Here is a 72,089-nt window from a genome sequence, read left to right on the forward strand (position 1 = left end):
TGTATAACAATGGCGAAATGTATGAATACTTACACACATACGTAAACTCCTCCATTATGACCGTTCTGACTGGTGATGACATGGTGCGCGAAATGACAGTTGGGTGATCATCGCTCTCCACTTCCTGTGAAGTGATGTATCGATGTTCCCTTATTCCCTATGCCGTGCGCAGTGCCCTTCGAACTGAACATGTTCGCTCCCTTCGGATTGGAATCTCACTTAAGATGGTGAAGTCCACTTCGCAGTCCACAACGCACCTCTAGAGCGACGTTGTTGATTGTTTGAGCATGTGACTGCGCGTGTCTCCTTGTTTTCTATTGTTATGCGCAGCATATTTCAAACACAAACACAGCCACAGACAATTAATTGTTTGTTCAGTTAGCGAAGAAGAGCATGATGTATTTTGTATATAGTTTTTTTTTTTTTTTTTTATTAACTGTTTTGAGAACTGGAAATGCACAATTCATGCATACAAATCTGTATAAATGAAGATGATTAAATTAGACCGATGCAAAAAACGAAATTCAGGCCCTGCATTTATTAAGACAAACCTAGTAAAAACGAATGCAGTATATTCACCTAATTTTTAACGGAAATACGGACGCAGCCAGTTGACGGTATTTTGTGCGAGACTTCCGGTCAGGCACTTCCGGTCACCGGCGAGCTAACTCACTTTTCACCAGCGGTTAATCAAACAAGTGGTCGTAACAACTAATTAGCCGCGTTTCCACTGTCAGGCCAGGGCCGGGCCGTGCTAGTGCGTGCCAGGGCCAGTCGCGTTTCCACTGTCACTTCCGGGGCTTGATCGGGGCTTACTCGGGGCCAACGGCCAGGATTTCTGGCCCGTCGAATACCTTGGGCCAAAGCGGGCCAGCTCGGGCTAGAGGAGTGGTTACCAACAGAGGCGGAGTTTACCGTTGGGAGACGGCAGCGCCGGATGATTCTGTCAGCATTAAAGACTTAAAAATAAAATAATTTAAATCGCGTTCATGTTTGAATGCCTTCTGTTTGTGATGCAAAAGACTATGCGCGCTAGCCGTTACCATAGTAAACATAGTAAACGCTTGAAGATACGCATAGTAAAAAAAACAACAGCGAACGCTTTAAGAAATCAGACCAATATTAAAGGCTATCACAGTCATGTTTTTATTTTATCTGTCATAGCCTACGTCTCGTCTCTTTAAACCGGACTATCAAAAAATAAAGTAACTTTTTTTTTCGGGAGCTTCCTCTGTTTCTCTGACTGAAAATATCTGTATGGGAGTCGAGAGAGTGCTAAAGCTCCTCAGGTCGTATGGCGTATATTTGTAGAAATTATCATTTTTTCTAAATGTGATGTAAATATGTCCTGTAACTAAGTTACCAGATAGGCTAAAGAAACAGACGCGACTGAAAAAGTAAGTGTGTCCTCTTTCTTTTGTGAAATAGACCTAACGGTAATTTATTTCTGAGTGACTAATGTGCAATTTTTACATAAATTAATTCATTATGATCAATGTATCACTTTTTATTGTAAACCTGTGGTAAAACATCGATGCTTGGGTTTTAAATATTCAAGTAGCTGCTAAACAAACAAACAAAAAAAAGCTAGCATATGGCCGCTTTTATCGTGTTTGTTTTCAACGCTGTTTCCAGTGATTTCTGATTAGTTTTCTGATAAAACTTCCATTTGTTGGTGAAATGATGGGTTAGTGTGACGTTGTCCCAGAGAGGCGTGTTACGGGCGTGTTTTAGTGAAGTGCTGTGGAGCTTCTGGCCCGACAGTGGAAACGCATGCCCGGTGCTATTGGCCCGAGGCTATTAGCCCGGCACGGCCCGTTTAAAGCCCTGGCCCGGCCCTGGCCCGACAGTGGAAACGCGGCTACTCATCGCTATGGCTTCGGGGAAGACCGGGATTGTTTGTGCAGTTAGATGTTGTAACTGGTAGCCTACAACAGAAAGATTTACTTGGAGCAGGAGTGTTTTAATCATCGAAATCATTGACATTGTAATCATCAGGCGCCCTACGACCAGCGACACACTGGCTGCGTGGCGTTTTACAATACTTTGCACACCAGAAACGTGTCTGATGCGGCACTGCTATGTGACATATGATAAGCCTCGTTCATTGGTGATTTCGACATAATGGGGAGAGAGTTGTGGAAGGCCTATATACTTAATATTAAACATATAGCAGCAAAGACAACGTCGGACTCGGCAGTATTGACGGCAAAATAGGCTACATTTCGTTCTGTATTGACAGGTGCAATATTAGAAAATCGATCTGCATTTGTCAAAACCGAAATTTTCAAACATCAAAATGTCATTTATTAATATGTATTCATGTAAAAATGACATACAAACATATTTTCCTATTCTATTTTGCCTGGAAACGCTTCCAAAACGCTTGCGTGTCGCGTGAAAAATAGGCGTCGATTCTATTTATAGCATGCACGCGTTTTCCGCGCCTGTGAGACTCGCGTGTCACGCAGGCAGTGTGCACGTTCTAACCTGTTAACATGGGAGCCGAAATAAAAACGGACACGCACGCAGCCAGTGTGTCGCCGGCCTGATGAATCCCTTCGCCTGTGGTTAAAAGCTTTACATATGAAGAAACAGGGGCGGATCTAGAAAAATATTTATGGGGTGGCGAGAGGGGGGGCAGGAATTTTTGAGGGGTGGCAACATATGGCAGACGTCTACTGAATTTAATCAAAGTTAAATTGGCCATAACTTGTAATTCATTGCTGCCAATAGGGATGGGTATCTTTAAGGTTTTAACGGTATTACTACTCTTACCAATACTCAGGGGCGCAACTACCCAGTGTCAGAGGGGTATTCAGCAACAATTTGTTAAAAAATTGTCATTTCTTAATCGAACTATACTTCACAGTGATGAATCCAGTGCTGAGTGGACCTCTGTCCCTCTAGGGGGGTTCGGGGGCATGCTCCCCCGTAAGAAAATTTTGTGCTTTTTAATGTTGAATTCATCAATCTGGTGCACTTTGAGAGTTCAAAATTAAAAGCTCCAACCCATAATCAGTGTGCAAATTAAACAAAGAAAAATTCAAATCCTTTTTTAGTAACAGTGTCTGTCTACATTACACTACTACATAATAATATTATAATATTAATCCCATGATAGTAATAGCCATATATTGTAAAACAAATGCACTGAAAAATAAAGGAAACTTTCACAATTAGTTTTGTACTAATTTCTACACTTCACATTAAAGATGTGATTGGGCCAGCCCAGTGTCAATCAAGAAAAGAACCAATGGGCCGCTGATCTACGTGTTTTATTAAAAATGTCAAAAAAACCTAGTCCATAGTAGTCGATTGTCGAGTTCACGCGCGTGATCATAGGTAACTAAGCAACAGTGGAGAACTCGACAATCGACTACTGTGGACTTCGACCGAAAACAGGAAGTAAATACAGGTATGAGCGCTGGCCGAATTAATATCACTTTTATTCATATATTTCACTATATCTACTGCAGTCAGATTCACCGTGTTCACTCTGAAGGAATCACTCACATTGATGTTAAGAGGCTAAAAGCAGGTTTAAAACTTGCCCAATTGAAGTCAACAGGGTGCAAATTTTAAAAAGAGGATAACACGGTGTAGGCAACACCGATTTTTGTCGTTGTTCTCTGTATTGACAGCACTCCAAATGTACAAAAAAATGTTAAAATTGACCGGAGTTCTCCTTTAACAAAACAAATAAAACATGCATGTTATGCAGAAGTGTGCAGGCTTTTGTGTTTTATATTCAGAAGACATAGAACACCAAAAACAAAGTACAAACACATGGTCAAACAAAAAAGTATACAATTAAACAAATATACAAATTATATACCCAGTGCTTTAATTTCAGTAATGTCTACTGACATTACTGTTAAGGAGTAATATGGGCTAAAAAGACATCTAATAAAGTCAGATTTAAAATAGCACTGCATAGTTTATCATAGATAGATTAAAGTTATAAAAGCCAAAATTATTTATTCAAGAGCTGCGACTGATTTTCTCTTTGCCTTTTGTTGTTTGATTCACATTAATGGAGCAATCGTCAGCAGGTTTATTAGACTGCTGCCTCTTTAAGACCAAATGCAGATCTAATCATTATTACGCATCATATTTTCTCCCAACTTATTAACGCCCATTTAAGACATAAACTGTATTTAAGTGAATAAACTGTTTAAGTGAATCTCCAAGACAGCCATTTTGACATTTTCGATCGTTTAGATGTGCACACGAAGCCCAAAATATACGTTGCTTGTCTCGTTGCGGTGTGTTTCGGAGCGCGCGCCGCATTTGGAACAGCGTCTATTGCGTCAATTTTGTTACTTTTAAAAGCCATTTATTATCAAACGCGTCCCGCAGTTTAGCAACAGTATAGAGTACATTTTACAACAATCACCGATCGTGCAGATTCTGATGTTATGTTTGGGTTTTAGGGAGAAATGACAGCGCACCGCTGTGAAGGGAAGTTGCAGCTTTAGTTTTTAATGGTTTTACCTCAAATATATTCTTTTTTATAATCATTGGAAGCCAAAATCTAAATCTAAAATAAAATTAGTTTAATATCAAAGAAAGTGTAACCATTTAAATGTTTAGTTCTGTCCTCAATAACAAATATAAAATCAGAAAGATTTATCACATGCACACACCAGTTAGGCTATGTTTAGACTACTTAATCCTATTGTATTAGTTATTTCCCCAGTTGTAACCTGGTTTCATTGCTGTGATATCTGAGAGAAATTGGATTTAATAGGACTGCTTAGCTAATCAAATAATCGATCTCCTAACTGGCACTGTATGTTGTAACGTAACGTCGGCGTAACGGCGACCATCAGTAAACACAAACAATATTTTATATTTTTTATTAAGCTGTTCTTGTCTTTACTAAAATTAAAATTAGGCTAATCAAAGGGAAGACCTACTCTTACAAATCACGAGGGAGCGATTTGACCGCTGATTTTGGCTAACGTACTGTCTTTAGCATACAATACATTCATTACAAAAGTAACTTTAAGTTAAACGTGTGTTTAAACTACACCTGGGGAAACTCACGTCACCTTCAGAGGCTCTGGGCAGCTCAGTCTCTCGGGTTGCAGTCAGAGCAACCGCACCGCAGCAGACTCGCTGTGTGTGAGCCAGACTGAGCGAACGCCGCTCTGCACGTTTGAATCAGGGACGTAGCTAAGTATTTTTTACTCAAGTCATGATGCGTTTAGGGGCAACCAGGAAACAAAGGTTTTTACCGTAAATGCCGTCTTATTTTCAGCCGGCCTGCCTGACATCAATGGGGTGGCAGCTGGGGTGGCAAGACCTTTACTAGGGGTGGCAGCTGCCACCCCGTGCCACCCCAGTAGATCCGCCCCTGTGAAGAAACCATCGAAACGACCGTATGTTTGTTCTTTTCATTTCGTGAACACAAAACCTACAGAAGACCACCCGATACCAGAAAAGTGGCTGGGCTATGAAGTCTCAATAAAAACCATGATAAAAACTCCAAGGAGAAACAAAATCATTATAGTAACCCCTGTATAGAATCTAGTCATCATGGCATAATGGCATGATCATGACATTTATTTTGTATGATTTACAATTATTTATAGCCATCTACTTATTGCTATCCTATGCTTTGGTTGCATTCTGATGGCATTATTAATACATTTGACATGACAAAATACCTCCAAAACATCCATAGATATATTAGTCCAGCGTTGGCTCGACCGTGTTTAGGGTGGTGCTGAAGGCGCCGGCGAAGTTTTGGCACTCTGCCAGCCAGATGCATGAGTGTTTTCAACCAGGTCCTGTACCCTAACTGAGTGAGGCGGGGCTTTAGTTCTTTGTAGTATTTATCTGCTACGGCATGTGTAACATTTTTCTGTCAACTCTGCATAATCCTTCGCGATCGATATCGTTATTTAGCCCAGGGAAGCGAGGAAACGGAAGTGCCGCACAAAAACCGGATATTGGACCCATGTTTACTTCCGCGTTCGAAAATAAGGTGAATAGCTACCACTGACTTGGCAGCTCTGTGAAATGTAATACAACAGTGCCACCTACTGTCTAAATGCATTAACATTAAAAGTGTGAGGTGAAACCCTTTTGCAGACATAGGTAAATGGGTTTGTCAATTAGCCTGAAATAAAAAAAAAACAAAAAAACAAAAAACAGATCTTGTGCATCCAAACAGGGGCGTCATGCAAGCCAAAATTCTGGGGGGGGCACAATCTGAGACGTTGCAATTGTTTTCTGACGGGTGATATGGATCATGTTAGGAGGGGTCAGGGGGAGAAGACTGTTGAAAATTTTCAAATTCTGGCTGCTAAACATACCATTTCAATGCAGTTTGGGAGGGACAGAAATACCTTAACGGAGCTAGCAGCAACCCTCCTCTATCTGAGGACTAAGTTAAAGTATCTATTTTGTAAGTTTATGTAAAAGACAGGTTGATGAAAGAACTGTAAGCTCAAATTCAAAAGCTTTTGAAATCTACTTCATTAAAGCATGTTTACACACACACACTTACTGTACACTTAGGCCTACTACACATGATTTTAAAAACAGTACCATTGCAGTTTTTATGTTATGATTTTAAATTGGTATGTGACCTAAGAACGATCTTACATTAAAGGTACATAAAGGTGCTGAGGTCTGACTTTGTGGTGCTCTGAAATTAAATTATTTTAATATTAATATGTGATGAAGGACTTTGAAAGAAGTTTGACAGATTTCAGTGCTGAATAAGGTTAACACTACCCCGTTTATTTGAAAATGGTTAATATTTGACAGAAATGTAAAAAAGTAATCAAATGAAATGTAATATGTAACATTACTTTAGTAGAATCATTGAAATACTGTAGTTACACTGCTCATTATTATATTTTAAATAAGGAACAGATGTTTCAAAACCGATCAGATAACGTCTATGGCTTTGTATGGCAGTAATGTTAGCCAACTAGTTTACGGTTAGACTAGGCTAGCTATCGATAACGTTACACTGACACAACTTAAGTTAATGCTCTGAATTCGCAGCTAATATCAAATCCATAACTTTTTGATCAAGTTAAAATTTCCAGGGCAACCACAAATAATCCCACTACCTTTTAATATCATACGATAACTAATTCAATGCCGATTTGTTGCTTTGCCCACTTACCACTTCAAGACCATCTGTAAAACATTGTCAGCTCAACGTGCGAGACGAGTGAGTTGCTTGAACATACACAGCAAAGAAGCTAGAGCGCTACGCGCGTAGCGTTGATATACACAGACACCATATTAGGAAAAAGGGGCGGGCTGATGCTGACCGATTTATTACACATCCAGAAGAATACATTTGAGTCGTTATAGGCTCTGGTATATTATGGAGCAAAATAGGAATAAAGTTGTGACAAAAAAATTATCAGGGAGGAAAAATCTGAGGGGGCACGTGCCCCCTCACTTTGAATGGGCATGACGCCACTGCATCCAAACATTGGAGTCCCGAGTTCATGTACAAAGTTCGGTTTCGATACGTGACAGAGTTCCTGAGATATGGACGACTTCCTGTTTGGCGAGTACGCCGCCGATTTCGTTTGGCTGTGACGGGCAAATGCTTCCGAAAATCAAAAATCCTTCTAGTAACTTTTGTGAGGCTTGGTCCAAGGATCATGTACGTCCAGTTTCGTGAAGTTCGGACCAAATTTGTGACCTGTGAAAATTTAGTTTCGCCTTCTGTTCAATCCAATATGGCGGACGAACGACATGGACTCGTGATGTCATCTTCGCGAGCAACTTACACCGGTACTGAACGTACGTTTTGAAGTTGGAACGGTGTCTCTGTCTCAAAGGGCCTAGGCGCAGGAGCTGGCCAAAATTGATCTCCCGGGAATAATAATAACTAGAAAAATGCATTTCCGGAGGAACTGCAAAGTGTGCTTGCTCGGGTGCAGTGCACTAACGTTAGCAGGTAGTGGATAGATGCGAGATGCGAGAAAAAATGCGAGAATGCGAGAAAAAAGATGTAAAACTGTCTTTTATTTTTGAATTTAATTCCTCAATCAGCGCTGGACCGGCATTTTCTGTCTTCCGCTGAGCCCTGGCCGTAGACTGATCATATGTTTTACCCTGTCAATGCAGTGGTCTGCGCTGCGCTGATCTTATTCACACTATTGAGTGTAGGTGCAGCATTCTAACACTGAGTCATAATGAGCTGTTTGTGAAGAAATTATCCGCTTCCAAATTATGTCATTTTAATCACGAAATTGAAAGATTAAAAAACAATTTGCTCTTTATGGTGTGCGAGTGATAGAGCGCGGCAGCAACGAACCATCAGCTTGCAGCGTAACAACATTGAATGCTCGGCCGAACAGCTGATCATAGCTGTACAGGGCGCCTTATTATTTTCCATCTCCATAAATATATCTAGTAGTAAAGCTAATGCAAGGGCTAGAAATCTATTCATCTTTTGCTGATACTTCCTTAGCTGTGTCTGAAACTGCTCACTCGTTCACTCGTTCACTAATCCCGTATAGTGAATGGCAGTTGAGTGCACTACATCAGCAAAGAATTCGGACGCTGACATAATTATCACGTGCCAGAGAGCTCAGACAATTTGTCATAAACATTACCTACCCATCTTTAATATTTCCATTTTTTGGCTGTATGAATTGTATGTAACAATTGTATGTATGTATTTTTCACGTTTATTGCGTTATTTGATTAAAAAAAAAAAAAAAAAAAAACACTTGCTTGTCATATTTATTTACTTTTTACATTTATATGTGAAAATAAAAGAGAACAAAACACTACACAACATTTGATTTTTCAAATATAGATATAACGGTATATATAAATAAATAACCAGGCGTCTGGTCTTATAAATGATTGTTTTCTAACTCGCGTGCACCGTTGCCATGGTGACATTTTTGTTTATTTTTCATTCGCGCTCTGTCGCCTTATCGTGTTGGATTGTGGGAAATACTGTCTCAGCAAGTGTACATCGTATGTACACTCGAATTCAGAGAGGATTGGGTAAAAGTAGTGAAGAATGGAGGGAATGATGTCGTTCACTCAGAATTCGGACACCTCTACAAAATGGCCGACACCCTAAAAATAGTGCACTATATAGTGGATAGGGAGCGATTTCAGACACAGCTCTTATCATGGAGAGCGCAGTTCATGGTTGCATAGCAACAACAGACGCCACAGGAGAACAAGCGCTTGTGGAAAGGAGACAGCGGCGCGCTCGCGCTTTCCACTTGTTTTTACACATCTAATGTGCGTTCCATTCGACAGGGTCCATATGCAGTGTTCACTGCTCCCCTACTCCCTGAGCACAGTATATCAGTTGAAGTGGACTTCACTGACAATAACCGCTCATTTGAAACGCCCTGCAAATGTCATTAAAGAAAGTCAATGACAGAGTCGCGCAGATTATGATATAACATATATATAGGACTACATTCATATTTTAATTTTTATTATTATATTGTAATGACCTGATCAATATCAGTCCTTCTGTTATTTTGTTTATTTCTGAAATTGTGGGTTATTGTATTTTGTTTGATAGTGTTTAATGCATATGCAAGAAGATTTATCCTTTAATTATTTCTTTGCTGTTCAGATATGCCTGGCAATTTAACAGTTAAGTTGTGTTTCTTCAAAATGTTTTAAGGATGGTTCATCACATGAGAAAAGCTCACTAATCAATCTGTTAATTTTAGAGATTTAGTGATTAATAAAGTATTCTGTTGAACTTTGTGAAATCCCGCGAGAGGGAAGGATGAGAACGGAAACAGGAAGGAGGGGAAAAGAAAAACGAAACTGGGCACGAGACTGAGCACGAGGGCTAGTCTGCTGTTGACACAGAGTTTGTTGGCTTAACGCTTTAAGTTGGACTATAAGTTGTTTTATCAGAAAATGCGCTCTCTGCGTAGAAGTTTGTGACTGAGGGAAAGTGAAATACCAGGTGGGTGTGTTTTTGGACTGTGACGCGAGTTTAGGCCTGTAAGCTTCTCTGGCTAAATTAGCTTGTGGTTTTTCAGTAACGTTACTGTCACACAGTCGCGGGAGTGACTGCATACACATCGTTTGCCTGCTGGACAAGAGGAGACGATATGGGGAAGAGATTCGATGGCTGACGCGGACGGTTTCGTCATTGGGGACTGTTTGACTGTCGATGCTGGACGGACGACGCTGATTAACCCTCGCGGTGCCGCTTGCAACTAGGAATTCGTCTGACAAGAGAGAGAGTTACAGACGTGGTAGGATCTGAGCTTTTCACTTCACGCAAGGAGGTATTGTTGCTTTCTTCACTTTATGAGCTCCAACATTAAGCGCGCCAACGAACTAACTTAATGCAGGCCTGCTAAAAGAACTGAAAAATAAGAGTGCACTCAGGTTATCACAGACTATTGACTTTATTCCCTGGGGTTTTATTTGTTTATTTGTTTCTTCTTCAAATTGGGTTTTATTTTCATATTTGCTCTTTACTGTTCAACTGTTATGTGAGCTTTGCAAAATACAAAAGGAGGAAATTGAGCTATAGTGTTCTTGTTGTTTATTCTTTCACCAGCCATTGTATTTGCGTAGCTAAGTGTTTTGTGTAGTAATAGTTTGTTTTAAAACCAAGAATATCCTTTCAGGTACCCATTGATCAGCAGAGAGATAGTGAGAGTCATAATGTTCTTTAGACAGGGTTGTTATACAATGGAATGTCTCTTTCACCATTTTACCAAGCATCAGGGTTAAGAGGGTTTAATACTTTATACGTTGCTGTATAACGTACTTGCCTCATCACGAGCCTATGGTGAAAAGGGTTACATTTTTGGGGGCTCGTCCGGGATATTTGTAGATTTGTAATATCCCTCAGTGCAGATTTCAACCTGCTATTGCAATCTCATTCTGAATATTTTAGTGGTCTGTTCCGCTAAAAGTTTAATTCACTATTTTTTTTTCCCCTGCTTTCTCACTTATCTATTCTAAGCACACAAAATGGATGTTGATGAGATTGAAGCTTGGTGTAAAAGGAAGCAAATAGCTTGTGAGAATGCAGTAGTGTTAAGTGGTTTTGATGCCAATGTCACAGATGATGTTCTGCTTCAAGCTTTGAGTCTTGTTAAAGCTTTTGGAATTGCTAAAATAGTGGATCGCTGTCTAGATGTAGCTTCCAAAACCCAGTTTGTGCTGATTCAGACATCCACTGATCTTACTAAGCAGACTATACCTGATTGTGTTGGGCTCCCTGGAAAAGCTGGTCCCTGGCCTGTTCATGTGCTCCCTGTTCTCGCGGAAGGTGAAGGTTTTGAAGCCAAGCTGTTGTCCTTTTTGAGGCATGAAGGAAAGACTATTACTGATGTTAAATGCTTGCTTAACCCTTCGCCTCTTGACATGAACGCTGCCCTGATCAATGCCATAAGTTCCCTGGTGGACAAATGTAACACTGCACCTACTGATACTCAAAGTTACAGGAAGCTCCGCATGTTTTCTGGTGTGAGACCCACCCCCAGTGGGGAAGAAGAATATGACGCTTGGGCAGAGCAGACTATGCATTTGTTGGAGGAATGGCAATGCAGTGACAATGTGAAAAAACAGAGGGTAGTGGAAAGTCTTAAAGGTCCAGCTGCTGACATAGTGAGGTTTCTAAGAGCACAGAACCCTTCTGCTACTTCATATGACTACATGCAAGCTCTGGAGACAGCTTTTGGAACAACTGAAAGTCCATCTGATCTTCTTATTAGATTCCGTCAAACACTTCAATGTGAAGGTGAGAAGCTGTCCGCCTATTTGATGAGGCTAGATAAACTGTTACACTGTGTTTTCCGGAAAGGAGGGGTGCAGCTGTCGGAAATGAATCGACTTCGCATCGAGCAGATTGTGAGAGGTGCCTTGCCACAAGACATGATTGCCCTTCGCATTCGCATGACACATAAGCTGCGTGAACCACCTACCTTCAGTGACTTATTGAAAGAGGTCAGAGAGGAAGAGGACATGCTTCAAAGTAGGAATGATGTCAAAAGCCCAGTGACATCAATGACTGTTACTCCTGTCCCCAGGTCCACTCCAGAACCTAAAGTGGATCCTGAAGTGGAACAACTCAGAAGAGACATTACTGTTATGAAAGCAGAAATGGTTAGCCTCAAAGCTGCTACAGTAACATCCCCGCCAGACACCCAAGGTCCACAATTCGAAATCCCTGCCAAGGCTAGATACAGGAGGAGTGAAACCCCGCAAAGAGCTGGCACTGAGGAAGAAAGACCAGGGATATTTTGCTATAGATGTGGGGAGGATGGACATTTCAAAAGGGAATGTGATGGTGAAGAAAATCTCAAGAGGGTCAACAAGCGCCTCATCAAATTGACAAAGAAGTCGGGAAACTACCGCGGGAACCAGTAAAGGAACGGCCTGGCTTCCCTGTGGTGAAAACACGTTCCACCAAGTGCGTTAAACCAGATGAGAAAGTGAAAGACACTATACCTGAGGGCTTAGTGGGGCCAAGTTCTGCTGTACCAGTGCAGATTGAAGGCATCTATGCTAAAGCTATACTCGATACTGGTTCTCAAGTGACTTTGCTGTACAGATCCTTCTACGACAGATACTTGACACACCTGCCATTGACACCTATCAGTGCCTTGCAGATATGGGGCCTCAGTCCTGCTGATTACCCATATGATGGCTATTTGTCACTTAAGCTGGAGTTTTTGGAAGCTGACATTGGAGTTACTGAGACTATTGATGCCCTTGTGTTGGTGTGTCCTGACCCAGTTGTGAGAGGTGAAGCGTTCATACTTGTTGGCACAAATACACCCACAGTGAGACGACTACTGAAGAGCTGTAAAGAGAGAATAGGAGAGAATTTTGTCAGTAGCATGCGCATTCATCCCGCTTTCAAAAGGGCTTTTGAACAGCTGTTAGAATGCTTACCTGATGATGATGACAACCACAAGAGGGGAACTGTGTGGTTCACACAAAGTAAACCCATTACTGTGCGCCCTGGAGGGGTAGCTCGAGTGACAGGTGTGCCAAAGTTTCAAGGGATTCCACGTGCTCAAGCCATTCTGGTGGACTCACCTGAAGAACCTGGCGATGATCCAAGGTTTTCAGGAGAGTTTTTGGTCAGACCAGAGTTGCAGGTACCCACTGTTGTAATGTCAAAGAAAATCACTGTGCTGGTCAGGAATGTATCAAAAAAAGAAGTTACACTGACCCGAGGAATGCCAGTTGCTCACCTGTTTCCAGTAGATGTGGTGTCCTCGTCTTCTGTAAGCCAAAAGCCTAACACTGAGTCAGCAGGAAAATTGACCCCATCTTCCTTTAACTTCGGAGATTCACCAGTCCCTGAGGAGTGGAAGGGGAGATTGGTGGGCAAAATGATGGAACGACATGAGGTTTTCTCTACCCATGAGTTTGATGTTGGTTGCTGTAAAAGTGCACATCACGCTATCAAAACCACTGAGGACAAACCTTTTCGAGAGAGATCTCGCCGACTGGCGCCTGCTGATCTAGAGGCATTGAGACAACATCTGTCACAGCTTAAAGATGCTGGGATCATCACCGAAACAAGAAGTCCGTATGCCTCACCTATAGTGGTGGTGAGAAAGAAGACAGGTAAAATAAGGATGTGTGTGGACTTCAGGACCCTAAATCGACGCACTGTTCCAGATCAGTACACAGTACCGAGGATCGAAGACGCACTGGCCTGCCTCAACGGAAGCAAGTGGTTTAGTGTGTTAGACCTCCGGAGTGGATATTATCAGGTGCCTATGAGTGACTCCGATAAAGAGAAGACAGCCTTCATCTGCCCAGCGGGTTTCTATCAATTTGAAAGGATGCCACAAGGAGTGTCAGGGGCTCCAGCAACCTTTCAACGAATCATGGAACAAACTGTTGGGGATATGAACTTGCTTGAAGTCTTGGTATATCTGGATGATCTCATCGTGTTTGGAGCAACACTCGAAGAACATGAGCATAGGTTGTTAAAGGTGCTGGACCGCTTGAAGGATGAGGGTCTCAAGTTGTCGCTGGATAAATGCCAGTTTTGTCAACCATCAGTGACTTACGTGGGGCACATTATATCTCAAGACGGAGTGTCTACCGATCCAGAGAAGACTGAAGCAGTAACCACATGGCCCCGACCAAACACTGTGACTGCTTTGCGATCATTTCTTGGCTTCTGTGGATACTATAGACGCTTTGTGAAAGATTACTCCAAAGTTGCCTATCCGTTGAACCAACTGTTGTCCGGTTACCCACCAGTTGCCAAGAAATCCAAAGGAAAAAAGGATAACCTCTACCTGAACCCATCAGAGCCTTTTGGTAGTAGGTGGGATGAGAAGTGTGAGACAGCCTTTGTAGAGTTGAAGCATAGACTTACTCAAGCCCCTGTGTTAGTTTTGCAAACCCTCAGCTTCCCTATGTGTTACATGTGGACGCCAGCCAAGAAGGGCTAGGTGGCGTGTTATACCAGGATCAAGGTGAAGGGTTAAGACCCGTCGCTTTCGTCAGTAGAAGCCTAACCCCATCTGAGCGAAATTACCCTGCTCATAAATTAGAATTTCTGGCTTTGAAGTGGGCGGTAGTGGACAAACTGCACGATTACCTGTATGGGACAAAGTTTGAGGTGAGAACAGACAACAACCCGTTGACCTATGTGCTGACGTCGGCCAAGCTGGATGCCACAGGTCACCGTTGGCTTGCGGCATTGTCCACGTATGACTTCAGTCTCAAGTACAGGTCAGGAGTTCAAAACATTGATGCAGATGCTCTGTCTCGTCGGCCACATCCTACGCTCACTCAAGTACCAGAACGGAAAGACATATCTGTAGCCGGTGTGAGAGCCATGTGTCAGATGGCTGAAGTGAATAAACGTAGAAATCCATGTCCTAGTAGGGCAATTGACCAATTGGGACCCTCTTCACATGCTATCCCGCAAGCCTACTGTAATATGTCTACCTTGAGTGTAAAGGAGATGCCCATTCTGAGTTCTACTGAGCTGTCAAATGCTCAGCAAGAATGTCCTGGCATTGGCGAGATATGGTCAGCTCTCAACAAAGGAGATTTGACACGAGTTGACAAGACAAAGCATCCAACCTGCTCTCTGTTGTTGAGAGAATGGGATCGGTTAAAGATACGGAAAGGAGTCATGTATCGAGTCACAAGTCCTCCTGGAAAACCCCCTCGCTCTCAGCTAGTTTTGCCAGAAAAGTATAGGAAGATGGTAACAACATCACTGCATGATGACTGTGGTCATTTAGGCCTTGACAAAACCTACGGCCTAATTAAAGATAGATTCTACTGGCCACGGATGAAGTCGGATGTGGAAGACTATTGCAAGTCCTGTATCCGTTGCATAAAGAGGAAGACGCTACCCAAGAAAGCTGCTCCGCTGTCTCATTTGCAAAGTGATGGACCACTGGACCTTGTCTGTATGGACTTCTTGTCCATTGAACCCGATTCAAGCAATACAGAAAATGTTCTGGTTATTACTGATCACTACACCCGCTACGCCCAAGCTTTTCCAACGAGAGACCAGAAAGCCTCTACGGTGGCGAAGGTGTTGATAGAGAAGTACTTTGTCCATTACGGATTGCCAAAGAGGATGCACAGTGATCAAGGGAGAGATTTTGAGAGTCGACTTGTACATGAGGTACTTAGCACACTTGGGATTGAAAAATCAAGAACCACGCCCTACCATCCTCAAGGAGACCCCCAGCCTGAGAGGTTTAATAGGACTTTGTTAAACATGCTCGGGACTCTGGAGCCAAGCAGTAAGAGGAAATGGAGTCAGCACATTGGACACCTTGTCCATGCCTACAACTGCACTTCGAATGAGGCTACTGGGTTTTCGCCCTATTACCTTATGTTCGGGCGTGAGGCAAGGCTCCCAGTGGATTTGTGTTTTGGGACATCCAGCGATGACACACGGCAGGAAACTTACCTGAAGTATGTAACTGACATGAGAAAGGAGTTAAAAGCTGCCTATGAACTTGCTGAGTCCATTGCTGCCAAGCAGAACGAAGGAAATAAACGGAGGTATGACCAGAAGATTCGGTGTTCACAGCTGTTGCCTGGAGACAGAGTCTTGATAAGGAACCTAGGGTTGCAGGGGAAGCATAATATAGCAGACCGCTGGGCTTCAAATCCTTATGTGGTGGACAGTCAGATGCCAAACTTACCAATGTTTCGGTTGAAACCAGAAGATGGAAATGGACCCATCAAAATTCTCCACCGAAATCACATCCTGCCTCTTGGACAAAATGCATGCCTGCATCCGACACCTGATGTTGACCCTGTACCTGGTGTGAGAGTCCTTCGAAAGAAACGAAAGAGACTTCATAAACTTCGTAACCGTGTGTCAGAGAGAGGCAAGGTTTCATCAGAGACATCAGAGAACAAAGATAAAGAAGAAAAACCAGATAATTGTCATGGGAAAGAGTACACAGATTCTGAGGATGAAGAAAGTGAGATGTGCTATGACTTATCTGCCCAAGCTAACAGGACTGGAGTAGAAAAAGAAATGTCAGAACCATTTAGCTTGGACCTGGATATGGTGTGGGATGAAGTGACTGAGCGTCAAGAGGTGACACAGCCAGAAGAAATTCAAGAGGTTACAGAGGGAACAGTAACAGACAAAGAAGGGTCTCAACCAGAGTCTGCTGAGATGACAAGTCGAGAAACAGGGACACATGAAACAGGTGAAATAAGAGAAAAGACTCAAAGAAAAGAAGTTGTTAATGAGGAAACTCAAATGTTACCAGATGGTACAAAGCCTGAAACTCTGACAAGCAGAACTCAGAGAGTCAGAAGAGCTCCATCCATATTAACATATGACACACTAGGACATCCAAGTGTTATAAAAGCTCCTATTACGAGATATGTTTCTTGCCTTTATAAGTGGATAAGTGCCCAGTGATTTTTTTTTTTTAGGTGTAAGTCACTTAAGGTTATACTCACTAATATGTTGTGTTGTGTTTACATTTCTAAAGCACCAAGTCATGAGGGCATGTCTTATATTGGTGGGGGGAGAGTGTAATGACCTGATCAATATCAGTCCTTCTGTTATTTTGTTTATTTCTGAAATTGTGGGTTATTGTATTTTGTTTGATAGTGTTTAATGCATATGCAAGAAGATTTATCCTTTAATTATTTCTTTGCTGTTCAGATATGCCTGGCAATTTAACAGTTAAGTTGTGTTTCTTCAAAATGTTTTAAGGATGGTTCATCACATGAGAAAAGCTCACTAATCAATCTGTTAATTTTAGAGATTTAGTGATTAATAAAGTATTCTGTTGAACTTTGTGAAATCCCGCGAGAGGGAAGGATGAGAACGGAAACAGGAAGGAGGGGAAAAGAAAAACGAAACTGGGCACGAGACTGAGCACGAGGGCTAGTCTGCTGTTAACACAGAGTTTGTTGGCTTAACGCTTTAAGTTGGACTATAAGTTGTTTTATCAGAAAATGCGCTCTCTGCGTAGAAGTTTGTGACTGAGGGAAAGTGAAATACCAGGTGGGTGTGTTTTTGGACTGTGACGCGAGTTTAGGCCTGTAAGCTTCTCTGGCTAAATTAGCTTGTGGTTTTTCAGTAACGTTACTGTCACACAGTCGCGGGAGTGACTGCATACACATCGTTTGCCTGCTGGACAAGAGGAGACGATATGGGGAAGAGATTCGATGGCTGACGCGGACGGTTTCGTCATTGGGGACTGTTTGACTGTCGATGCTGGACGGACGACGCTGATTAACCCTCGCGGTGCCGCTTGCAACTAGGAATTCGTCTGACAAGAGAGAGAGTTACAGACGCGGTAGGATCTGAGCTTTTCACTTCACGCAAGGAGGTATTGTTGCTTTCTTCACTTTATGAGCTCCAACATTAAGCGCGCCAACGAACTAACTTAATGCAGGCCTGCTAAAAGAACTGAAAAATAAGAGTGCACTCAGGTTATCACAGACTATTGACTTTATTCCCTGGGGTTTTATTTGTTTATTTGTTTCTTCTTCAAATTGGGTTTTATTTTCATATTTGCTCTTTACTGTTCAACTGTTATGTGAGCTTTGCAAAATACAAAAGGAGGAAATTGAGCTATAGTGTTCTTGTTGTTTATTCTTTCACCAGCCATTGTATTTGCGTAGCTCAGTGTTTTGTGTAGTAATAGTTTGTTTTAAAACCAAGAATATCCTTTCAGGTACCCATTGATCAGCAGAGAGATAGTGAGAGTCATAATGTTCTTTAGACAGGGTTGTTATACAATGGAATGTCTCTTTCACCATTTTACCAAGCATCAGGGTTAAGAGGGTTTAATACTTTATACGTTGCTGTATAACGTACTTGCCTCATCACGAGCCTATGGTGAAAAGGGTTACAATATTATATATTTACAATTATATTGCACTATTTTACAACTACCTAAAATAAAATCACTTTACTTCACAAAGCTAAGCTGGCTGCATTCACTGAGGTAAATTATAATCATCAAAAATAGTATATGTAATATTTACAACAATAACCGTTAAAAATACTGTCATTTGTATAACAATGGCGAAATGTATGAATACTTACACACATACGTAAACTCCTCCATCGTTAGTTATGACCGTTCTGACTGGTGATGACGTGGTGCGCGAAATGACAGTTGGGTGTGTGATCATCGCTCTCCACTTCCTGTAAAGTGATGTATCGATGTTCCCTTATTATGACCGCCGCTAGCGTAGCTAGCGAAAGCGGTCATATAGGGATTGTCAAAGTTTTTTTTTTTTTTTTTTCCCGTCACCTTACTGAATTTTTCGTCAACGATACCAGGGACACCGAAACACCGGGGAACATGAAATTTGGTGGGCATGTAGCCCCACTAGACTTGTACGGAAAAATTTCGTTTGGTCCCCGGGGGCCACTCCCCCCCCGCGCTGGGCCCCCCCAAACCCCAAAACCCAAAAAATGCAGTTTTTCCTAAATAACTACCTGAACCGTGGCACCGAGGATGAAGAATTTTTTATGGTATGTTGGTCTACTAGACTTTTACGGAAAAATTTTGTTTGGTCCCCGGGGGCCACTTCCCCCCCCGCGCTGGGGCCCCTGTGAATTTTTCGTCAACGATACCAGGGACACCGAAACACCGGGGAACATGAAATTTGGTGGGCATGTAGCCCCACTAGACTTGTACGGAAAAATTTCGTTTGGTCCCCGGGGGCCACTCCCCCCCCGCGCTGGGCCCCCCCAAACCCCAAAAAATGCAGTTTTTCCTAAATAACTACCTGAACCGTGGCACCGAGGATGAAGAATTTTTTATGGTATGTTGGTCTACTAGACTTTTACGGAAAAATTTCGTTTGGTCCCCGGGGGCCACTTCCCCCCCCACGCTGGGGCCCCTGTGAATTTTTCGTCAACGATACCAGGGACACCGAAACACCGGGGAACATGAAATTTGGTGGGCATGTAGCCCCACTAGACTTGTACGGAAAAATTTCGTTTGGTCCCCGGGGGCCACTCCCCCCCCGCGCTGGGCCCCCCCCAAACCCCCAAAAATGCAGTTTTTCCTAAATAACTACCTGAACCGTGGCACCGAGGATGAAGAATTTTTTATGGTATGTTGGTCTACTAGACTTTTACGGAAAAATTTTGTTTGGTCCCCGGGGGCCACTTCCCCCCCCGCGCTGGGGCCCCTGTGAATTTTTCGTCAACGATACCAGGGACACCGAAACACCGGGGAACATGAAATTTGGTGGGCATGTAGCCCCACTAGACTTGTACGGAAAAATTTCGTTTGGTCCCCGGGGGCCACTCCCCCCCCCCCCCCCCCCCCCGCGCTGGGCCCCCCAAACCCAAAAAAATTCATTTTTTCCTAAATAACTACCTGAACCGTGGCACCGAGGATGAAGAATTTTTTATGGTATGTTGGTCTACTAGACTTTTACGGAAAAATTTCGTTTGGTCCCCGGGGGCCACTTCCCCCCCCGCGCTGGGGCCCCTGTGAATTTTTCGTCAACGATACCAGGGACACCGAAACACCGGGGAACATGAAATTTGGTGGGCATGTAGCCCCACTAGACTTCTACGGAAAAATTTCGTTTGGTCCCCGGGGGCCACTCCCCCTCCGCACTGGGCCCCCCCAAACCCCAAAAAATGCAGTTTTTCCTAAATAACTACCTGAACCGTGGCACCGAGGATGAAGAATTTTTTATGGTATGTTGGTCTACTAGACTTTTACGGAAAAATTTTGTTTGGTCCCCGGGGGCCACTTCCCCCCCCGCGCTGGGGCCCCCGTGAATTTTTCGTCAACGATACCAGGGACACCGAAACACCGGGGAACATGAAATTTGGTGGGCATGTAGCCCCACTAGACTTGTACGGAAAAATTTCGTTTGATCCCCGGGGGCCACTCCCCCCCCGCGCTGGGCCCCCCCAAACCCCAAAAAATTAAGTTTTTCCTAAATAACTACCTGAACCGTGGCACCGAGGATGAAGAATTTGTTATGGTATGTTGGTCTACTTGACTTTTACGGAAAAATTTCGTTTGGTCCCCGGGGGCCACTTCCCCCCCCGCGCTGGGGCCCCCGTGAATTTTTCGTCAACGATACCAGGGACACCGAAACACCGGGGAACATGAAATTTGGTGGGCATGTAGCCCCACTAGACTTGTACGGAAAAATTTCGTTTGGTCCCCGGGGGCCACTCCCCCCCCGCGCTGGGCCCCCCCAAACCCCAAAAAATTAAGTTTTTCCTAAATAACTACCTGAACCGTGGCACCGAGGATGAAGAATTTGTTATGGTATGTTGGTCTACTTGACTTTTACGGAAAAATTTCGTTTGGTCCCCGGGGGCCACTTCCCCCCCCCGCGCTGGGGCCCCCGTGAATTTTTCGTCAACGATACCAGGGACACCGAAACACCGGGGAACATGAAATTTGGTGGGCATGTAGCCCCACTAGACTTGTACGGAAAAATTTCGTTTGGTCCCCGGGGGCCACTCCCCCCCCGCGCTGGGCTCCCCCAAACCCAAAAAAATGCAGTTTTTCCTAAATAACTACCTGAACCGTGGCACCGAGGATGAAGAATTTTTTATGGTATGTTGGTCTACTAGACTTTTACGGAAAAATTTCGTTTGGTCCCCGGGGGCCACTTACCCCCCCGCGCTGGGGCCCCCGTGAATTTTTCGTCAACGATACCAGGGACACCGAAACACCGGGGAACATGAAATTTGGTGGGCATGTAGCCCCACTAGACTTGTACGGAAAATTTTCGTTTGGTCCCCGGGGGCCACTCCCCCCCCCGCGCTGGGCCCCCCCAAACCCAAAAAAATGCAGTTTTTCCTAAATAACTACCTGAACCGTGGCACCGAGGATGAAGAATTTTTTATGGTATGTTGGTCTACTAGACTTTTACAAAAAAATTTAGTTTGGTCCCCGGGGGCCACTTACCCCCCCCCCGCGCTGGGGCCCCCATGAATTTTTCGTCAACGATACCAGGGACACCGAAACACCGGGGAACATGAAATTTGGTGGGCATGTAGCCCCACTAGACTTGTACGGAAAAATTTCGTTTGGTCCCCGGGGGCCACTCCCCCCCCCGCGCTGGGCCCCCCCAAACCCCAAAAAATGCAGTTTTTCCTAAATAACTACCTGAACCGTGGCACAGAGGATGAAGAATTTTTTATGGTATGTTGGTCTACTAGACTTTTACGGAAAAATTTCGTTTGGTCCCCGGGGGCCACTTACCCCCCCGCGCTGGGGCCCCCGTGAATTTTTCGTCAACGATACCAGGGACACCGAAACACCGGGGAACATGAAATTTGGTGGGCATGTAGCCCCACTAGACTTGTACGGAAAAATTTTGTTTGATCCCCGGGGGCCACTCCCCCCCCGCGCTGGGCCCCCCCAAACCCCCAAAAATGCAGTTTTTCCTAAATAACTACCTGAACCGTGGCACCGAGGATGAAGAATTTGTTATGGTATGTTGGTCTACTAGACTTTTACGGAAAAATTTCGTTTGGTCCCCGGGGGCCACTTCCCCCCCCGCGCTGGGGCCCCCGTGAATTTTTCGTCAACGATACCAGGGACACCGAAACACCGGGGAACATGAAATTTGGTGGGCATGTAGCCTCACTAGACTTGTACGGAAAAATTTCGTTTGGTCCCCGGGGGCCACTCCCCCCCCGCGCTGGGCCCCCCCAAACCCAAAAAAATGCAGTTTTTCCTAAATAACTACCTGAACCGTGGCACCGAGGATGAAGAATTTTTTATGGTATGTTGGTCTACTAGACTTTTACGGAAAAATTTCGTTTGGTCCCCGGGGGCCACTTACCCCCCCGCGCTGGGGCCCCCGTGAATTTTTCGTCAACGATACCAGGGACACCGAAACACCGGGGAACATGAAATTTGGTGGGCATGTAGCCCCACTAGACTTGTACGGAAAATTTTCGTTTGGTCCCCGGGGGCCACTCCCCCCCCCGCGCTGGGCCCCCCCAAACCCAAAAAAATGCAGTTTTTCCTAAATAACTACCTGAACCGTGGCACCGAGGATGAAGAATTTTTTATGGTATGTTGGTCTACTAGACTTTTACGAAAAAATTTAGTTTGGTCCCCGGGGGCCACTTACCCCCCCCCCGCGCTGGGGCCCCCGTGAATTTTTCGTCAACGATACCAGGGACACCGAAACACCGGGGAACATGAAATTTGGTGGGCATGTAGCCCCACTAGACTTGTACGGAAAAATTTCGTTTGGTCCCCGGGGGCCACTCCCCCCCCCGCGCTGGGCCCCCCCAAACCCCAAAAAATGCAGTTTTTCCTAAATAACTACCTGAACCGTGGCACCGAGGATGAAGAATTTTTTATGGTATGTTGGTCTACTAGACTTTTACGGAAAAATTTCGTTTGGTCCCCGGGGGCCACTTACCCCCCCGCGCTGGGGCCCCCGTGAATTTTTCGTCAACGATACCAGGGACACCGAAACACCGGGGAACATGAAATTTGGTGGGCATGTAGCCCCACTAGACTTTTACGGAAAAATTTCGTTTGGTCCCCGGGGGCCACTCCCCCCCACCGCGCTGGGCCCCCCCAAACCCAAAAAATGCAGTTTTTCCTAAATAACTACCTGAACCGTGGCACCGAGGATGAAGAAATTTTTATGGTATGTTGCTCTTAAGGGCCCACATCAACCTAGCCCATAATCACTCATTTGTGATTTGCGCCCCTCCCATAAAAAATGAAAATGCAATATTATTCTACTTTAATCGCCCCTATCTTCAGTTGAGATGTTCAGAACTGCACCATATTTCATGTGTATGATTAACTTGACATCCTCTGGGAGTATGCTAAGTTTCGTAGAATTTCATCCAAGGGGGGGTTTAAAATAAATTCATTTATGTGCACATTTAGTGACTGTACACTCATCGGCCTGTAGATGGTGGTGTTGAGCGAAGGGTTGCTGGTTTAGGATGATACTGTCACACACACACATGCAGGAATACAAACAAACGCAAGCATGCACACACACTGACATCCACACGCACAGACACACACCCATACACACATACAAATCCACATGCACAGACACACACACACAAACACACACGCGCACACACATGTACGCACGCACACATACACGCACAGACACACACACACACAGACACGCACATACACAAACACACACACATACACACAGACATGCACATACTACTACTTTTTTTAGGTATATACATAAACACGTAATACAGCCAAATTGCTCCACGTCATTTATTTTTGTGGAAAGCCAGTGCAGGCCTGAGCGGCGGTCATATTTTGTACCGCCCTGCGGTACATCTAGTTCCCTATGCCGTGCGCAGTGCCCTTCGAACTGAACATGTTCGCTCCCTTCGGATTAGACTCTAATTTAAGATGGCGGAAAACCCTGTGAAGTCCACTTCGCAGTCCACAACGCATCTCTAGAGCGACGTTGTTGATTGTTTGAGCATGTGACTGCGCGTTTCTCCTTGTTTTCTATTGTTATGCGCAGCATATTTCCCGTACGCACAAACACAGCCACAGACAATGAATTGTTTGTTCGGTTATCGAAGAAGAGCATGATGTATTTTGTATAAAGTTTTTTTAATTTTTATTTTTTTATTAACTGCTTTGAGGATTGGAAATGCACAATTCATGCATATAAATCTGTATATATTAATAAATGAAGATGATAAAAATAGACCAATGCAAAAAACGAAATTCATGCCTGCATTTATTAAGACAAACCTGGTAAAAACGAATGCAGTCTATACACTGACTTGGCTGCTCTGTGAAATGTAATACAACAGTGCCACCTACTGTCTAAATGCATTAACATTAAAAGGTGAAACTCTTGCATAGATATAGGTAAATGGCTTTGTCTATTAGCCTGAAATTAAAAAAAAATAAAAAAAATTCAGATCTTGTGCTTCCTCACATTGGAGTCTTGAGTTAATGTACAAAGTTTGGTTTCGATACGTGATAGAGTTCCTGAAATATGAACTACTTCCTGTTTTGGCGACTACACCGCAGATTTCGTTTGGCTGTGATGGCCAAACGCTTCCGAAAATCAAAAATCCTTCTAGTAACTTTTGTGAGGCTTGGTCCAAGGATCATGTACGTCTAGTTTCGTGAAGTTCGGACTAAATTTGTGACCTGTGAAACTTTAGTTTCGCTTTCTGTTCAATCCACTATGGCGGACAAACGACATGGACTCGTGATGTCATCTTCACGAGCAACTTAATCCGGTACTGACCGTACGTTTTAAAGTTGGAACGGTGTCTCTGTCTCAAAGGGCCTAGGCGCAGGAGCTGGCCAAAATTTTTCTCCCGGGAATAATAATAATAATAATAATAATAATAAGAAAACTTAAGAAGAACAGTAAGTGTGCTGCTTTCAGCAAGCACACTTAATAATAATAATAAGAAGAAAACTTAAGAAGAACAATAAGTGTGCTGCTTTCAGCAAGCACACTTAATAATAATAATAACTACAGTCAAACCTCAATACAGAGAAAGCTTTTTGTTACACATGTGTAAGATTAAAATGTAACAAAAATAAACAAGAATTCTTTATCCATCTGGATCTGATCTCATTTCAACCTCTTTTTTTGCTGTATGGTAATAGCACAACCGGTTCATTTGTATGTATAATTGTGTGTGTGTGGGTGGGTGGGTCTGTTTTGCACATTTTGTTGTGATTTCACCAGAACGAAACGAATAGCTCAGTCTCCACAACGGATAGAAGCGCGCGTCCGTGTGAAGAGTGAAGACTGCGCGAGCCACAAGACAACAATGTATCCACTTCACTGATCGAAGCGGCGACGAGCACTTTGCCGGCTGGCGCGGGCTCTGGTCACGTGTTAAAGACACACTTTAGAGAGTGACTGAAAGCAAGACTAAAGCAAGACAGTCCGAGGAGAGAAAAATCACGGAAATACAGTTCAGGTACGTAATAATAATAAGTGTTTGGAGATGTGGCTTTACAGCCGGCAATGCGATTTGTTAATCTTCTGATTTAGGTAAACTATTTCCCCAATAAATCATAAAAATATCTTTAGATAGCAATAGGCGTCAGACACGAGATAAACTATCTTGCTGGGAGCGGGGAGCTGGGAGCGGGGAGGGGGGATGATGAGCGGGGGAAGAGTGGGAAGGGAATGTTTAAAGGGATACTCACTTTAAAATGAAAATTCTGTCATCATTTACTCACCCTCAAGTTGTTTCGAACCTGTATGAATTTATTTTTTCTGCTGAACAGAAAGGAAGATATTTAGAAGAATGTCAGTAACCAAACGGTTAACTGGAACCATTCCATAGTATTTTTTTTCCTACTATGGATAAAACTACTCGTTTTATCAACTGCTATTTTAAAAGAGTGTTTTATTTTCCTCCACAGACGTGCAGTTCAGCGATTGATGATGGCCAGTAAAGTGACCCCAGATGCTGCTGGAGAGGTTGTGTGTGTTTTATTAGGGGTTTCATTGTGAACACACATCGTTTGAGCTTCGTGAGCTTGTTTTATACAGATAATTTTACATTAGATATTTTACAGATAATGGTTTGACATGCCATTATTTTTTACTGTTACAGTAGTTTAAAGCAATAAGCCTCTTGAAGCCGTGTTTTACAGTGAGTTAAGAACAGCTGAGGGCCGTTGTTAGAAGTGGAAATAAATCTAAATTCACTATGAAACACTTCAAGAGGCTTATTGCTTTTATAAAATGGTTACTCCATAAAAAATATTAATTTTAATATTTATTTTATTCATAAAATAAACACCAGCAACAAAAACTATAACGTTATAACACATGTATTCCTCCGCCAAGCAATGTAGTTCCAGAAGTTTCTAAGCAACACATGCAGCAAGAGAGAGTCACGAACGCAGTTGCGCAGTAACACTGATGTAATGCGCTCACAGTGTGTGTGTGTGTGGAGTTATTTACAAATGGAAAAATTGACTGCATTTATATAGCGCTTTCACAGAAAGGATCAAGGACCGGATCTATCCGTTTTATACATTTAATTTAATAGTGATATTCTGTTCTTCTGCTGTTATTCAGCAGTGTTGGGTCTGTGGACACAGAATATAATGCAGTTGTAGATTGTAAAGATGTTCAATCAAGTGTCATTGTTGACTCTGAGTTTGATTGAGTCATTGAGTTTGATCAAGTTCCTCTAAAACATATTACAGATCCAGAAGACACAGGAACCCAGAGACGATCATCTCCAGAGTCTCTCAAACACAAAGAAGACTGACTCAACAGCCGAGAACAGAAGTAAGACATGAACCCTTCATCTGATCTGAACATCTCCATCAGTAAAGAGCGTGTGATCATGATTAGAGTAGAGCTGTACTGAGAGAAAACACTTTCTCTGTCCCTGAAACCCTGTGGAGAAGATCCTGGCGCTTTTCCATTACCAGTACCAGCTCGACTCGACTCGACTCGGCTCGGCTCGCTTTTCGCTCCGTTTTCCATTGCAGATAGTACCTTTACAATAGTACCTGGTCGTCATAGCGACGCAGCAGGAACTTAATCTTTTATGCGAGACGCGCGACACACACCCGCTACCCACACACACAGGACAATGGAGGAAATCGAGTGTTTGCTGTTTTTGGATGTTTTTGTTTTTGCTGTTTTTTATTCAGGATACTCCGTCTGGCGCGTGCAATGATGACGCAGTGAATAGTGACGATTCTCTCTGACCAATCAGCAGTCTGCCGTGTTTTCACGTCACATTTTAGTATCGCCTCAGCTCGCCTAGAACCTCGCCGGAGATGGTACGAAAAAAAGTACCTGGAAGCAGGTACAGGCAAGTACACCTGGCTGCAGCCTGCAGATCGTGCAGCCCCGCCCATAACGCTTCTCATTGGTTAGGGCCGCACCTGGTTCTCATTGGTTAGTGGCACAGTAATGACGTCGACGCCACGGTAAACAGGAGATGCGGTTGAAAACTCATGTGCCATATCGCGCTGACAGCGCATGCGTTAAGTGGTGACATCACGCGTCTGAAAAACGCTTGTGCAAATTTGAAATAACTAGTGCAAAATGCCCGTGCAATATCAGTTTTTGTCTGTGTTTTTAGTAATTGTTGGTTTGGTGTGATTGAGTGCACATTGTTACAATTACACAGCAAAAGTTCAGTGACATTTTTATTCGTGCATGGTAGAAAGCACAACGTGAACCCCCGAGAAAACGCTATACTTGAGCAAACAGTTTGTGAAAAGGCAACTACAAATGATGGCCGTGAAAGAGACTGTGAACGCATTGAAAAGGATATGTTTAGTTGGTGAATAGCATTTACACAGAAGCGATAACGTTAAGCGCACCAGAATGAAATATAATATTCAGAAGTAAACAGCATAGCTGACTTACAGATTCAGTTAACATCCACAAATGAATAAGCGAACAGACACGTACGTACACTCACACACATGTACGTACACTCACACACACATACGTACACTCACACACACGTACGTACACTCACACACACGTACGTACACTCACACACAATCTACTCAGCCTGAAAAAAACAAACAGTCAACAGAGCATTAGCCCTCAACCTCCTTCTCAGACTAAAGTCCGGGCAGGACTCCCCTTCGGCCATCACCCAGACACAGGTGGGCAGTGCTTGTGTACTTCAGTGCAGTGCAAGCACAGAGTCAGCGAGTAGGGCACCCGGAACTCTTGCCTATATTGTCTGGAAAATGCAGTCCACTTCACAACACCTAATTTAGATAAAATACAGAACAAACAATATGGAATCATTTTAAAGAGAGGCATTAACATAGTACAGAGTCATGCAAGGAATTTATTTGTTATATATTTTAAACATATTATAGGAAAATGTTAGACAAGATATGCTTGAGTGTTTTTGGCTTTGTCTGTAAAATACCTAAGAGACTTACTTGGTTTATGAACAACAAACTAGTTAAAAAAAGTTTGTCAACACAAACTTTAATTTGGCTTGAGAAAGCCTATCCTAAAAGTTTGAAATAGTTTTAAAAGCTTGAAGGTTTTCATAACCTTATATTTATATATATTTAGCCTATATATATTAATAACAATAATATCAAAATACATGTAATCAATGTATTCATAGAAAAAAATATCCTACAATATATCTTTGTATATTACTATTAACTCTTAAATCCTATATTTCTTCTCCTGGTTTAGTTTTGCCACTGTATTTCTTTTTAAGGGCCTCTGTTTTAACCTATGGTTATAACACCATATCCTAATCCCACCAAAACCACAGACACCACGCACACACACACACACACACACACACCACGCACGCACACACACACACCACACCAGTGGTGTAGTCTAGTTTTTTGTAGTGAGTATACTCTAATATAACACCCCCCCCCACCCCGCCGCCGCATACTCACCCATCCCAGAGCGTCACCCCATAAGCACCACCACACTCACTAATGCATACAGTATGCATCGACATGTAATTGAGAGCATTATGAAATACTAAGTGTTATCAACATGTCAATTTATTATAAGCAACACAAGACTTTAACAGCCAATGACATTTACAGCTGGGGAGACTGGACTGATTTTCTACTGTTTAGTGTTAATCACCATCTAACTCAGTCAGTTAAGAGCTACCTTTAGCCTTAGATGTTATATGAATACGGTCCCTGAAGCACAGGTTTTATCAGTTGACAATTGTCAACAATTTTTTTAAAAAAACATTATAGGCACAAATACAAATTTACTTTTAGAAATGGTGTTTTTGAAAATGGTCTTTTATTTTGGTGGGTTGTAGACATTTGAGTTTCTGTGTGTTTTAATAAACTATTATTATTATTATTATTATTATTATTATTATTATTATTAGGCCTGAAGTACTCTTGTGCAATAGTAATATATTTCTGTTATAATTTCTACAAGTTATACAGAACTTATTTTGACAGGTTGTCGTAAAGACATTTCAGTTTCTATGTGTATATGAAACGAATGAATGGCGATAGTTTTATCAAATGAAATGGTGAAATTCTCATCAAGTGACTCTCATAGCAGCTCTGCGATGAAATGCACATGTGTAGCTTACATCATGTCTCAATACAGTGAAACGCTGAAAACACCACGAGCGTGAGTCACGCGTGCTTCCGTGTGTGTGTGTGTGTGTGTGTGTGTGTAGTGGAGCACACACTGAGCGCTCATTCCCAGAGACGCGTAGAACAATTGCAGTCTCTTTTAGCTTTAATATTCATAGACACTAGTCCATATCGAGATTTTATTCATTGTACAGCAGCTACTTTTGATTTATTCATTCAAAAATAGCCAAATTCCGTGACGTTCTGCTTTATATAGCACGTTCCATTTGTGACTGGATTCCGCGATTCGATCCGTCGCTTCGCAAACACAGACGGGATGAATTTATGAATGAAAGTGTGAAAGTTCTGACACAAAACGAAGTTGATGCGTATCCTCACGCTTTTTTTAAGTGGGTAACTTATACGCAAATCCTTGGCCTTTTCTAGTGGGTATACGGCGTATACCTGCGTATCACGTAGACTACACCACTGCACCACACACACACACACACACACACACACACACGTACACACTTAGACCTACGCTGTCCTAGTTATTATTTGTGTGATATGATGAGTAAAGTTAGCACTACACAATCTCATTTTTACACCAATTAACATCACACTAAACGCCACTTCAGAATTAAAAATTGTAAAATAAAATGTAAATAAAATTAGAACAAAAAAAGAGTAGCTTGCCTGTAATGTAGGCTACTCACCATGCAGCGATGAATATCGGAAAAGAAAACATGCTAGAATCACGTCATGACTTCATGCCACTAACCAATGAGAAGAGATGTTGGCGGGAAGAGACGTGCAGCCCCACCTCGATCGACGTCATCACTTGCCACTAACCAATGAGAAGCATTGTGGGCGGGACTGCACAGGTGCACCCCCGCCCAAATCTGCAGGCTGCAGCCAGGTGCTTCTCGGTACAGGTACAACTTTTACACAGTGGAAAACCAAACAGAGCCGAGTCGAGTCGAGGCGAGCCGGTACTGTAGTGGAAAAGCGCCACGTCTCACGTTACTGATTATCTCACGTTACTGTCTGTGTTTGTCACAATGGTCCGGTTTGTTTTCTGGGAGAAACAGTCTGATCTTCAGTGAGTTTGTTCTCTGCAGTTCACACAACCGTTCATATTGGGATTGTTTTCTGAAGATGGACATTATTAAAGGGATAGTTCACTTTGAAATTAAATTTTGGTATGTTTTAGCTTACCTCAAGGGCATCCAAGATGTAGGTGTCTTTTTTTCCTCAGTAGTTTCAATTTTGATATTTTTAGGTCAAACCGTTCTTGTCTGTCAGTCAAATAATGCAGGTCGATGGTCACTGTCTCAAGAGCATGCACAGAGTCCAAATTAAAACAATTCCCCATCGTCCAAATTAAACAATTCCCATCGTAAGTACACATTGATGGCCTAAGACACGAAACGAGCGGTTTGTGTGAGAAAACGTACAGTATACCAAAATTTAATTTCAAAGTGAACTATCCCTTTAACACACAGTCATAGATTACTACTTTTCTCACATTTCATTTCATTGAATATTGATTGATATTCAATTTAAATCAATTAACATTTATTTGTACAGTATAGCGCTTTTAACAATACACATAATTTCAAAGCAGCTTTACAGAAAATGCACGAGTCCAAAGATTACAATTTAGAGTGATCTGTTATCAGAGGAAACTGTCTTAGTTATGGATTTCAGAAATGTACATATACAAATCACAGTTAGCGAAACATTTATTAATTTAAACAATGTAATAATAAGGCAGAAACAACAAGCTCATTGAAGTAATGAATACTTGTTTGTAAACAAATAATTATGAAATTTAGAAAGATGCAGCATTGGTGATGTTGATTCAGAGTTAGCGTCATCTGAAGTCTTCATAAGAGGCTGGATCCAAACTGGAGCTGAAATACTCTCTAGTTATCTCTGATGGGCGTCCCGAGATAAAACAGAGAAGCAAATAGAAAATAATTACGTAGCTGCTGTTCATAACAGTAATCAAGGATAACCATGTGCATTTGATCAGGGGGCTGTTCCATAAACCAAGATTAGAGTATAAGCCAGGCTTATTTCGGTTAGTCAGGCTTATTGTCGGTGGATATATATATATATATATATATATATATATATATATATAAAATGTACTTTATGTCTTTCAATTCAAACACATTTAACACAATTATACAAATTGACAGTTCCTTTAAAGACATCATATTTTCCCCCAATAAATATTCCTTATTTTTCCTTCTAATTTTTTTCTTTTGTGATAATACCCACCAACACATAGCCTAAAAACACACATGATTAGAACAATAACCAAGTACATAGTTAGACACTTTTACATATGATTTAAGGGGGAAAAGACAAAAAACAATAAATAAATAGTAATAAAAATGTAACATTAACATATTTATATCAAACTCTTATAATGACACATAATTCCTAATAGTTATTCAAGTAATATTATTTAAATATCAAATATTCAATATTAAATAAGTAAATAAATAAAATAACAAATAACTAGAAATAAAAGGGAGGGAGGGTTATATAAAAATGTAGTTAATGTAGGCTAATATATATTCCTTTATTTTATGGAATATTCTTTGATTTTAGAGTTGCACATATCTTTTCAAAATGTATACATTTGCTCTTAATTTAATGTTATCCTCTTCATAATGTAGGCTACTTTATAAACTAAATCTACTCATTTAAAACTGGGGATTCTTGCTTTCTCCAAAAAAATATTGCATTAAAAGCTGCATTCTAAATAAGTATACATCATCTTTATTAAGTAGCATAGGTCCTATACCCAAAACTATATTTTGTATCTCTATATATTTAGTTTCTTAAAAAAAATCTTCCCTGAATTATAGGCTACTTCTGTTCACTGAAGTACTTCTGTTCGCTAGAAGTTCACTGCAACTTATCCAACATCCTAAAGATAAATTATTATAATTAGAAGATATTTCTATTGTTATAAAATATCGCATATTAATTTTCCAAGCAAAATGTATATTTTAGTCAGAATTATTGCGCTCCTATTTGGCGCGCATGCGCGCAGCAGCGCTCGTTCAATATGAAGATTAGCAGTAAAATGGATACATTTGCACGACTTTCGAACATTTACAGATGGAGAATATAACTGTAAAATGTAAGTTTTGAACTGAGGGAGAAAAAAAACATGTCACAAACGCATAAAACAGCACAAAATATACGCTGTTTGATGGTGGATCGATTTGATCCACGATCGACCTCTAGGGCTGCTTCAGAAACGTGTGCACACGCAATTATCTAGACTAGATAAACCTGGATCAAATTAGTGAGATTGCGTGAACTTCAATTACCTTTTATGGAACCACTTTAGCCCCAACTTATTTGTTAGGCTCATTCAAGTCCGGTTTTGGAGTTTAATCCCCGCTTTTCTAAGCGTCTTTTATGGAACAGCCCCCTGGTATAACTGTATAAGGTTAGGAGATGCATTATATGAATGCTAGGCTAAAGAGATGTGTCTTTAATCTAGGTATAAACTGGGAGAGTGAGTCTGAGCCCTGAACATGATCAGGAAGGCTATTCCAGAGTTTAGGAGCCAAATGTGGAAACGCTCTCCCTCCTTTAGTGGACTTAGATATTCTGGGTACTATCAGAAGCCCAGAGTTTTGTGACCTTGAAGAGCGTGATGGATTGTAGGGCGATAGAAGATCAGTTAAATACACAGGATCTAAAACATTTAGGGCTTTTAGGTCAGTAGCAATACTTTATAATTGATACGGAACTTAATAGGTAACCAGTGTAGAGATGATCATATTTTCTTGACCTAGTAAGAACTCTAGCGGCTGCATTCTGAACTAATTGTAGCTTGTTTATCGAGGATGAAGGACAACCGGCTAGTAATTACAGTAATCTAGTCTAGAGGTCATAAATGCATGAACTAACTTTCTGCATCAGAAACAGAATCATGTTCCGGAGCTTGGCGATGTTTCTGGACGTGCTTTCTTATATCCAGACCTACTTACTTTTAAACCTAGACAACATTTGCTTTGAAGTTTCTGATCTCGATGGACACTCGATGGTCCTGTATGTTGTAAGATCTGCCGGATGTGTTTCTGGAGTTTCTCTGGTCAGCTGGATGGACGTCAGTCCAGTGTTAATGTGTTTCTCATATCAGGATACTGTGGGCTGGAGAATGAAGGGAACACCTCCTACATGAATGCAGTTCTTCAGACGCTCTTCATGACGAAGGGATTCAGGAAACATGTCCAGAGGTAAAGAAACATCTTTCACTTCCAGCAGTGGAAACAACATGACAAACAGCCAAGCGATAAACACTCAGTGTCTTCTGTAGTTTGGGTTCATCTGATGGAAGCTTGGCTGAAGAGTTGAAGAAGTTGTTCAGTGAATTAGAAACACAACAGAACACTGCAGTTTCAGCAGCTGGAGTCACGAAGAGCCTCGGCATTACAGGTGGTTGGTCTCTTTATTGCTGTTTCCAGCATTCAGTCAGTGTTTCTGCTGATGAAAGTTACTCAGTATAAGTGTTTGATTGTTATTTGCTTTCTCTCCATCAAACCCAAAGTTCATGAACAACGAGACGCAGCAGAACATCTACAGTTGATCATTGAAAAGACTCCTGGATCCTCTGAGGTAACTAGTTTCTTCTGGGTTATTCTGTTGTGGCAACCACGAGGGAAAGAGAACACTACATATGTTTTGATCTAGACTACGCCACCCTGGGAATTTCACCCAGAGAGTATTATCCACGCATAGGTTCCCCACTAAAGACAGGAAGACATGGGGACACAGGTATTCATGCAAAATTACAAAAGTTTATTATAATTTATAAAAAAAACAACAGACACAGAAAGGGGACAAGCCCCAAACATTCAAATACAATGTTAACAGAAAGAAAGCTGTGCCATTGCAAGAGAGATATACATGTTCCCCTCACACACACGCTCACACTCACAGCACAAGAGCCCCAGTGAAGTGATCAGTCACGGCACACGGTGTAGACACCACCACCAAAAGGAGGAGAACGATCAATTTCCTATGCCAAAAAAAGGCCGCAAAAAAGAAAACACACTCTCCACACCTCACACACACACCACACAAAGAGGAAAAAATGTATAAAATGTAATGTCAACCCTTGATAGGCCCAATCCACTAACGAAAAGAATTGATAATAAAAATAACCAAATCCAATAATCTTTAACCAAAATCCCCCCCCCCCCAAAAAAAAATAGAAACGTATGTATACGTAAATATATTTACCAAAAATACACAGTTCAAAACATGGGAACAATTATAAAAAAAAAAAAAAAAAAAGGAACTTAATCCTTTTGCAAAACAAAACCTCGAGACGACAAAGCAAGAAAAATCCTAGCAAACTAAGCAGAGCACAAGCCAGTTTGAAATCTTAAATATGGGCAAAGCATCCAAGTGAAGGAATCGAAGTGTGTGTAAGCAGGTAATATTCTTAATGCGCATGTGAACGCCATCAGCGTTTCTCACAGGTTCGCGTTTAAAGTCTGTGTAGAGAGAATGGTGTCGTCTTAGCGGCCGCTAATTTAATAACAAATGATCGTTGCGATGGAACTGAATCAATCAAAACTAACTTTAGCTGGAAAATAACTTTATTAAAGAACCGCTATAAAGCCAAAACAATCTCTCTTACCTTAAATTATACGCTTATCTCTGTAAAGCTGCTTTGAAACAATCTACATTGTTAAAAGCGCTATATAAATGAGGATGACTTGACTTGACTTGAACATAGTATCAGAACATCGTCAAAACAGCGGTGACATCACTGCACAACTACAGTCCTCCGTCACGTAGCTGCGGGTCAGGTACATAAATAGACATCCCTTTAATAGTTCACAGCAGTGTCATTCACAAACTAAAAAAAAAACATTACAGGAGAGTTGCTATCAAAACAGTTGCTACATTTTATCAAGGCAACCACAATGCATTAAAGCCGGTCATACCCGCACCTGAAGGGCACAGACACCCGCTCGGCAGCCATCCGGTAAAAGATGGAGGAAGTCAACTCCGCGTTTGTAGTGGAACATGATGGGTCGCAGCAGTATCCCGCTCGGAGCGTCAGTCACAGCAGCGCGCAGCACCAAGAAACGCACACAGAGAGGCGAGAGTTCACCGAAGAAGTGATCAAGCCTTAATGCAAGCGCAGATTAATGACGTCACAGAATTTACTAGAACAGACAAATGGGCTTCTGGCTCATTATGCCACACTGTCATCTTTTGTCTCTTTCATAAGGACCATCTATCATCATCTCACAGCAGAGAACGCTCAGAGACATTATTGCCTCATATGTGGTTTAGATCTCCTCTACAAACTTACTTCACTCGGACTCTTGACTATCGTTTGTTGGCATGAGACACAATTAAAGGTTTATCAGCAGTCTAATGTGCTGGAGGCTGAACTGCAGAGAATGATCATTTTAACAGTGAAAGCACACGTATATCTGAGGATCATCACTAAAGTCTGTTTCTTCACATCTGTGTAGCTTTTTAAGGGCACTATGAAGACCACAAGAACATGCAGGTCATGCAGACACAATGCAGGAGAAACCCCGGAGGAGGATTTTCTCTCATTGCCAGTGTCTCTTCAAAACTCTCCGGAAGTGGTGAGCAGATCTTTGCTCATCTGAATATGTCTGATCAAATATATCTGATTAACTAATGCTTACTGTCAGTGGTTTATACTTTTGACTGAGAGATTCGTCATTCCCATGATGAGGTTAATAGTGAAAGTTAGATTCATATTCTAAATATTGTCTAATTTGCTCTCAATAGCATGTCTTGGCAACTAGAAGTTTGATAAAGTGATTATTTTATTCAACAACATATAAAAATATAACATTTAATTTAGTTAATTTAAACACTTCGTCCAGTAAACAATTAAACGCTTTTTCTTACCCAAATTGCGCTCATTAACCCTCTGACGTCTGAGGTGTTCTGACATGCCCTCACTTTTATGCTTATTTCTGTTATTATCTGATTACACTGTATTCAGCACAAACTCTGCTGCAATAATATGTGAGCAGCATGTATGTCAAAGGTTTTTTTTTTTTTTTTTTTTTTTTTTTAATCTTTTTTTTATTTATTAGGTTCATCTTGGGTCTGACAGAGAGTAACAATAACATGTAATATAATATAAATAATATAGATACATGTATACTCGTAATGTAACATACATTAATTCAGATTATGAAAATAAAAAGACAAATATAATTGTATGCATACAAATACACACACATACACACAAAAAATAATAATAAAATAAATAAAAATAAATAAATAATAAAAAAAAAATAAAATCAAATAAAACAAATTAAGTAGTTGTTGACTCCTTAAAATACTCTAGAAAAGGGCCCCAGACTTTCAGAAAAAGTTTTGGCTTTTGTTTCATTGCGAACCGAATCTTTTCCATCCTGAGAGCATACAAAAGGTCAAAAACCCATTGGCGGTAAGAGGGGGGAGCTGCTGCCTTCCAATTCATAAGAATGAGTCGCCTAGCTAGTAAAGTTCCAAAGGCTACACTATCAGCCTGCAATGTGTTTAGACTAACGGATTCTGGCAAGACACCAAACAATACTGTTAATGGGTTAGGGTCTATTGTTAAAGAAAAAATAACAGAGAAGCACCCAAAGATTTTCCCCCAAAGATCAGACAATTTCGGACAGGACCAAAAGGAATGTGATAAGGTAGCTGGTTCAGTTAAGCAGCGAAGGCAGGTTGGGTCGAGATCAGGGAATATTCTGCTTAGTTTAGCTCTAGACCAATGAACTCTGTGCACTACCTTGAATTGGATGAGGGTGTGCCTAGCATTTATAGAAGATGAATGTATACGGGCTAGAATTAGATCCCAAATATTTTCCTCCAGCGTCAAATTCAGTTCCTCCTCCCAGAGCGCCTTCAGTGGACGCACTGAAGGGGACTGTTTTGCATTGATTATGGTAAATATTTTAGAAAAAGCCCCTTTCAAAGATGTATGAAGGTCTAATATGTTATCAAGTATATCTTTAGTTGGCAGAGAGGGAAAGTTTGAAAACTGCTTTCGAATAAAGTTCCGTATCTGAAAGTATCTAAATAGATGTGAATTGGGTAAGTCAAATCCTTCTTGGAGTTGCGTAAAGGATGCAAAATTGTTATCTATGTATAGTTGATCAATTGTAGATAGGCCTTTTTCCCTCCAGATACTAAAAGCCCCATCCATCAGAGAGGGTGGAAATAATATATTGCAAAAAATAGGCGCTGTAATACAAGGGTCCTTAAGGTCTAATGCCAAACGCAATTGAGACCAAATCCTTAATGAATGTTTGACAACAGGGTTTTTTTTTACTAAAATAGTATGTTTATAGGGAATTGGTACACATAATAAGGATGTTAAAGTTGCTGGAGTACAAGAGGCAGATTCCACTAGTACCCACTGAGACTTCTTTAATTGCAAATCCTGCTGCACCCAATATAACAGATTCCTAATGTTTGCTGCCCAATAATAGGTTTGAAAATTTGGCAAAGCCAGGCCGCCCAAACACTTTGGTTTCATAAGATGACTTTGATTAATTCTTTTTTCACTTATCCCATATGAAAGAAGAAATATTCCGTTGCAAAACTGTAAAAAAGGATTTTGGAATAAATATAGGAAGGCACTGAAAAAGATATAAAAATTTAGTAAGTACATTCATTTTGATGATATTCACTCTTCCTATCAAAGAAAGCGGGAGAAATTTCCAGGACAAGAAGAGAGACTTGACATGATTATAAAGAGGACTAATGTTGGCTTTGAACAGGTCAGAGTATTTACGAGTCACCTGAATCCCCAGGTATTTAAAACGATTTCTGACAACCTTAAATTGAAAATCTGAATATGAAATCTGAAGGGAAGATAAATTCAATGGGAACAATTCACTTTTAGAGAAATTTAGTTTGTATCCAGAGAAACTAAAGTCATTCAGAATGGAAAAAACTCGAGGAATTGAAATAAGAGGATTAGACAAAAAAAGAAGAAGGTCATCTGCATATAAAGAGACCTTGTGTACTATACCTGCTGGGGTGATACCACAGACCTGTGCACTGGACCGCAGGGCAATTGCAAGGGGTTCAATGGCTATGGCAAATAGCAATGGGGAAAGTGGACAACCCTGTCTCGTGCCCCGTTGTAGTTCGAAATACTCTGAAAGAATATTATTAGTACGTACAGAAGCTTTAGGGGCTGCATATAAAATTTTAATCCAAGAGATAAATGTAGGGCCAAATCCGAATTTCCCTAAAACCTGAAAAAGATAATTCCATTCAACACGATCAAACGCCTTTTCAGCGTCGAGTGACAGGACCACCTCTGGATTGCTTGAATGGAAAGAATACAATATATTAAAAAGGCGCCTAATATTAGAAAAAGAATGTCTATCCCGAATAAATCCAGTCTGATCATGCGAAATAATTTGACCCATAGAGCTTTCCAGACGGATAGATAAGAGTTTTGCTAAGATCTTATAGTCGCAATTTAACAGTGAAATAGGACGATACGAACCACATTCAAGTGGATTCTTGTCTTTCTTTAGAAGCAGAGAAATAGTCGCTTGGTAGAGACCTGCAGGCAAATAACCATTCTGAAGGCTTTCTAAAAAAAACGAAAGTAAAATAGGGCTTAACAATTTAGAAAATACTTTATAAAATTCGGACGGAAATCCGTCAGGCCCTGGGGCCTTACCAGATTTCATGGACGCTATAGATTCCTCAATTTCCTCCACCTGAATATCCTTCTCTAAAAAGTCATGGGACATTTTATTAATAGCAGAGAATTCAATTCCATTAAGGAAAGTGTTCATTGTGAAAGCATCTGGTGGGGATTCTGAGGAGTATAGGTCAACATAAAACTGCTTGAATTCAGAATTTATTTCTTTATAGTTTGCTGTGATGGCACCTGATTGTAATTTAAGTTGGGGAATCATACGAGATGCTTCAGCCTCACGAATCTGCCGAGCAAGCAACTTCCCTGTTCTGTCACTTTGCTCATAAATCTTATGTTGAGCACGCAGAATCAGTTTTTCAGCCTTATCGGTTGATAAAATATCATATTCTGCCTGTAATAACTGACGCTCTTCAAAAAGCTCAGGGGAGGGATCCGAAGAATACTGGCTATCAATACGCGCTATGGAGTTGGATATTTCTATTAGTTTTTTTCCCTTTTCTTGATTTTTATGGGATGAATAAGAAATTATTAGACCACGCAAATAACATTTCAGGCTTTCCCAAATGGTCGAGTATGGCATGCCTGGTGTGGTATTAACTTCCATAAAACTCGATATATTAGAAGAAACAAATTCAATAAAATCCTTATCAGATAGGAGACCTGGATTAAGACGCCACTGACAATATTTAGGTGGCTGGTGTGGAATCTTAAGCTCTAATACAATTGGTGCATGATCAGAAATTACAATACTTTGGTAAGAACAGTCCTGTAAGTATGGAAGAAATTTATGGTCCAGAAAGAAATAATCAATACTTTTGCATAAAAGTGAGGATAACTGATGCACATTTTGATAGAGCTATGATTTTTTTGGAAGATCTGTCAAGAGCAGGGGACATAACACAATTAAAGTCCCCAGCCAAAATAAGTGGGTGTGAGTGAATATTAGGAATGCAAGACAGAAAAGAAGAAATAAAAGTAGGATCATCATAATTAGGTGCATAAACATTTGCAAGAGTCAGGGGGGTTGAGAAAAGTGTTCCTGAGACAATAACATATCTTCCTTTCTGATCTACAATAGTATCAGAGACTACAAATGGGACAGATTTATGCACTAAAATTGCACAGCCTCTAGATTTAGAATGAAATACTGAATGGAAAACCTGACCTACCCAATCCCTTTTTAACCTAAAGTGGTCAGCAGAACGGAGATGCGTTTCTTGCAGAAAAACAAAGTCTGCTTTTAAGCTCTTCAGATGGTTCAAGACTTGCGTTTAACAGGATTATTGACAGCCTTACAATTCCAGCTAACATACCTCAAAGAGTTTGCCATGCTAAAGTGTTTAATAAAAGAGACATCATATTCAGGGAGAAAAAGAAAACAAAAGAAAACCAACTAACAAAATACATAAAAACAATAACAGCAAAAAACCCAAACAGAAACCTAAAATAACCAGAAACACATCCATGTGTAAAAGACATCCAATGATGAACACCACGAAGAATAAATGAACTTAGAGGTGGACTCAGCTTTGAAACTGCAACACCACCCAAACCTCCCTCCCCGCCCCTACACCCCTTACCCACACCCACCCTATGCACAAAGCTAACACTACCCTTAACGGAGAGTACGCCTCCCTGGGTTAACACCCAACAATACGCCCGAGTCACCTTAAAACGAAACTCGTACGTGACTCTGCAAACAACTAAATCATGTTATAACCACATTTATGGTTATGACCAAAACAAGAAAATTAAATTTTGAATATTGTTATAATAGGCTAACAAGCGAAAAATAGCCTCATCACCTATTTTATTTTTATTGCACCGCAGCGAGGATTCCCAAGAGAAGGATAATTAACTTTAACACAAAATGACAAATCTGGTAATATAACATAAAGCAGGTAGAAAGAATAACATGATATTCTTTCAACTAACTTAGTCCATAACGGCTTTGAAAGTCAGGCAGCTAAGTTACTTCAACCAGCTGACCTTTCTATTTACCTCAGCTGCTCATAGCTCGTGTCCTCTTGTCTTAAAGGGGTCATTATGTGCCTTTTCACATAGTCCATCGCTTCAGCTGGTGTATCAAACTTGTGCTCAGTACCATCATATGTGATCCGAAAGCCGGTTAGACCTCTTAGCCCATATTTTACATTGGATCGGGACTTCAGCACTCGTTTCACGTCGTAATACGCTGCCCTCTTTTTGGCGATCTCAGGGGGGAAATCAGGGAAAATGTGGACGAATCTGTCTTTGAATTTGAGCTGTTTGGATTGAATAGCCATCCGCAGAATGTCTTTCTTGACGTCAAATCGGTGAAAGCATATGACAAACGCCCGTGGTCTTTGACCCTCCGCGGGTCACGCTGCCAGCGTACGATGGGCTCGGGCAAGAAGCGGGGGTTCACGGAGGTTGAATATTTCTTGCAGCGCTTCTGAGATAAATTTTGTCGGCTGTGTGCCTTCCATACCCTCGGGAATACCCACAAGACGCAAATTGCTTCGACGTGAGCGGCATCCCAAATCTGTGCATTTAGCCTGAAGAGCGGTAATCTCGTTCCGTAAGGAAGTAACGGTGGGCTCAAGTGCCTGCAAACTAGTCGTCCACTCTGATGTAGCATTTTCCAGACTAGTTAGTCTATCCTCGTGCGCTTTCACTTCTGAAGTTACCGCCGTTAGTGAAGTATGTACTTCTTCTCTCAGGGATGATATTTCTTTCCGTAACTCCGCTGCATGCGCGTCAAACTTTTGGTGAATTCCAGCTTCCAAAGACTTAATCGCTGACATTATTGTAGCACCATCAGTTAGGCCTATGCTAGTTTCATCTTTTGCTAGCTCTGCAGATCCGTTAGAGCTCGCCGAATCAGTCTTTTTCTGTCGCGGAGCTTTTGACATTGAGGCGCAAAGTTCAAAAATATCGCACAAAACAATTTAACAGCTGTGATGAGTGTATAAAATGGGTTATAACTTATATAGAAAGTAAATATAACAATTAGTTTGCAGAGCTTCCGATCCTACGACCTCACATGTCAGACGTTAAACCGGAAGTCCGTATGTCAAAGTTTATAGTTTTGACAAAATTATGTTTATGCGTGGTTGGTGATTATTTGTTTAAGTCACTGAAATAAGGCAAATGGAAGTTATGAAGTGAGTTAAACATGTGGAATAAAAACATGTAATGTTTCAAATGCACATCGTAAGTGACTCAGACTCACAGTGCTGGCGGAGACCATTTACTCTATGAAACATTATTCACGAGTTCACACATACAAATAAGTCAGATATAATAAATGCGTATTTGGCGTGCTGTCCGAGGAGAGGGCTCCGGGCTCGGTATTCGGCCCGAACCCAGAACTCCCCCCGTATTCCTGGCTGTGAAAGAACAAGCCAAGAGTGAGGAGTCGGGGTGGTGGAGGGATGCTGAAACTGTCAAGGAAGTTAGGTGAGTAGACAGAGTGAATATATATATATATGCTTTCCTCTCATGCTGATAGGGTAGACATGCTAATTGTTTGATGAGTTGATTGATTGATTGATTGCTCGATTATTTGAACGTGCTCCTCCCGAACTTTGTTAATAAAACATCATTTGTTTAGCACATTATAAACATCTACGTTTGAGCAGATATTCAGGAATGCTGTATTTCACAGTAAACACAGGTCTAAACATTCTAATATTCAATGAAAGGTTGGCTATTTAATATTTAATATTTGTTTTCGAAATGACTGTCTTCCAAAAATAGCCACTTTCTGCTTTCTAAAGACATCGCTCTCATATCTGTGTATTCGCCAAATGGGCACCATTAGGATTTGAGCGAGTTTGACATGGGCAAAATGGTGATGGCTAGACGACTGGGTCAGAGCATCTCCAAAACTGCAGGTCTTGTGGGGTGTTCCCGGTCTGCAGTGGTCAGGATCTATCAGATGTGGTCCAAGGAAGGAACAGTGGACATGTGTGGCCAAGGCTCATTGATGCACGTGGGGAGCGAAGGCTGGCCCGTGTGGTCCGATCCAACAGACGAGCTACTGTAGCTCAAATTGCTAAAGAAGTTAATGCTGGTTCTGATAGAAAGGTGTATGAATACACAGTGCAGTTTGTTGCGTATGGTGCTGCATAGCCGATGTGACTCAAAATTACATATTTAGAGCTTCTTATCAAATCAACATGAATCTTTGCTCCATTGCTAATCAAAGGTATCGGTATCTACTATAGAGTTCTATTGAAACACGGCTTCAGTGGGACTCTGATGAATAAGTAAGGAATAATTGACGACAGGCCGTTGAATTATTAGAAAAATAATGCACACCCGAGGTGGTAATGCGGTCACGACGCGAAGCGGAGTGGCCGTTCACCTCGGGTGTGCATTATTTTTCTAATAATTCAACGGCCTGAAGTCAATTATTCCGCTTATACTACAGTTACCACACCTCGAAACATTGTTCAGATTATGTATTTCAAGACGTTTGTAAAGTTTTTGTCATTAAAACGCTCTTGTATGTAGGACTAATTTCTTACGCATCTAGTCCAATGCCTCCGTTGCTAATTCCAAAACGTCATTGTAGAGTTAGTAACGGTTTGAGCCACTGATAGCAGACTAATGCTGGGGACACCCGACTAACTGACACAATCTCTGACTGTTTTCATCGACTGCAGCAGATTTTAAACACCGACTCTGAACACAGACTGAATGCGCTGAACACGCGTTTGGGCATGATCAGTCATAAGTATCAAATTGCATTCATAACCGGCCTTAAAGTGTGTCCCCGGCTTTATGCAGTTATTAATGCAGTTATTAGAGAGAGATGTTGCAATAATGAGACAGAAAAGCATGTGCGTCAATATTATTAGCCTATTTATTTATTAATTTAATTCGTTTTAATTAATTCGTTCATTCTTTTTTTTTTTTTTTTTTTTTTCATTGACAGATGACAGTAGACTATAGCCAAATAAATGAAACACAAAGCCCTTTTAACAAGTGGGCCTATACATAATTATTTATTTATTATTATCTGCAATAAAAATCCGTACTGCAGGACTATCCATTTATTTAGCCTATATTCAGTTTAATTTTCTATTGATTATAATATAGACAGGACTATATACTTTATTTATTAAAATTAAACTGCATGTTTCCATTGATTGTGAAGCTAGACATTGAAAACTGCAGATCAAGCGCATGGGGCTAAATGCTTTTTCTTGTTATGAATTGTATCCTATTTTCCGTTATTACCGTTAACTACGTGAAGTGATATGGAACTGTAATGCGGTCAAGACCTGCCTGGAACTACTTTAGCTGTGCGTTTCCCTGAAAATAATGCACACCTTAGAACGTTCGTCAACCAATCAGATTCAAGCATTCAACGGCCCTGTAGTATAAATGTCTGCATATTCATGTACAAGCACATCACATTAATTTAATGAACAGTGTAACTGTGCTGTATCTTATTTTTTATTTATTTATTTTATATTTCTTCCAATGTAGGAAAATGCTTTAAAGGAGTTTCTTGATCAAATGTGTGGAGAGTATCAGCTGTTTTGTTTTGATTGTAAAAACACGACAGACTGGGTAAAGGCAAGTATATTTCCTACATATAATATCTGTTATAATGTGAGATAAATTGTGAAATATAGTTTGTATTTAATCCACATTTAAGTAAATCATTTTAATTTGGGTTAAAAACTGCAGTACATAAACTCTTCCATACTTTAAATAAAAAAAGGAAATACACAATAGCATTTTCTATCCTGAGCCAAGTTATAAAAAATCATCTATTTCATGATAAAGCAAATACTCCTTTTCTCTTTTGATTTGTTACAAAGTCCTCTGGTAGACGGGATGAACGAGACAGATGAAATTGCCCAATGCAGTAAGGTGAATTTATTAGCCAAACACAAATGGGAACAGCGGGCAAAGCCAGTTAAACACTTGTAAGGAGAGTCGAGGGGATCCAGGCAACAATTAGAGCCGCAAACAGACAGTCCATAAACCCGATCCGAACTAGCAATCATCCACACTGGAACAGGACTGAGGAACAACTGGGAGCTGGAACACAACACAGAACAGAAAAGGCACAGATTAAGTAGAGTCGTGCTATTGAGGACCAGGTGATACAGATGAGTCAATCAGCAGAGAGAGAGAGAAAGAGAGAGATAGAGAGAGAGAGAGAGAGACAGAGAGAGAGAGACAGACAGAGAGAGAGAGAGAACCTGAAAACCGTGACAGGTCCATGTAGTTGTGACATATGCTTTGGTTTGTTGTAATAATTTGTTTTCGCATTTAATTGTTAAATGCTGTGTTTGCTTCATAAATATATTGAAGAAAGATAGCACAACTCATTCATGCTGGGTTGTTTTCATATTAAATACTGCCATGTCTTATGATCTATATTGTTTTCCCAACAGAAAAGTGAGATGAACAACTTTCCAGAAATACTGATTATTCAGTTAAGGAGGTTTGAGATCACCTCATATGGCTACAGAAAAAGTGACCTGGAAGTGAGCATTCGTCCTCATATTAAGGTACTGAACTAATGTATGGGTTAAGTGTGCCACAGCCCTGCAAAGTTTTGCTCCAACCTTAATTAAACACACCTGATCCAACCAATCAAGTCCTTCAGTCTTATTAGAAAACAACAGGTGTGTGTGTGTGTGTGTGTGTGTGTGTGTGTGTGTGTGTGTGTGTGTGTGTGTGTGTGTGTGTGTGTGTGTGTGTGTGTGTGTGTGTTGGAGCAGGGCTGGAACTAAACTCTGTAGGGCTGTGACCCTCCAGGAACAGAGATTGACACCCGTGATTTAGCTATCAAGCTTTTCTAGAAGCCTCGCCATCACTGCACGTGTTGGATGTCTCCCTTATTGATCCTGCTAAATTAACTCCATGAGCATTAAATAAAATCTTTTTTCTGTTAAAAATTTACAAAATGTATATATTGAGTGAGTTCATCATGAATCCATTTTTCAATCCGTGTTTTTGTCTTATCCTGAACCACTATGGTACACCTATAATAAGTGTTTACATTGGGACTATTTCACACTGGTTCAGATCGCTGCCGCTGCGGAGTAGCCCAGTACCTGCGTGACTCATCATAGACGTACACAGAGAGAAGTAGTTCCGGCTACAATGTTCTTCCGAAAGACGCATTATTCTGTTAATAAACGCTATAGCGCTAAAAGCGTCAAAAATAAAGCCTCACATTGATAAAGCCTCACAAATAACATGCATTGAGGTCCCAGACAGCAGTCATTTAGTAATAGCCTATATTCTTTTTTTTTCTTTCTTTTTTTTTTACCTACACACCAGTGTGAATATTTCTGTTATTGCATTTCAAATAGGGCCACTTTATAGGCTACTCCTAGAGTTCCTAGAGGGTATTTTATACCCTAAAATATTTTCTTGGGGAAAAGGGGGTCTCAGACAAAAAAAGGTTGGGAACCACGTCCTAGTCGATTAGTCAATTAATTGGTCGATACGTTCTGGCTCGACCAAAATTCTGATTGGTCGATTTTTTGCCGTGTTCATTTCATCAGTTTTGCCGCGTTCATTTCATCAGTTTTGCCGCGTTCATTTCATCAGTTTTGCCGCATTGACACGTTCATTTCATCAGGTGGAAAGCACTAATTGCTAATGGGGGTGTTTTCAGAGCACCCCTGTTTCCCAGGTAACAGTCTGTCTTCAGAACACCCCCCTTGTTTTCACTTCTTTTAGATTAGGCCGACCCACTGGAGAAGAGAGACAGATTGAAGAAAGTAGGCTACAAGAAGGTTTGCTGAATATTATTTAATTGTGAGAGTGTTTAATTCATAGTCAGTCCTCTTCTACCATGTCAACAAAAACATCGGCAGTGTGGCAGCATTTTTTAAAAAGTTAATAGTCCATTCGTGTCTCAGCTGCGAAGCTGAGCTGCACAGGGGTACGTTTCCCAAAAGCATCGTTAGCCAACTATGGTCGCAAGTTCCCTCGTTACCAATAGAGTTCAATGGACATTGCGATGAACTTGCGACCATAGTTGGCCAACGATGCTTTCGGGAAACGCACCCCTGAGCGGCTGAAATGATAACGTTAGTGTCTGTCAGTTATTATAATACATATGACAAAAACAATTGTTTTAATTATGTTGCATATTCCTCAAAAGTTCTTGTGATGATATCACTAGTTGACAACATAGTACTATTTTCGTAGATAGGCTCTGATATTGCGCAGATGCACGTGATGCAACGCTGTCAGAGCCGACAGACTCGTGTGTCAGACTCATTTCAGTGCAAAATAATAAGGTCAAAAACGATTTAATATACTGCAAATAACCTACTACTTTTTTGTTTATTTATAATTCATTTAGGCGGACAACAAGGCTACCAAGTACTGTGCACAGTGCGCAGCTAATTAATTTAACGCTTTTTTTTCCTAACGTCATTTTTAGTCGAAAATTTCAGGACTTCAGTCGACCAAGATTTTCTTTGGTTGATTACAGCCCTAGGAAACAGCCTCACTGTGCAGTGCAGGGGAACAGATTAACTACTCCTGCACTGCAGTGCTGGGGAACAGATTAACTACTCCTGCACTGCAGTGAATCACAGTTAGACCCCATAACTAGACCAGTGTGCTCAATGAAGACTTGGAGTCAAAGGTGAAGTTCAATCAGTTGACAGAGAATTTACTGAAGTTCTCCACACTTTCATATGCCATAGAAAACGAGGAAGAGTATCCAGCCTTAAACTAACTTAGGATACAGAAACACTAGTACTCATAGTTCTATGGATAATCAGTGAATGTCATTTCTACAGTTCCTGACAGGTTAACAGTATAGATAATTCTAGCAGCATCTGAACATGGTATTCTGTTCTTTACACAAATGAGGTCATTTAAAGACACTTGTTGTTCTGTGTACGCAAGTACAGTGGTGGTTGTAGTGTAGTGGTTAAACATGCGATATAATTCGTCTTGTGTATATCTAAGGAGCGATCTTTAGTCTCTCTGAATCTCTCATTTGTTTCCGTGCCAATAGTTTTTGCTGAGGGCAAAGTGAAGTTTCATAACTTTATATATTTAGGCTATTTAACTTTACCGCTGTAGCCTACTAGAGCGCTGACTGTCTGTTTGACTGAATTGTTTGCTTTATTTCTTATTATATAGCTGCTTATACCTTTTACTTTTACTTTTATAATAGCTATTATTGATCATTAAAACTGACATTTAACAGAAAGAGACAGGGTTGTGTTTTATGACATATCATAATGCACATATTGCCTGAACCTCATATTAAAGTTGTTTAAGATTTTTAAAATGAAAAAGAAAAGAGATAGAGTTGTGTTTTATAGCATATTTTGTTTTATTGTTGCCTAAAATATAGCTACATACAGAGATAACCGGAGTAGCCAGTGCGAGCTGTGTGACGTTATCAAGGACGCTGCTGTTCCATTCGCAGAATTACTGGACTTTCACCCTCCCGTCCTTGGAAGTTTGTTCTCCTGAGACGAACTTGGCAAGTCCAAACTTTGCGTACTTGGAATTGTGAAACAAGTCAGCTACTTAAAGGGATACTTCAGGATTTAGCATTAGCTTTGTATCAGTAGAAAACCTGTAGTATTTTCGAATTACCGTGCTTCCCTCCCTCATATCCCCCTGAGACGAGAGATTTATGTATTTTTTGTCTGCAAAAATCGTAATTTTGCGTCATCGGAGGATTTTTTGGCCAGAGGCGAGAGACTCCAGCCAGTAGGAGGAGCTGTCCCGCATGTGTTCAACCCGCCCATAGAGGGATCTCACTCACAGAATGTACACAGTGTCAGCCGTCTTTCTTTGGAAGCTAAGCTAGCACTCTCTTGCTCTGTGGAGAAAGCTGAGAAGTAGGGGTTACCATCCTCTTTTTCCCGGACTTGTCCGGCCGTCGAGATTGTCCAAAATGTCGAGATTCAGCTTTTGCTTTCTGCAGTCGCCATTCATTGTTTACATGCACACCTTTTGTTTCAATCTAACTGAATTCATTCCGACTGGTGAATCTGAATGTAGTGTTTACGTGAACGCTAAACAAGTGATCGGTTGATGTGCGTTTTAGCATTGCTGAGAAAATTCCCGCTCCTCTGTGAGAGATTCGAGACCGGCGCCTCTCAGTAATCACACCACCGGCCTCGCGCCGTTCTTCCGCGGCCGTCAGCCTCGTCCTGCTCGCCACAGTAAACATGAGGAATGGCGACTGTAGAACGCAAAAGCCGAATCCCAGACATTTTTGCCGATCTCGATATCCCGGGCAGACTCGTCACGGAGACTCACTAGTAGCCTAGCCTAGTTGTTTAACTGCGCTTTCTTACCGGTGGGCGTGGCTTGGGAGTGGCCTCCTAGGGCAGCGAAGCAAGTGCATTCTGGGAGTTGTTGTCTTTCATCCACATGAGCCAAAAATACATTTTCTGGCTTTTCTCAGTCTAGAAAGCTCCAAATTAAAAAAAAATTATTTCACATTTCTTCTACATAATGACCCATTTTAAATACACATTCATCTTTCCAGAGGTAAAGTATCCCCTTAACTGGAGCAGAAACGTGTGTGAGATTAATCAGAAACAATGGAAACTAATAATGGTCAGGAACACAGGGAAAACTGAACCGATGGAACAGGGAAAACCAAAACACAATGAAACTAAACAGACTTCTAACACTATGATTTCCAATTCATTATATAGTTCCAGGAGAGGGATTGTGATTCCAACCCCCAGTTACTGAGAACTGTCTGACTTGATTAAAATACTGTAATGGGTTTAATTATAAACACAATAAAAAAGCTGTAATATTACATTTGACACAGTTGCATTATTTTTGACTGAGTTTCTCCTGTTATATTGCAGTTTTCCCTCCACAAGTATGAACTCTATGCCATTATAAACCATTCTGGCTCATATGATGTTGGACAATATTATGCAGACATCAAATGTGAAGATGGAATCTGGCGTCGATTTAATGACCGCAGTGTATCAGAGGTATATATGTATATATTTGGAAATGATGCACAAGTTTTGTGTCACTGGAGTATTAGTGTATGCAATCTTTCATAAGTGAGTTTATATAATTACATCATGTTATTTTTTCCTCAAAGAGTTCCTTGAACGGCGTCTTCAGTAACGAGAGCTCCACACACGGGTATCAGTTTTATTTCTGATCACTGCAGCTTTAGAGACTTTGTTCATGACAGATATTAATGTTTCTGTGAGCTCATATCTTAAAGTGTGTGTTTCTCCACAGGAGTTCAGAAGCCTGTTTACTCCTGTACAGACAGTGAGCAGCGTGAGTATCACAGTACTTCAGTCTGAAAGCTTTCTGCAGTGAAATATTGACAATAAACTTAAAACAGACAATAAATCGTTCACAGCTATATGCCATAACCAGCTGTAAAAATACAATGTTAAACTTGAGCATATATGAGCCTTTTCTTTTCTTTTCCTTGATGTGTTTTGTGATAGTGTGTTTTATGTGTTGATGTTGTCAGGAGCGGCTTTATAAACTCATCCTGTGTGACCGAATCTGAATCTTCTTCATCTGGACCTGCAGAGATCGCAGGAACTTTATTCTGCAGAACACAGGAATATAAATAATCAAAACCACACACTCAACTCTACAGTCTTTTAAAAAATATTACTAAATGTATAAAAATAATTACATTGTGCATGTCACTCATGATTACTTGTGTTTCTAAATGAACAGTGGCTGTAAAACACCTGCACACATCTGCTTTTCACATTAACAAATAATCCAAGAAAAATAGATTTTATCTTTAATGTGAAAAATAGAAACCAACAAGATTGACATAAACAAACAAGTAGAAACTTTTACGGAAGAAAAGAGAACATTAAACCCAAACATTATTAGTCTCAGACTTGTGTTTATGATTGAATAAACATACACACACACACACACATACACTCACTCACTCAAACAAACACACACACACACACACACACACTCACTCACTCACTCACTCACTCACTCACTCACTCACTCACTCACACACACACACACACACACACACACACACACACACACACACACACACACACACACACACACACACACACACACACACACACACACACACACACACACACTCACACTCACACACACTCCCTCAAACACACACACTCACTCACTCACACACACTCACTCACTCACTCACTCACTCACTCACTCACACACACTCACTCACACACACTCACTCACACACACTCACTCACTCACTCACTCACTCACTCACTCACTCACTCACACACACACACTCACTCACACATACACACACACACACACTCACTCACTCACTCAAACACACACACACACACACCCATATATGGGAAACAAAGTTATCATCAAAACCCCCCTCGACTGAGGTGATAGAAGGCTAAATGTCACAAGATATTTTTCCTCTGGAAAAAAAATAAGAAATTGCATAGGAACAATGTAACCCAGTTCCATATATATATATATATGACTGCATTTTTTACTGTTAGTTGTTGCATTTTTGATGTCGCTTGCATCCCTAGTGAGAAATTAGTTCTCTTCTAGCTCAGTTTTTTTAACTGAAATTCTTTTTGTTTAAATTGCTCTGCTGTATTATTATAAGTTGAGAAACCTCGGATGAGAACAAGTTATTTTTTACATCAATTGCTTGAACTGCTTCAAGGTAATTAGCCTGTGTAATATTCACTCATACTATGGGGGTATTATTGTTGCAATATTCCAAATAAATAGATTAATATTCACAAATAAATGTAAAGAGTTTTACAAAAAAATATAAAATACACAAATAAATAAAATGAATGGCTCTTAAGGTGAAAAGCAGACAGCTTGAACGCCAATACAAGAAATCAGGTTTAACTGTCCATAAGCTAATGTACAGTATGATGATTTCTTATGTCAATATGCTGAAGCACTTAAAACAGCAAGAACAGAGTACTACTCGTCTATTATTAGGGATGGTGCTGCAAATCCCAACAAGATTTTTAAGACGATCAACAAAATGCTTGCACCAATTAAGCCATCAATCTGTTCTTCTGTGCAGGAGTGTAACAAATTTCTCATGTTTTTTACGGAATTTTTTTTAAACTATCTACAAGTCTATCAGTCTGCTACCTTGCTTTGCAATTCCTGAGATCTACCCAGTTAATTTTCCTAAATCTGCTTTCTCCAATTTTAACATAGTCACTATTGATTGTATTTCAAAATTGGTGATGGGAATGAATACTACTACAAGTGCCCTTGACCCTATCCCAACATCTGTTCTTAAGGGGTGTCTCTCTTCAATTAGTCCCCTTATTTGTAGTATTGTGAACACCTCTCTTACAACTGGTATTGTCCCTAAAGCCCTAAAGGTCGCAGCTATTACACCAGTCCTTAAAAAGCCTGGATGTGATAAGTCAGACCTATCAAACTACAGACCTATCTCAAATCTCCCCTTTCTTTCCAAGGTTTTAGAACGTGTTGTTGTGGCACAACTTCAATTACACTTGTCATCCAACAAGCTTTTCGAACCTTTTCAGTCTGGGTTTAGAAAGGGACACAGCACAGAGACAGCCCTGGTTCGTGTTATGAATGACTTGCTTGTCTCAGCTGACTCTGGAGCCTCTACCATCTTGGTCCTGTTAGATCTGAGTGCAGCTTTCGACACAGTGTGCCATTCTATCCTGTTAAATAGGCTGGAGAGCTGGCTTGGTATCACTGGTACTGTACTAAACTGGTTCAAATCCTATTTCACTGATCGTTCCCAGTTTGTTGTCTTGGGAAACAACAAATCCGATACTGGACAAGTCCGTTCTGGCGTTCCTCAGGGATCTGTTTTAGGTCCCACATTGTTTAGTGTTTATATGCTTCCTTTGGGGCAAATAATCAGGAAATATGGTCTGGGGTATCATTTTTATGCTGATGATACTCAGATTTATATTATCTCTAAATCTGATCCTACTGTCACCTCCAAAATTCTCTCGGAAGGTGTGCAGGAAATAAAAACGTGGATGCATCATAATTTTTTTTAAATTGAACTCCTCTAAGACAGAGATTTTACTCATTGGCACACCTGCGGCTACTCACAAAGGGAGACATTTTAATTTGATCATCGATGATAGTGTTTTATCTCCATCTTCTTGTGCTCGTAACCTTGATGTGATTTTTGACGCCCACTTAACACTAGACTCTCATATTAAGAGTATTACTAAATCTGCATTCCATCATCTAAGAAATATTGCAAGAATTAGGCCTTGTCTTACTCTACCTGACGCTGAAAGGCTTATTCATGCATTTGTTACATCCAGGATTGATTATTGTAATGCACTATTTGTTGGTTTACCTGCTAAATCTATAAAACGCCTGCAGTACATTCAGAATTCAGCAGCACGTGTGCTTACATACACTTCACCACGTCAGCACATTACAGGTGTGCTTTATAGTTTGCATTGGCTACCTGTCCAGTCACGTATTGCTTTTAAAACTCTTACACTAACGTACAAAGCTATGCATGAAATCGCTCCTTCTTATATCTGTGACTTAGTCAGCCTGTATGCGCCTTCTCGTTCCCTTCGGTCTACGGATTCTCTTACTCTTCAGCAGCCTCCCTGTAGATTAAAATCTATTGTGGAGAGAGCTTTCTCTGTTGCAGCACCCAGGCTATGGAATGCACTTCCTCTTACTGTTAGAGACGCTCCTACATTAGCCAGTTTCAAGAAGTTGTTAAAAACACATTTTTTTAAAATTGCTTACTTGAACTGTCATGACTAGTATTTTATTGGGTTGCACTGTAATGATTACCGGTATTTTGTATTACTCTTGTACTTTGTACTTTACTTGTTTTATTGTTTGTAGCGCTTTGGGTTTCAGAAAAGCGCATTATAAATAAAATGTATTATTATTATTATTATTATTAATGAGATTTGCAAATAAATAAAATATTTACAAATATTTTATTATTTTACAAACACAACTCTGCCTGGCATTTATTTGTGAACCGCTTTCTGTGCATTTGTAAATCGCTGCACACATTTGTGAACTGGTTCCTGTGCATTTGTAAATCGCTGCACACATTTGTGAACTGGTTCCTGTGCATTTGTGAATCCCCTCAAGCATTTGTGGATTTTGAAACACTTATAGCTTCGACATGCAGACAGATCCACAAATAAGTGGACTCCACCCACCGCCTACTCAAGCCAATCAGATAACGGCCACGTCGAGCTGGCCAATCGTAGCACGTTCTCGCTTCAACCAATCACGTTTGGCGGGAAATTATTCTTGCATCCTCCTTGAAAGGAGCAGTAGTAGCGCTGAACTGTTTGTGTGGTAAAAACACTCTGTTTTCAAAAGATTGTTGGAGTTTAAGGCCTCTTTATATTTCCATCAGGATACATTAAGGGAATGTTATAGAAAAAAATATATATGTTTCTTTTTTCTATATTTTATTTTCAATGATTTAACAAATGAATGCCATACATTCATTTGTCTGTATTTTGAGTTTCTTTTATGATATTGATACAGCTGCAGGGTGTGTGTGTGAGATTTCAGAGGTAAGGAGATTCCCGTGCTGGGGAGGGGTCAAGGGGGGTCCCTTTTGTTCCTTGTGCTGTGAAGAGTGACAAGAGATAACTCTATAAAAATGCTGGCCAACCTCTGCTCTGGGTCTCACTCCGCCTGCAGCTGGACTGTGGATGGACTGGGAACATTCTTGCAAGAATAAATATCTTTTAAGGACAATTTGAATCCTGATGTCTCTTATGCCTGATGCTGTTTTGTTAGTTACTTGTTTTTGCCTCAACAGGAATTATGATAATCAGAGATCCCGAACATCATGAACAGTCTCTACACCGGCAAGAGGCGCGACACAGCACGTCAAAAGCAAATAGGCACTATATATTCACTGCTGTCGTAGCAGTTTCAAATAATGTCAAACTAGCATGTTTGAAACGTTAACACATATTCCCTATGTGACGTCTGCTTAGCTGCAGACATGTCTGCATAATCGTACTCTTAACGGCTCTGATCGTAGCCTACTTTGACTAGTGCTGGTTACTTGAAAAATCATATTTCGTGATAGTGTCCTGGACGCGGGGCATTCATTGATAGTAAACGGATGCCCGCACTTCTTCTAGATAGATAGAAGATAGATTAGATTAGAAGATAGATTCTTCTAGATAGATAGCCTCGCACGGGGTAGACACCATGCAAGAAATTACAGGACATACGATTTTGCCTTTTAAAGCACAATCGCGGTGACAAATAGCATAAATAAATGTCATGTAGAATACCAAATATGAGCCCAAATGACCACCCAATATGGAACGGTACGAGCCTCAGCATCAGCGTGTAGTAGCCTACTGGGGTCGATGCTGCAAATACGGTAAAAATCTTGCAATGCAAATTAAAAACTCGTGTAGCTATTTATGGGTTGAACCCAGTTATTCATTAGTCAGCTACTTGATGCTTTTCTGTTCTATCTTGAATAACGTGACGCGTCCATAATGCGTTATTCCCATAACAGAGATGTAAAGGGCTGTTTCTCTGGCTTTTTTCAAGGCTCATAAAAATTGTTGTTTTGCTTGACCATCAGTCTAATGGTGTAATTCTAACAAAATCCAAATTTTAAACATATTTTATTGGCCTTTACGCGTACACTTCCTATTTGAGCAAATGCAGATGAATGATGAATGAGCACAGAGCAAGATCGCCCAGTGTAAAGCCAAACGTGATTGGTTGAAGCGAGAACGTGCTACGATTGGCCAGCTCGATGTGGCCGTTATCTGATTGGCTTGAGTAGGCGGTGGGTGGAGTCCACTTATTTGTGGATCTGTCTGCACCTCGAAGCTAGCCTGACGTCGTCATACTCAATTCTAGTCAGAATGTGAGTCTGATACTTCTCCATTGAGCTTTGATTATGGGGCGTGTTTCAACCGAACCAGGAAAAAAAATTCCTCTGCACTCAATTGGATAGACCTACAACCAATCAGAGCAACGGAGTAAGTGACGTATGTTTTTCATTCATGTTTCCGATCGCGGCTCTCTTTTAAAATTAATGCGCTGTCGATATCTTCTATAACAGACGCGATGGCGGAATCTACACATGATGTTTTATAAACAAATTTCAGGAGGAGCACATTCAAATAATCAATCCAATCAACCGTCTATCAGCATGAGAGGAAAGCATATATTTATTCACTCGGTCAACTCACCTAACATGACAGTTTTCAGCATCCCTGCACTCACTCTTGGCTTGTTCTTCCACAGCCAGGAATACGGGGGGAGTACTTTGGGTTCTGGCCGAATACCGAGCCCGAAGCCTCTCCTCGGACAGCACGCCAAATATGCATTTATTCTATCTGACTTATTTGTAAGCGTGAACTCGTGAAATCTCAATTCTTCAGCGGCAGTCATTTGAATTCAACCCAAGCGCTCGTTGATGACGTGGATGATGACGTTACCGTTGCTTATCTGTCCATCATCGTATAAAGCCCGCCCTGACAATTTGATTGGTCCGAACAATTTTTGTTCGGGCATAATAGCTCCTCAACGGAGCGAGTCCAGACCGAACTTCCCGACCAAAAAATATTGTGGGCGGGGTTCGGGCTGGCACCCAGGCTACCTCGAAGCTAGAAGTATTTCAAAATCCACAAATGCGTGAGGAGATTCACAAATGCACAGGAACCAGTTCACAAATGTGTGCAGCGATTTACAAATGCACAGAAAGCGGTTCACAAATAAATGCCAGGCAGAGTTGTGTTTGTAAAATAATAAAACATTTGTAAATATTTTATTTATTTGAAATCTCATTTTATTTATTTGTGTATTTTATATTTTTTTGTGAAACTCTTTACATTTATTTGTGGATCTTAATCTATTTATTTGTGAATTGGATACATTTTTGTGAATCTCTTTACATTTATTTGTGAATATTAATCTATTTATTTGGAATATTGCAACAATAATACCCCCATACTCATACAGGACTGCCCTGTTGAGATTGAATAAGCTGAAGTTTTATAACCTGTAACTTTTTGATTTGCTACAAATATTATGATTTGCGACAAATATTAATCCTTGTGTTACCAGTATTTTATCTTTTGTTTAAATATTTTTTTATTTCTAAAGACTGTTAAGTTTTACTTTAGCTTACAAATACAGTTCTATTAGTGATAGACAGAGCATTATAATAATCTTTGCAAGACCAAGGACAACAAAGTTTCCAGAAACGATTCTGTTGGAGGGTAAGCATGAATTTGATCCATATGTCTAGTCGCCAATGATTATTATTGTTTCACGAGAGTGTAGGGACACACCTAGATTTGCAGGTATAAATTAAACAAGCTAGTGAGGATATCATCCTATTCTGACCTGACAGCAAAAGACTACCTAGCAACTGTGATACTAGGGGTTATTCAGGATAATGAGATACCAGATCTCACCACAGAGTGTGTGTGTGTGTGTGTGTGTGTGTGTGTGTGTGTGTGTGTGTGTGTGTGTGTGTGTGTGTGTGTGTGTGTGTGTGTGTGTGTGTGTGTCAGCAGCAGACGTCAGTGTTTCTCTTCCACTGAAATCACATTCAGTTTATTCCTCAGTTTATTCCTCATTGTATGGGCGGTGTGGACGACGATACACATGCATTATGTAATTGCATTGCATATAATGTGTGCTGGTCAACTAGTCTAAAATTAAGAAACCCCTAGAACACAGTAAAAAAAAGATAAAAACATAGAAACATTGTGTACAATTCAGATAGGCTAATTAATTTATTTTCCAGTATCCAAATATGATACTAAATAGCACAGGGAAAAGGGCTTCTATCTGTGACGTGCTGTCTTTGCATTTGAACATTGCACATTTTAAACAGGACACGCATTAGGGACCGTTCGGTATTTATGGAAGGGGCCACCGGAGGAAAATAGGGGAGGGTCATGTCTTTTTATTCTTTGTTGAGGGGAGGGTCATCCAACTTTTTTTAGTCTTTTTATATTCATGAGAAACAGCAACATTTCAAAGTGGCTTGTTTGGGGCTATTTTTTTCCATTTAGCTCCATGTTGATCTCGCGTTATCAGCCCCCCTTTGATATCAGATGGGTCTGACCCAACAAAAATCCAGTTTGGCGCTGTTTGACAGTGCGCGAGCAATTCAGTTTGCGCTTAGAAAAAAGTGCATCATGTCAGAACAGAACGCAATGAAATGTTTACCCGGCAAAGCTTTAAAGCACGAGCAAATAATGAACTTTTGTGTTTGCGAATAAGTGCACAGTGTCCTGTGAGTGTAACTCTACCGTTGCATTAACATGTGATGTGAATGTACGTCGAGTTTTACAGTATTGGGACTGAGGCGCCAGAACTGCAGCTGAGAATGTGCGCTAGCGCGATACTACCATATTTTAGTTTCCATTATTATTTTGTTTCCACGATGTGTAAGATGTAGGGCTACCACATCTTTAAATTACTATTAGTATTATTTAAGTTAACATAATAAAATACGTAGACCTACACCACAAAAACTAGTTGAGGATAAATTCGTGGATTAAAATTGGGCGATTCCAGTTATGGACGTGACATTTGCAGTCAAAACTTGAAATATAAATTCTCAGAAAATGTATTTAATACCAATATTTTGAAACGTCTGAAAGGAGTCAAGACATTAGAAAAATATCAGTCTACACATGCGTTTTATATTTAATATGAGGGAAATACACATGTGACGTGACACAAAAAATCTTTAACTTTTAGGTGGCAAAATATTTTTTTGTAATTCTATAAATTACACTGTGCAAACCAAAAAAAAAATAAAAAATATCCACCGGATGAATAAAGATCGGCCTCCACAGACCATAAAATATTATTTTTATTTTATTTTCTGTTCGCATTTATGTAAAAAAAAACAATGTTATGGGCGTGACAGTTCTCCATTACGGACATGACTGCTCTGAAAGCGACTTATTTCACAGAGACCTCAAACAGAAAGCACAAAGCCTTTCTTTAAAGTGAATTTCGTTTTTTTATTAATTGTATCTTAATTTTAATCAATGTTTCATCTGGATTTAATAAATAAGAAGTAAATATAGTAGAAATAGATTATCATGACACGGAGGCGCGGGCGAGTGAACTGGACTCTTGTCTCATAAATGAACCGAAACTCAGCGTAAGGTAAGCTACTTGCCTCACAGACCTGAGAAAAATATAGAAAGCTTGAAATGTCTACTTTTAAACAGAACAATTCAAAACGAAGGAAAACAGACTGGTTTCTGCTTATGAAATGTGCATTTCTCTCTGGCGCGTTCTGAGAAGATCGCGACGCATCGTCAACACCATCTTTCCAGTCGACACAGAAAACACTTGTTTATTAATAAACAATTAAAATGGCTCCTTGCTATATTTGACAGATTAATAATCATTACTTTTGTCGGTTCTTTGTGACAGATTTTAGATGCTTTGTTGGCAGCGCCACCCACATGTTGAACGAGTCACACCGCATCAGCACTGAAAACATGATTTTTTTTTTTTCAAATCTAAAATCAAAAATCGTGATACGAACCGAATCGTAGGTTTGGTCTATCTATCGTTACAGCCCTAGTAAAATGAGAAAGCAAGAGTTAATGGTTTAAAAAAAACAAAAAAAAAAAAAACAATGGCTATCTGAACATCTTTGCCAAGCGCAAACCAGTACAGAAGTAGGCTACTCAATAAATTATCGGGGAGGTTCATGCCTTTTTTCACAATCATTTTGGAGGGTCATAGAAAAAATTATTGCTGGCGAAGGGAGGGTCATGTCTTTTTTGACAACAGATCTCAAAACTCCTCCGGTGGCCCCTTAAATAAAAAACGAACAGTCCCTTAGCGGAATAAATGTTAGCCAATACAAACATATTTATAGAAAACAGTTGACGATGAATAGACAGGAGTCCAAAAATAGCATAACGAATCACTTATTCTAAAAATAATATAAAGTATAAGTTCCGAATCCGACATATAATGAAATGAGGGCTGTGTTAACAGTAAAACGTCCGTCATTTAACGAATTTTAAAAGCAGGGATGGATAATACAAAATTATTTTGCTGTGGTTCTTGTGTCCGTTAGCTGTTATCACATGATCTCAAACATACAGTCTGTAGGACAAAGTCCAAAACAAAGTTTGTTTGGAAAATAAAGTGAAGTTTTTGTTATGTTTTGTCCACTTTCATAAGTATCAGTCCATCTAGATTTGTTCATGTTTTCAGTTCAGATTTCTCAGTTATGTTTTATTGCTCATGTCATGTGATCTCTCCCTGTTTTTCATTGGTTTGGCTTTATTTGTGTAATTTAATGCTTTGTTCAAATGGAGTTGTTCAGAACTGGACAGACACTTAACATCCATATTTCCTCAATCTGTTAGGTCAGAAATTAAGGTTTTCTTTTAGATTTAGATGCAATCTGAACCCAGTATTTTATAACTGATAACTGGTGCCTAACCTAACCCTAACCCAGGCTAAAACTAGGAACAGGAAGTACACAAGCTTCCTCCTGGGTTAGTGACATCACCAACCCTACAATTTACATAAACTCGCCTCGCATCAAAGGACTCTATATGGCTCTGCTGAGAACAAGCTCTCGAAGCTCCGCCCCCTGCGCCGGGAGCAGCAGCTCATTTGCATTTAAAGAGTCCACACAAAAAGGGACAACTTTAACATGCTATAAAAATATCTGTGGGGTATTTTGAGCTAAACCTTCACATACACACCTTTAAGATTATAAACTTTATACATTAAACATATACATTTTAAACACGGCAATAACACACTTCACCAACTATACAGTCTCACTTAATCATCACGAAGTGTGATATCGTTCAAATTTACTACCATATAACTCACTATCATATTCTCTTCTGATTTCAGCCTCTAAATATAAAATATTTCATGATACAAATTAATTTATAATAAACACCTTGTGGAAATATGAAGGGAATGTTCCTCTTATTGATATCGACCCATCAGTGCATGTTATTATAGAGAAGCACAATGTTTGTCTTCATAATCTTTCATCATAAAGTAATAACTAACTAGAAACAACTTTTCTTTTGAGTCTGTATTGCATAAAAACTTTTGATGCATCGGTCTAATTTAACCATTCTTCATTTATTAATATCTACAGATTTGTATGCATGAATTGTGCATTTCCAGTTCTCAAAACAGTTAATAACAAAAAAAAAAAGAACTTTATACAAAATACATCATGCTCTTCTTCGATAACCTAACAAACAATTCATTGTCTGTGGCTGTGTTTGTGTGCGCGGGAAATATGCTGCGCATAACAATAGAAAACAATGAGAAATGTGCAGTCACATGCTCAAACAATCAACAACGTCGCTCTAGAGGTGCGTTGTGGACTGCGAAGTGGACTTCACAGGGTTTTCCGCCATCTTAAGTGAGATTCCAATCCGAAGGGAGCGAACATGTTCAGTTCGAAGGGCACTGCACACGGCATAGGGAATAAGGGAACATCGATACATCACTTCACAGGAAGTGGAGAGCGATGTAGCCGCACTGGGTACATTAGAATTAGCTCAAATGATCTATAGGGAATTTTAATAATTAATCATGAATATGATTAATATTTTGCATATTACAGTTACATTAAAATTATTCAAAGCTGAAAATAGATCAATTGTATATGAATGATTACCACAACGGGTTATGGTTCGTCATTAATACATCAATAGTTTATTAGATAACTTTAATGGAATTAATTTAGTTATCAAACAATCGGTTTGTCCAGCAAACAGCGTAAGATTAACTTATCAACTCTCAATAAAGTTATCACTTCTTATAATTCAAGGAAAGCTATTTTCTGGCCATAAAAACAACTTTCCGATTCTAAGAAAATTTAGGTTACTGAAAAGTAACAAATCAGCTTTGTAGCTTAAGATCAACAAATCATTGACTTTGTAATTATGAGCATTTAAGACAGATGCAATCAAGGATATATGGAATTTTAATAATTGGACTAATACATCGAACTACAATTCACACAGAATATATGTATGTATACAGAACACGTAAACAAAAACAAAACTAAACAAATAACAGATGATGAGAGAGAGAGAGAGATCGGAAAGTGAGAGAGATGAGATCGGAAGTGAAAGCAAAAGATCATCTGAAATGATCACAGTAGACTAAATCACAGACAGTAACCTTTTGAGAGAGACAACAAGAAATCACATCAATCAAATCAAAAATCAAAATACTTGCGTATGGTTCTCTTTGTATTTGCTGAGGAAGAACTCTTTTAGAGCTGGGCATGTTTCATCGTGTCTCTGGGGCAAGCAGACTAGCGCGAAGTTTAAAGGGATAGTTCACTTTGAAATTAATTTTTGATATGTTTTAGCTTACCTCAAGGGCATCCAAGATGTAGGTGTCTTTGTTTCCGCAGTAGTTTCAATTTTGATATTTTTAGGTCAAACCGTTCTTGTCTGTCAGTCATATAATGCAGGTCTATGGTCACTGTCTCAAAACACAAGCACAGAGTCCAAATTAAAACAATTCCCCATCGTCCAAATGAAACAATTCCCCATCATAAGTACACATTGATGGCCTAAGACACGAAACGAGCGGTTTGTGTGGGAAAACGAACAGTATTTATATTGTTGTTATCTCTTGAAAACAGCACACGTCCAAATGATCTGACGGCGCGGGCGGGTATAGATATATACATAGATTCCGCATTGGCTACGGTTTCGTCCCAATGAACTGCAGTAGCGAAGGCGACATCTAGTGTATACATCTATACCCGCCTGCGGGCGGGTATAGATATATACACTAGATGTCGCTTGGCTACGGTTTCGTTCCAATGAACTGCAGTAGCCAAGGCGACATCTATGTATATCTATACCCGCCCGCGCCGTCAGATCAGTTGGACGTGTGCTGTTTTCAAGAGATAACAACAATATAAATACTGTTAGTTTTCTCACACAAACCGCTCGTTTCGTGTCTTAGGCCATCAGTGTGTACTTATGATGGGGAATTGTTTCATTTGGACGATGGGGAATTGTTTTCATTTGGACTTTGTGCATGCTCTTTGAGACAGTGACCATCGACCTGCATTAAATGACTGACAGACAAGAACGGTTTGACCTAAAAATATCAAAATTGAAACTACTGCGGAAACAAAGACACCTACATCTTGGATGCCCTTGAGGTAAGCTAAAACATATCAAAAATTAATTTCAAAGTGAACTATCCCTTTAAGGTTCACCGAACGTGAAATTTCAAAGAAGTAATTCAGACTAAGTTCATTTTCCCTCGTGGGTGGAAATGGACACAGGAGAATAGGGAAAAACAAAAGACTAAAAGAAAAGAAAGAAGATGAGAAGCAGGCCGAAGCCGGTCCGGACTTGGGTTTCCAAAGGAGAGCGTTTCCGAAAGGGAGAGGGCGAGAAACATGCAAGTTCCGTCTTTTGAGGGAATCCCGTCCCCGCCCCTTTTTATCGGACGGGCAAATCATCTGTCGAGATTTTGCGAGCGGGAAGATCCCTTTGTTTGTTTGGAACAGCCTCCTGGCTCGAGTTACAGTGGTGTTTGACTTAAGCCTTTCGGCTCCAGAAATATGAAATGTGTAAAACAATGTACATTACTGCATTCTGCTATCGGAATTCGACTCCATTAGATTGAGAGAATTACAGAGATATCAAACACATCACATGAAGGTTATGGAAATGCAAAGTTACAGGAGATATGCCGAATTACACACATTTAAAGTTTTGATTAACACATGATAACATCGTAGACACCCCAATATGACATGGTCATATCAAAGGCACCACAGAAATATATCATAAACATTTTGGTAATGTCTTATGTGGGTAAGTCAATGGAAAGTCTGTGACTCGCTTGGAATGTCTGCTCTCCTGGGTCATAAAGTTTTATGGTCTGAGGTAGGGTTACAAAATTACACTCAAATGCACGATTATAGGCATTTTACGTTTGATTAACACACAATAAAATATTAGATACTTCCAGTGTGACATGTGAAGGCATCTAAGCACAAAAGGGAATACATTTAAATATATTTAGGTACTTTTCTCTGAAAAGTTCCATGGATGGTATGTGTGTGTGTGTGTGTGTGTGTGTGTGTGTGTGTGTGTGTGTGTGTGTGTGTGTGTGTGTTAATGTGTGTGTGTGGAGTCACATAGAAAGTTTCGTTATCTCTTTGGTGCAGAGAGAGGAAGGGGGTTTGGAATGCAGAACTTTGCAAAGTTAAGGGAATGTGCTGACTGGTTATCCTCCAAGGTGCAATAAAGTGTCGCGAAAGACCATTTGTCGCAGACTAGCTGGAGCCAACACAACTGATTTGCCTTCGGGGGTTCAGAGTGTGACAGCAAGAAGGAATGTGCATTTGTGTTCTGATTCAAGAGCCATGATTCATTCATTCAGAACCAAATGAAATGAATGATCTGCTCATCCGCTACAGCGATGATCACCCAACCAGTGTTGCCAACTATTTTCAAAGGATAGTAGCTAATGCCTCCCCTAAAAGTCGCTAAATGTCACTAGATTACGTCATACGTCAATTAGCATATTCATGACGTCATCGCGGCGTACTTGCGTTCTGCCTGCCTAATATTTTTTCTCATTAAAATCATGCTCACATACTGTATTTTAATATAATATAATATAATTTAATATAATATAGCCGAATGTAAATGCTTGTCAGACGAGTAGCTAGCCCTTTTCAGAATGTTTGTAAACAATAGTAACTTCCGGGTGGCAGAACGCGAGCAGCTTCCACTGACTAACTGAAGAGATCCAGCCGGCGACTGCAACAGTAAAATAGTTAAAAACATTGTTGTTGATCAAAGTTGAAACGATGATGAAAACGTGTTGTGTTTGGGGTTGCGCTGCCAGATATACAGCAAAAGGTGTAACGTTAGGGGTTTCATCGATTTCCTGTGGGTGAGGAGGTTATAGGGAGTGGACGTCGTGTCGTCGTCAAAAGTAGGAAATCTTAACGATCCCCTAAATTATATGATTCATCCAACGTTTACATTTCTGCTGCCAACCCTGCTTGCCCTTCAACTCTGCTTCGTGTTTTCTCAAAACGGTCCATCAACAAAATCACAGCAGAGCATTTATTCACCGTGAGACTCACGCAATTATCACTTTTCACACGCTCTCACGCCACACATTCATTTTCTCACGCAACTATGTATATTCCTCATACATAATATCGACCAATCAGTGCTTTTCAACCGCGCAAAGGTCAATATAACAGCTGGAGAACAATTGTCACATAACATTTACCTCAGGAAAGCCATTTAATGACCATATATATAGCACGTTATTTTGGCTAGAAAAAAGAGCTAGAGGGAGAGTATTTTGCTAATTATGTGTAGGCCTACTATATTACATATTTATTATATTTTTTACTTGCATCATTAAACACAGTTGTTATTATGATAAAAAAATACATAATATTTAATTAAATTTTTTATTTTTATTACATTTTTACTGTCGACGGTGGGTCTCCTAGAGTCCCGCACGGGTTTTGCTCAAATTTTGCTCAAATGGGTGAAAAATATCCAACCGTGTCGGATATGGGTGCAGGTCGGGTCGGACACGGGGGAAACACGGGTTTAAAACAATCACATGCAAACGTAAAAATAATGCATAGCCTATTTTTAGGAACACATCTACACAAATATGCCTTTATTTCAAGTTAATAAAATAATTTAAAATCCACATCAGTTTATTTGTGCCCACGCCCTCCCAGGATCTATAACGTTACCTAGGCTACTTTCACCTTTAAAAATTCATTATAACTGCGCGCGCGCGATCTGCTTGCAGTCGTCGAGATGGATGCTGAGGAGTTGAAGAAAACAATAGCTAGTGGAGATTGTAAAGTTGTCGACAGTACGTCATCAAAAATCAAGTCCAGTGTGTGGGAGAAATTTGGCGTTATCTGAAGAAAATATTGTGAAAGGCAACACGCATTTTTATGAAGGTAGCCTAAATCAGTAGCAAAACTCGAGAGCACGTAGATGTGAATTTGAGAACTTGTACAATAAATATTGGTACTTGTACATGAACATTTACACTCACAGCTCCAATGTGAAAACCTGTAAAATAAAAATCTGAAGTTGAATGTTGAAATTTGCACTCGCATACAATAGTCACAAACCTGTATTCTGAATCTGAAGCTGCAGACAAGTAGACACAAATGTGTAAAATGCCATTCACAGAAATACAACGACAGACACAAACTTGTATATTTTGCGTTTAATCTTACATTCACATTCGCAGTACTTCCTCAATTAGGCACTTGCAACTTCTCAAATCTGTCACTGCTATTTCAAATTTCGCGCCTTGACTTTTGCTACTCTTTTCGCGATATATCAGGTGCAAAACTAACTTGTGCACTTGAAACTCAGAGGCGGTGAGAGAGAAAGGGGGCGGGAGGAGGGGGGGGTCAAAGGAGCCGTTTTATTGGTTGGCACCTAGCCAATGAAATGGGACTTCGATGATGTCACGAAACCCGCGTGCACTGAAACGCTAACATGGCTTAAGAGTGTTGCCAATGGGGGGCGTGCCAAGATGGCCGAGTGAGTAGACGCTTTCTACCGAGCTCTGCGAAGTAAGTTTTGGAAACGGTAAAACTAGATTTATTATCTCGCCAAGCACTAAATTTGTTTTGAGAAATACTACAGCACTTGTAAGACGAGCCATTGAGCAATGCCAAACCAACGCGAAAGGAAAAGAGGCCAAGAGAGCACCGGACAGAAGCTAAGTCCAGATACTAGCAACGTTACTTCCAAGGCTGGCAATGCTTTAGTTGACAGTTGTCATGAGTATACCTCTACTTCCCTACCTCTCGCCACTGCGGAAGACTTTATGGAAGAATTTCCACTGATTCCTATCACTCCCAGTAAGTCGCCAGTACCGAAGAAGAAAATGATGTCCACAGTCGTGTCGGCACAAACCAATTCCAACGACATCATAGCTAGCCTCTCAGCTCTGATAAACACGCGGTCAGACAACATTGAAAGCATGGTCAGTGCCAATGCGCTTAAAATCGAAGGTCTTAAAAAGACAATTGACTTTGTGTGTGCAGAGATCAAGGATGTAAAAAGCAGAGTGTGTACACTCGAGGTGAAAATGGCAAAAGAGGAAATTCGAGTAGACTCATGTCAGCTAAGGGTCTCGGAGTTAGAGAGATACTCCAGGAGATGGAACCTTAGACTTTACGGAGTTGTTGAATCAGAAAAGGAAAACATACGAAAGAAGGCCATTGAGATCTGTCAGGCTGTTCTGCCGGAGGAAAAGAACAGGCTGGCTGACGCTATCGACACTGTACATCGGCTCGGCACTAAGCGGCAGAATGAATACAGACCCAGAGGCATCATCATCCAGTTCATCGCACGTGTCTGCAGAGACGCCGTATGGAAAGCTGCGAAGACGTCACCATACCTGCGCGACAACGGATTGAAATTTGCGGAGGATCTCTCTAAGGAAGACAGAGAACGGAGGAGTAAACTTTGGCCAATGATAAAAAAAGCTCGAGAGGAAGGCAAACCAGCCTTCTTCATTGGCGGTCGCGGATTTGTCAACGGATCAGAAGTCTCCCTGCCCACCTAAGAAACAAATTCGCCTGCTGCGTGTTAACACAAGGACACCGACTGGTTTGATTTGCACTACATTCAGAGTTGGTATTGTAATATTATACTTTTTGTTGGACTATTACTAGGACTTTACAAAGGCACTTTAATTTACAAATTCACTGCCATTTCTTTATGTTCTGTTTTTTTTTTTTTTTTTTTTTTTTTTTTCCCGTTTAACAATCGGCAGCTGATTATATAACTGATTTAGACGCTGCGCTTTTTAGTTGGCCGGAACTATATCCTTTCTTCTTTACCGACTTTTTCTTATATGAAGCAGCGCTCGGTCCCCTTATCCGGTATTACCCTTCTAACCAATTGGTTATTGATCACTTTCTAGTTTATTCCTTGTTCGTGTTCGTTAATAACTTTGTCTTTATCTATTGTTTCTTTAAATGCTAGGGGTCTAAGACAGATTTGTAAAAGAAAAGCCTTATTTTTATTTGCCAAACAATTTCGTACAGATTTTTGTTTTTTTCAAGAAAGTCATTCCACTTCTGCTGATGTCAATTTTTGGAAATCTCAATGGGGTAACGATATTTGGTTCTCTCAGGGCTCAGAAAGATCTGCTGGAGTAACCTCACTTAAAAATACTTTCTCAGGTGATATCTTACACTCAGACTGTGACTCCCTAGGACACTACGTTTGTCTTGTAATCAGAGTTGACAACATTTTTAGCATAATTATTAATATTTATGGTTACAATAACAAACTTGAGAATGATAAATTACTTGACTCAATAGAGGAAAGAATTACATTTTGGCTCACCAGATACCCAAACTCTATTCTTTTAATTGGTGGAGACTTTAATATTGCCCTAGATAATGCTATTGACAGGTTGCCCCCTGGGCAGCCTTCCTCCATCAGCGCAAACCTTAAAAGACTTATGAGTAGATTTAACATTGTAGATATATGGAGAGAAAAATTTCCTGATGATAGATCCTTTACTTGGAGCAACAGGTCAGGATCCAGTCAATCTCGCATTGATTTTTGGTTATTATCCAGTAACATTGATAAAGAGAAAGTTACTGTAAGTATCCTTGCCACACCCCTTACTGACCATAGAGCAATTCATATAAACATTCAATTTAGTGCATCTAATACATTCCATAGATCCTGCTACTGGAAATTAAACAATTCCCTGTTAAAACATGAAAAGGTTAAGGCTGAAATTATTATGTTAATTACTCGTTTTTACAACAAGGCTAAAAAGGAAAAATCTTACAACACTAACTGGGAACTGCTTAAGTTTGAGTCAGGTAAATTCTTGAGACAGTATGGAACCGCTATTGCCAAAGCTAAAAGAGCAGAAGAAGATGAAGTCATAAATACAATTTCCTCATTTTATCAGAAACCGCCCGAGGAAGTTTCAGAGGAGGATAGACTACTTCTTTTACAACTCCAAAACAAATTAGACGAATTATATCGACAAAAAGCTGAGGGAGCCTTTGTAAGGTCTAGGAAGAGATGGCTGGAGGAGGGGGAGCAAAATTCTGCTTACTTTTTCCGTCTTGAAAGATACCGGTCTAAAATCAATTCTATCTATAATTTAAATATTAATGGGGTCGTTACTGACGACGCTAAATTAATTTCAGATTTTTGTTCAAAATTCTATAGCAATTTATACAGCTCAAAATATAATAAAGAAGTTACGTCTCATTTTCTTAACTCAATAAATAATGTAAAAAAGATTGATGTGGCAGACAAAGATTATTGTGACACCCCTCTTTCATTGACAGAGGTCACTGATTCGATTGCTCGACTTAAAAACAATAAATCTCCGGGCACTGACGGGTTAAATGCTGAATTTTACAAAGCATTCTCAGAGCACTTGGCCCCATTTTTACTACAGGTTTTTATAGAGAGTATAGAGAATGATTCCCTTCCTCCTAGCCTCACTCAAGGGCTTGTCACATTGTTTCCCAAGCCTAGAAAAGATCCACTCTTTATTGACAACTGGAGACCCATTTGTCTGCTAAACAATGATTACAAAATTATGGCGTCAATATTTGCCAGAAGAATTAAAGAAACTCTTGACACGATTATAGATGAGACACAATCAGGCTTTATGAGAAACAGGCATATATCTAATAATATTAGACTAGTATTGGATATTCTTGACTACTCTGACTTAATATCAGAAGATAGCTTCATCCTCCTCTTAGACTTCTATAAGGCCTTTGATACAATAGAACACCAATTTATTTTTTTATCTTTAGAGAAATTTGGTTTTGGGGAATTTTTCCGCAAAGCAATTAAAACTTTATATGTTAATGGCAATAGCTCTATAAAACTGAAAAATGGAACTTCCCCTAGATTTAATCTGAAAAGGGGTATTCGTCAGGGATGCCCGATTTCCCCTTATCTGTTTTTACTTTGTACTCAAATTCTCACAACTTATGTCTGTAATAGTGCTATACAAGGAATCTCTATTGCGGGTAGGGATATCATCATCAGTCAGCTCGCTGATGATACCACAATCTTTTTAAAAAATGCAAGCCAGATACCTATCACCATTCAAGTAATTAACCAGTTTTCGGAGGCATCTGGTTTATGCCTAAATATTAATAAATGCGAGCTGTTGCCTTTAAAAGACTGTAATATACAATCTATTTGCAACATTCCAATCAAGAACGAAGTTACCTACTTGGGTATAATTATATCTAAAGATCAGAAAATGAGATGTCCGTTAAATTTCTCTCAAATTATTAATAAAACTCAGAACAAACTGAACCAGTGGTTGCAAAGGGACTTATCTCTAAAAGGCAGAGTGTTGCTTACCAAGGCTGAAGGGATATCTCGGCTTACATATGCAGCCCTTTCTTTACACTTAGATAGGAAAATTTGTAAAGATATTGACAGAATGCTTTTTGATTTCATCTGGAAAAATCGTATCCATTATATCAAAAAAAGTGTTGTTATGAACAAATATGAATCTGGTGGGCTCAATTTTTTGGATTTCAATTCTCTAAATAATACTTTTAAGATTAATTGGGCTAAGCATTTTCTTAAAAACCCTGTCTCGATTTGGAATTTTATTCCCCATTATATATTTTCTCGTTTTGGTGGTCTGCGCTTTATTTTGAATTGTAACTACAATGTAGACAAACTCCCTGTAAAACTGTCCACTTTTCACAAGCAGGTCCTCTTAGCTTGGTCTCTTATTTACAAGCATAATTTTTCACCTCACAGGTATCTAATTTGGAATAACAGAGATATTTTGTATAAGAACAAGTCTCTTTTTTTTGAGAATTGGGTACGTAATCAGATTCTGCTAGTGGACCAGCTATTTAACGAAGAGGGGCGACTTTTCTCCTATAGAGACTTTTTGTCAACATATAACATTCCAGTTACACCGAAAGAATTCGCAATTGTATTTGACGCCATTCCATCAGGCACAATCATGCTTTTTAAATATACTGGCAGACTGCCACCTACCTCTATCTCTCTCCCTGATGTGGCTGATTCGCCAGTTGGAAGAATCTGTTTTTCCCAACTTCCTCATAACAATAAGAACATTCGTGCATTATTCCAGAAAGAAATTGTTTCTATTCCTAATGTTAAATTTTATTGGAACCAATTTGTAAATGATATTGATTGGAAAAAGGCTTGGATGATTCCTCACAGATACTTGCTAGTGAACAAGGTGAAAGAAGTATCTTTCAGAATAATTCACAGATATTACCCGGCTAATCATTACATGATTAAATTTAAAAGAGACATCAATACAAACTGTTCTTTTTGTGAAGACCACCCAGAAACTGTCTTGCACCTCTTTTGGTATTGCCCATTCACCAGAACATTTTGGCAAAACCTCAGCAGATTCATAATTGATCATATTTATAAAGATTTTTCTTTATTGTGGAAGGATGTTATTTTTTGCTTTTATAAAAGTAAAAATAATGAAAAGACGTATTTTATTATAAATTTGTTAATTATTTTGGCAAAATTTCATATTCATAAATGTAAATTCAGTGCTAAAAAACCTAGTTTTGTACTTTTTTTCCATGAAGTTGAACATTATATTAATCTGATTTCTGGCTCATACAACAAAAAGGCTGTTAAAACTGTCAACATATGGACCTCTTTTTCTTTTAAATAAGCTTCCCCTAGCAATTTTGTTTTATATATATATTTATTTATTTTTTGTATGCTTTTTATTATTGTAGTTTATGTATGTTTTGGCTATTCATATGTCATTTGTATCCTCTGTTTGCAATAAAAAAAAAAAAAAAATAAAAAATAAAAAAAAAAAAGCTA

At 40.2% G+C, this 72,089-nt stretch overlaps 1 protein-coding gene across 2 annotated transcripts; it reads left to right on the forward strand.

Annotated features, from left to right (window-relative positions):
• The first annotated feature begins 25,150 nt into the window (after positions 1–25,150).
• On the forward strand, positions 25,151–51,979 carry LOC308684987 (uncharacterized protein). 2 transcript variants are annotated; one of them, XM_081356382.1, is made up of 13 exons: positions 25,151–25,390; positions 25,842–25,899; positions 26,637–26,721; positions 33,679–33,775; positions 33,856–33,974; positions 34,087–34,154; positions 36,035–36,154; positions 44,707–44,796; positions 45,627–45,743; positions 50,055–50,186; positions 50,303–50,346; positions 50,449–50,490; positions 50,693–51,979. In XM_081356382.1, the coding sequence occupies exons 2-12, from the start codon at positions 25,861–25,863 to the stop codon at positions 50,483–50,485; spliced, it is 948 nt and encodes a 315-aa protein (XP_081212508.1). In that variant the 5' UTR covers positions 25,151–25,390; positions 25,842–25,860; the 3' UTR covers positions 50,486–50,490; positions 50,693–51,979. The 2 variants fall into 2 exon arrangements, with proteins under 2 accessions (XP_081212508.1, XP_081212509.1); XM_081356383.1 differs by lacking the exon at positions 36,035–36,154.
• The last annotated feature ends 20,110 nt before the right edge of the window (positions 51,980–72,089 follow it).

The sequence above is a fragment of the Scardinius erythrophthalmus genome, assembly GCF_964197995.2.
Source record: "Scardinius erythrophthalmus genome assembly, chromosome: 24".
NCBI lineage: Eukaryota > Metazoa > Chordata > Actinopteri > Cypriniformes > Leuciscidae > Scardinius > Scardinius erythrophthalmus.

What these genes read in the sequence shown, in the direction of transcription:
- LOC308684987 (XM_081356382.1), top strand. Translation starts at nt 25,861, where the DNA reads ATGATGGCCAGTAAAGTGACCCCAGATGCTGCTGGAGAG. An exon ending in TTCAGGAAACATGTCCAGAG is followed by an intron (nt 33,776 to 33,855) that starts GTAAAGAAACAT and finishes TGTCTTCTGTAG; the next exon opens with TTTGGGTTCATCTGATGGAA. An exon ending in AGACTCCTGGATCCTCTGAG is followed by an intron (nt 34,155 to 36,034) that starts GTAACTAGTTTC and finishes ACATCTGTGTAG; the next exon opens with CTTTTTAAGGGCACTATGAA.